We start from the raw sequence: 72,089 nt of genomic DNA on the forward strand, positions 1-72,089 counted from the left end.
GAAGGGTCATCTCAACCTTCTAAAGTTCAATCCACCCTCTTACCGAGCCCATAGAGTCCCCATTTAAGGGGGAATCTATTGGAAGGCAGGTCGAGGAGAAACGGAACGCCACCCGAGGGCTTTGCCGACCCTGTCGCAAAGCCACGGGATCGGATTCCATTCGAACATCCCCGTTAGCGAGCTCATCAGGCACGTCACTCGAGCCACCGAGGCAAGCGACATCGCCTCGACCCCTCCAGTTGCAAAAAACTGCGGACAGGGCGACAGTCACAAAACGAGCCAGCCCTTGACCGAATCCCCACCATGCACGGGGGCTTGGGGAAGGCCGGGCCAGCAATAAGACCAAACGCACGGTCACACAGCGATCACCAAAATCCTAAGTAAAGGGTACGTATGAATACAAGCGTAAGTGTTGCTACCCTCGCTTCGGTCTCCAGTGACATCTGGCCCCAGCAACAGCAAGGGGTCGGATCTCACTCGGGGGCTGATAAAGGTACGAGTACCTCTTTTCTTTTTTTGAAACAGTCATTACATCATATTTTTTCACCACGTTGAAACTGGCGGCAAGGTTCGGGGGAACAGATAGGTAAGACCGCAAAAAGACCATGCCCAGACGGCTACGGTAATTTTGCTCACCAACGCAATCAAAATTTCCCCTAAACACCTCGGGCCCTACAGTCTTAGGAAAATGGAAGGGTTGGATCGCATAAATCTTTTTTCATTGCAAAAAGGGAAGAAGGTAAGATCAAACAAACAAAACAAAATTATGAAACAAAGTCACGAATCTATTTTGGGACACAAAAGTACTGATACTTGTTCACATATTACAGATAAATGTTTATCAAACTTATTCAACTAACTACTTCCGCGGAGGGAGAACCATTTCTTTCAGCCTATTCGCCAGGTTCCGCGCAAGGGGAGTCACCGCCTTCTCAATCTCGTCCAGCTCGGGGTCTTCATAGCCAGGCGCGAAGCCGAGGCTCATTACCTCTAGGTTGATCTCCTGATCATAATGACAACGGGCAACAGTGAAGGCTTCGGTGATCCCGGCGTGAAAGGCGTTCTCCTCAAGCTGGCCCACCCGTGCCGTGATACCAGCAGCATGAGTCATAAGGGAACTGGTCCCCTCCTCTTGTGCCACCTGCAGGTCATCGCAGACCACCATGACGGCAGAGCAAAGGAGATCGTGCTGATCACTTTCGACCTGAAGAAGCCCCCGCACCTCGGCGAGTTCCGTGCCCAGTCCGGCAAAAATTTCCTCGGCCTCCAACCTTTAGGCCACCACGTCTCCAAGATCCGCCCAGAGGGCCCTGGCCTCCCGACGCGCCTTGTCACGCTCTCGGATGGCCCAGTCGCGCTCCTCGCGAGCCATGCTGTGCTCCGAGCGAAGTCTTTCTTCGGTCCGGCGTTGCTCGTCCCACTCCCTGCGCAGCCGGTCGATCACCTTGGCATCCTTTTTTCGCCCTCTGCTATAGGGCCATGGACCTATCTTGGCCTTCCACCTGAGATCCCGCTCCATCTCCAGCTCAGCCAGGACCTCGACGGCCCGCTGACTGGACTCGGCATCCTTTTGGAGCAGCTCGTCCTGCTCCTTTTGGATCCTGGTGGTCGCCTCCTCGTCCTGCTTCACCCTCACCGATAGATCCTGGAACATCCCGTGAACCTCCTCCACGTCCCGACGTGCCTTGGCTTCCCGCTGTTAGGCAACAGCAAGCTAGGCGCTCACATCTCCACGCAGCCGGGCCTCCTCGGTGAGGCTGTCCCATTCCACCTTCTGCTCGTGGAGGAACTGGGATTTCCCCCGGCTACGAGCAATGAGGGACTGAATAGAAGACTAGTATCAAAAACATGAAAATACAAGAATACATGAAGAAAAGAAGAAAGTGGAAGGGAAGATCAGGCGCATACCTGGCCAGTGGGAATGATGACATCATGCAGGACGCTCCTGGCTTGGCTCAAGGCATCCATCATGGCCAAGAACCCAATGTTGAGACTCTCCCGCTCCATGCTCTTGGAAGCATCGTCGAGCGAGAAGAGAGTCAATGTTGGGTCCTGAGGCGCCATCCACCGGACCGGTGGCTCACCCCACACGGGCGACCCTCGGTGGTCCTCTCCACCACCACCACAATGCCCGGAGACCCTCCAGCCGTGTCCTCCTCCATCCGGCCTACCTCGGGCACCGCAGCCTGGGCCACCGGTGGCGCGGATTGCGCCGCCCCCTCGGACACCACCGTGGCAACATCCAGCTGCGTCGGGCTTGTCGTGGTCACGGTCATCTCCGCCTAGGCCTCCGGTGGCACGGACTGCGCTGCTCTCTCGGACACCACTGTGGCTGCGTCCGGCTACTCCTGGCTTAGCGCGCTCGCGGCCACCCCCACTGGCGACGCCGGACCCTCGGCTTGCGGTGCCACGCCCGCCACGGAAGATGCCACCAGCATGGGCGACAGCTCCGTTCGCTCAGGCATAGATGGCGGAGTCACCACCGTCGCCGCCACCTGTCCGGCAACCACCAAAGGCACGGGCACCACCACAGGCGGGGCTAGATCAGCCGACGAGGCCACAACATCAGCACCACTCCTTCCTATAATAGGAGCGACGTCGGGCAACGGTGTCTGTCCTGCCTGAAGGGCAAGGCTCTTCTTGGGCGCCAGCCCCAAAGAGTGGCCCCGTCGTAAGAATCCACAAGAGATAAAAGGCATAGGTTCAAAACAGAAAAACAAAAAGGTGGGGGGGAAACAGGGGAATCAGTGACCTACTCTGGCGCCTTTGGGCGGCGGGAACATTTTGGGGATGAACCCCCAGACCCCTGCTCCAACTTGTCTGGGCGGGACCGTTTCGAGCCTGCCCCCTGCTCTCGGGCAGGGGGGCTCGTCTCCCTTATCTCCGAGGGCGTGGCGATGGAGCCGTCCCTCTCCATCGATACCTCAGGCGTGGTGGTAGATCCACCCGCCCCCGTCAGCTCATGGGGCGCTGCAGCAGAGCCACCCCCTCCATCAGCACCTCAGGGGCGGCAGATCCGCCTCCCCCCATCCACCGATCCTCCGCCGACACCCCAGGTGAAGCGTCGGATTCTCCGGCTCCCACCGGCCTTATGGACGGGCCGGTGGTTCGGCCCACCTCCGCCGACCTCATGGACTCGCTTCCCTCTGCATGGAACAGGAAGGGTCCCTGCATGGATGGGTGGGCATCTATCAGCGTGTCCTCATCCTCTAGGACATCCCAATCCACATCGGCAGCAACCTTGTCATCGCTGTTGTCGTTGTCGTCATCACTGTCTATCTCCTCTCCTCGGTCCCATGCTTACTGCTTCTGTAGCATCTTCTTCTTCTGGAGCTCCCTCGTCCATTTGTCCCACTTGGCCGCGGTGCGGTTCGCTGCCACCAGGATCTGGTCCTTTGGCAGCGGAGCCAGGCTATCCCCGAGGACAAGTCTCCTCGGCTGGTCCCGCTATCCTGAGGTTAGCGTCAAGGGGTCGGAAATTCAAGTGAAGAAAAGGCACGAGAAAGGGAGACTTACGAAATTGATGAACCCCAGCTCCGGACACATTGGGGGATGTCTCGGCACCGGATATACGAAGTCAAGGACAACGCCGACGGTGTCCTTCAAAGGCTCCATTGCTTCCTTGATCCGCTACGCCACTTCAGTGGGCAGAGCGCGTCGTTGGCGAGCGTCGTCCCTTCAAACGACGTCTCGAGCGCCATCAGGTATAGGGGGGGCGCGCGGCTCATCAGCGGCGCCACCCTCCGCGTGTGGTAGGCGCCGATGATCCCCGGCCTCTTCACACCCCTTTCCTTCAGAATTTGGAGGGCGGCGAGATGGTCCTTGATCCTCTTCTTATCTTTATTCGGGACACCCCACTTCCACGACCCCAGGACCTCTTCGATGAGGCACCCGGTGTACACCGGCAAGGGGGCGGTCACGTCGTCCTTGACGTAAAACCAATGTGAATGCCACCCCTTGTTGGAGGTCGATAGGCGCATCAACGGGTAGTCGTTCGCCCGGGTGTTGCGCAGATGAATGCTGGCACATCCTATCGACGTGCTCAGCTCCTGCTTCCCGACCCGCTTCTTCGACAGGTTGACGGCGAAGAAGTGCCGCCATAGATCGAAGTGGGGACTAATCCCCAGGAACCTCTCACACAGGGCGACGAACACCGCAATATGCTAGATTCCATTGGGATTAAGGTGCTGCAACTCCACCTGGTAGTAATCCAACAGCCCCCAAAGAAACTTATGAGCAGGTACGGTGAATCCCCGCTCATGGAAGAGAGCAAAGGACACGACATATCCTTCTGGCGGCGACGGCTCGTCCTCATCACCAGGCAGCCGCCACTCCTCAAAGGTGGACAACGGGTGAAGGAGGCTGCGGCAGACGAGGCCCTCCAGGCGCTGAGGGGTAATGCTAGATCTGCACCACGGCTCCATTGAAACGATAGGAAAGGGGGGGTGGATGCGTGCTCGGTGGCGGCTACGATGCGGATGCGAGCTTGACGGCGGTAGTAGTACAGGTGCAGGAGGCTCTGGCGATTGGCAGTGGAGGTTGACAATGCGAAGGCAAAAAGGTGAAGTACGGAACCCCGGGGGCGAACTCTATGGTTTTATAGGGGCGACGGATGCGAGAAGAGTAACCGTTCGCCTCGATCTCCGAGCATGCCACAACACACCGCTGCATCACGTCGTGGGATACGCGTCCATGATCCCTATCCTTTCCCACCAAAATCGCGCTGGATCCTTGATGAAATCGCGTCGTATCCTTGACACGGGCATCAGTGGGGCCTCGATCCGCAGTCGACCCCCAGCCAGGCTGATCCTTGATGAAATCCCCATGAACGGGTTACCAGGGTTCCCTTAAACTATCCAGTTGACAAAAACCTAATCTCATAGCCTTACCCACGAAGGGTTCGAAACACCCCCCGGGCGATTCTGCCCGAATCACCCGGGGGCTCAGGGGCTACACCCATCGGGTGCGCTCGCGCGCACCCTCTGGCGAATCGAAACACCCCCCGGGCGATTCTGTCCAAATCACCCGGGGGCTCGGGAGCTACACCCATCGGGTGCGCTCGCGCGCACCCTCTGGCGAATCGAAACACCCCCCGGGCGATTCTGTTCGAATCACCCGGGGCTCGGGGGCTACACCCATCGGGTGCGCTCGCGCGCACCCTCTGGCAAATCGAAACACCCCCCAAGCGATTCTGCCCGAATCACCCAGGGGCGCGGGGGCTACTATCGAGGACCTAATACTGGGGTACCCAACGAGGTGGAACTAATAACCATCGAACGTTGACACTTCTGGTCAGACAAGAACGCTACTGCGCTTCTTGCCCGAACGATGGAAGATCGGTTCCGCCTCACCCGACCCCCCCAGGGCTAAGCTCTGCCTCGCCCGATGGCTAAGGGCTAGACTCCGCCTCGCCCGACCCCCCAGGGCTAAGCTCCGCCTCGCCCAATGGCTAAGGGCTAGACTTTGCCTCGCCCAACACCCAAGGGCTAGGCTCTACCTCGCCCGATGGCTAAGGGCGGGCTCCATCTCACCCGACGCCCGAGGGCGGGCTCCGCCTCGCCCGACGACTACACCCTGATCCTTCATAAAGACAAGCACAGGGTATGACGGGACATTCGAGTCAACCGCAGTACCAAGGGCCATGCCTTACACGCCTTCAGGAAGGCACCATCAGGATACGATGGGACGGGCGCTTTAAGCCCTTTCTGACATAACAGTACCCAAACAGTATTGTAGACACTGACTTTTGTCCCACAGTGTTGTAGGCGCCGCCTTCAGCCCTCGGGCGCGGATACTAACGCAGGCATACAACAACCGCTACAATCCAAGGGAAAACTCACATCGCCTACAGTAACAGGCGTATAGCCGTCTCCCTGTCCGCTCCCCGCAGAGTCATGGTTCGGCGCCCTGACACCCCGCACCGTCTGTCGAGGAAGACGGGACGTAACCACTCGCTGAAGCAAGGCCAGGGCGTGGCCCTGTCAAGGTCAGCGGACGTGCCATGCCTGGCATGGTCTGCTGTGACAGCGGGACAGGCTCAAGGGAAAAGGGAAAGCTCGGCACCTTTGAAGGGCGACCTCCACCTTAGGATATTTCCTCTTTCTCCCATCTATAAACCCCCTACTCCCCCTTGGTCTATAAAAGGGAGGGCAAGACACCCCACGAACAGAGATCAGTTCGACACACAACACATCACGCACGCAGCCAAGCAGCAACCAAGCCCTTGGTGTCCTTTCAACCATTCCATCAGAGACTTGGGATCTGTCCCTCTCTCGACCGTTTGTACCCCTACTACGAACTATTTTCGGTGCTAAAAACACGAGCAACAGCAGACTGGACGTAGGGACATTCAGCCCGAACCAGGATAAACCTTATGTCCTTTAGCGCACCATCCGGGCCTAACGCATATAAATATAAATTTACTAGCCGGTGTTTGTTCAAAACACCGACAATCATAAAATACACTTAGAACATCACATGTATACTATATGAACATTATAAAATACATCATAGAACATCACATGTATACTACGTGAACAACGCATGTATACCATGTGAACATCAGAAAATATATTATAGAACATCACATGTTTACCACGTGGACATCATAAAAAATATATCATACAACATCATATGTATACTATGTGAACATCACCTTGTATATTACATGAACAACAAGAATACATCACAAAACATCACATTATACTACATGAACATGAAAAAAGCATCATAGAACGTCGCATGTATACTATATTAACATCATAAAAAAACACAGAACATCACATGTATACTACGTGAACATCACTGAATATATCACAGAACATCGTATGTATACTACGTGAACACCACATGTATATTACGTGAACATCACAAAAATATATCATAGAACATCACATGTATACCACGTGAACATAAAAAAACATGAATAAAACATCATATGTATACTACATGAATATCACAAGATACATCATAGATCATCACATGTATACTACGTGACCATCACAAAATATATCATAGAACACCTTATGTATACGACGTGAACATCACAGAACACATCGTAGAACATCACATTTATACTACGTAAACATTATATGTATGCTACATCAATATATCTCGTAAAATATAGAAAACTAAAAATAATCACATAAAAAATAAGAAAACAAATCCAAAAGAAAATAAGAAAATAAAAAAAACATAAAAGAGATAGAAAGAAAAGAAATAGAAAAAGAAAAAGAAAACATAAAAATATATAAAGAAAATAATAGATTCTATAAAGTAACATAATGAATGAAAAAATAAAAAAGAAAAAACATAAAAATAAAATAAAGTGAAAAAGTAAATAGAAGAAAGAAAGAAAACAAAAAATAAAAATAAAGAAAAGAAAAAATTAAAAAGAAAAAAAAAGAATAATATGTAAAAACAAAAGGAAAAAACAAAATAAAAATAAGCTAAACAGGAAAAGAAAAAAAAACAAAAACAAAAAAGAAAAGAATAAAAACATAGAAAACTAAAAAAGAAAAGAAAAAGAAAGCATAAATTGAAGCAAGAAAAGAAATCAATAAAAAGAAAACAAAAGAAACAAAAAATAAAAAGGAAAGTAATAAATAAATAAGAAAAGAAAAAGAAAAGAAAAGACCGACGGTAGCATGACAGGTAATGGGAGAAAGAGAACCTGGACATGTGGCGCACATAGTAGGCCTAGGCCTTGGCAGGCAGCTCAGCGCGTGGGAAATAATCATCGGCGCAGCGCTCAGGTGAAAGATACTAATGACTAAAGGGGGTAAGAGCCTATTAAAAATTTCTACAACAATACTTAGCAAACTGGTTAGACAAATATAAGACGAAGCGAGTGTTGCGCTAGCCTACTAAAATGCAAGCCACCTACCATAATTCTAGTTTCTATAGTCTCTATCCACACAATGGCTATGCCACTACACTAAGTTAGTGTGCTCTCAAAGGCTAACTAAAGAGCCACACTAATCAAACTAACAAGCTCTCACGACTAGCTACACTAAAGAGCTTGACAACTAGTTTATGGTAATATAAAGAGAGCAAGATGGTTATACCGCCGAGTCGAGGAATGAACCAATCAATCATAAGAATGAATATCAATGAAGACCAAACACCTTGGAATCAAATAATAACATAATGATTTTTTATAGAGGTTCACTTGCTTGCAGGCAAGCTAGTCCTCGTTGTGGCGATTCACTCACTTAGAGGTTCACGCGCTAATTGGCATCACACGTCAAACCCTCAATATGGTGCCGCACAACCAACACAAGATGAGGATCACACAAGCCACGAGCAATTCATTAGAGTACATTTTGGCTCTCCGCCGAGGAAAGATTAAGAACCCCTCATAATCACCATCATCAGAGCCGGAGACAATCACCAACCTCCGCTCGACGATTCTCGCTGCTCCAAGCCATCTAGGTGGCGGCAACCACCAAGAGTAACAAGTGAATCCCGCAGCGAAACACGAACACCAAGTGCCTCTAGATGCAATCACTCAAGCAATGCACTTGGATTCTCTCCCAATCTCACAAAGATGATGAATCAATGATGGAGATGAGTGGGAGGGCTTTGGCTAAGCTCACAAGGTTGCTATGTCAATGCAAATGGCTAAGAGAGTGAGCTTGAGCCGGCCATGGGGCTTAAATAGAAGCCCCCATGAAATAGAGCCGTTGGGCTCCTCACTGCACAGGTTTCGGGATGACCGGACGCGCCGGTTAGATCGACCGGACGCACACCACCAGCGTTCGGTCGCCTGATTGCTGCCACGTGTCACTGTAATTCAACCGCGAACGTCGATCTCCAATGGCTAGCTACGCTCACGCCACACGTCAAGTGACGACTAGACGCGCCCAACATGGGATCGGACGCTCCGGTGCCAGCCTTGCCCGCGCGCTGCAACACACGACCGGACGCGCCGATCAACCACAGCGCCCGCGCGTCAGGTCGTTTCCAGAGAGCTCCCCGAGCGCCAAAATCATGACAGGACGCGTCAGGTGCACATGACTGAACGCGCCACCACGTCAGGTCCTCTTCTCGCTCGCCAAACCGCTCACGTCAGCATACGTCACCATCGACCAGACACAGCCCCTGTGCGTTAGGTCACCACTTGACGCCAGCGTCCGGTCACACGCCCGACACCGCGCCTTCACTGCTTAGCATGACCGGACGCGCAGGTCCAACCGAGGCCTGCGTCCGGTCACTGTCTCACAGTGACAAACACCTCCTTTACTTCACCAACTTCTTCACCCTTGCTTAAATGTGCCAACCACCAAGTGTTTCACCTTATGCATGTATGTTAGCATATTTTCACAAATATTTTAAGGGTGTTAGCACTCCACTAGATCCTAAATGCATATGCAATGAGTTAGAGCATCTAGTGGCACTTTGATAACCGTATTTCGATACGAGTTTCACCCATCTTAATAGTACGGCTATCTATCCTAAATGTGATCACACTCGCTAAGTGTCTCGATCACAAAACCAAAAAGCTCCTATAGAATATCACATTTGCCTTGAGCTTTTTATTTTTCTCTTTCTTCTTTTCCAGGTCACACCATCATCATGATCATCACCATTTGCTTCACCACTTGGAATGTGCTACCTATCTCATAATCATTTAGATAAACTAGGTTAACACTTAGGGTTTTCATCAATTCACCAAAACCAAACTAGAGCCTTCATCAGGTCCGAGCGTTCGGACCCGAAGATTCCCGGGCCCTAGCCCATGTATCGTTGCAATTAGTACCGGGAGAGATGAAAAAGGTATAGGAACTAGTAAATGCTAAATTCTAGTAAGCCCCAAGGTGCCGTCATCCTTCCCGTACCTCCACTTCTTTGCCCCTGCCCAGCTTATCCTACAATTCCCCTGCCCTCATTGTTGAGTGACGCTGACAAGTTGTATTAGAGACACCGATGCTGCGCCACACTCTTCCTTATTTTGGCTCCGGATTTAGTTGGGATTTATAAGCCATATCAAACAAGCTTTTAACATGGTTACCTAGACCACTTATCCTATCATAACGGGAATTAAGTAACTTATCAAAGAGGAAAACATTTCTAAAATGTGCTCTTATGGAGTTGTGAAGCTCCTTAGCACTTAATTCCTTGGTGTTTTTTTTATTAGAAAGAAATCTCCTCATCATGTTAACTAAGAACGAGCATCCTATTATCATTTTAGCAATCCTATCGGATTTCTACCATTTTTTATTTTGGGATGTACTCCTTTATCCTCTCAGCATAGTACTCATAAACAGGAGAAGGAGCATGTGGTTCTTCCTCATTAAGCGCATAATCAAGGTCCGGCTCCTTGAGAATGGCATGCACCTGATTATTCCAAGTGGGAAAATTAGTGCAGCTTAGGGGTTGGCACTTATATAGTCTGCATAATTTACTAAAAAATGAAGCTAAATAATGTCTCAATTAATAAGTTGTATATAAGATGTACTTAAAACAAAATAATTCGTGGAATAACCTGGTTTCGATACAAATTGTTGGAAATCCCTCCTCAGTGAATCTTGTTGGGAATCTCTCCCTCACTGAACGAGTGTTTATCACAAACACTCGCATACTCTCTGGTGGATGAACACACGCACACACATACAGAAACAATACAAGCTAACAAGTTTTTATTTGACTCAAGCCACACAACTTCCGTCTTCTATTTATTTATATACTCGAGTACATATATAAAATAGACGGCCGGCCAAATCACTCAGCCGAGACTCACGCCACATCTCGTAACGTACGAACGTGCAAGCAGCATGCAAGCCACCAGGGCCTCTCGCTGGCCACTAACTCCACACATCGTGGTCTTCACTTGGACCTGGCCAAACAGCACATCTTGTGCATGCATGCATCCACTAACACAACTAACTACTTTGACTCGACGCAGGTAATCAAATTCCTAACACATGCAAACTATTAACCTACACACGCATGAACACGCCTTCCATCCAGCCACATCGCACGGCTCCTCGGCGAACTTGCGTACGCATCACGCGTGCTGCATATTTGCTACATGCACGTACATAATTGGACATGGATATGCACTAATGACAAGATTAAAACCTAACAATTACCCCCTAATCTTGGTATCTCCATTCACAGGAGAGTTGGCTCATTGTCACTTGAAGCCACGGTAAGAAGTGCAGACTCATTCTTCTTCTTTTTCTCAGGACATTCCCAAGCAAAATATCCAAGCTCTTGCAGTTGTAGCATTTTACATTGCTCGTCTTTCTTCTCGTCGCGGCCACCACCTCCAGATGAATCACGTGTTCTTGCCATGAGAAGCTGTTGTTCTTCCCTTTGGACCTCTCGTCCCTTGAGCAACTCTTCATGGACCTTCAGCGATCCAATGGCATCCTCCACGGCCATTTTGTTGATGTCGCCAAACAGCATCAACAATGAGGCAACGTTGATGAACTTGGTGGAAACGGCTCGCAGCAGCTTCTTCACGACGTACTTCTCGTCCATAGCATCACCAAGTTCACGAATGCGTCCAACAAGTGTCGTGAACTTCACCGCGAAATCATCCACGGACTCTGCATCACCCATCGGTTATCAAAATCATACCGCAAGGACTGAATTCTTGCCTCCTGGACACGCTCGCTGCCCACATGCATGGAACACAGCGCCGCCCACACATCAGAGGCGGTCTCCTTCTCAGCAACTCGCAGCAGCGTCTCGTCGTCGATTGACTACGAGATGATCATCAAGGCCAGCTGGTCCTTGCTCTCATCGACAGCCCTGGATGCCTTCTCAGGAACAATAGCACCCCCACGCCATTGGTGCGCAAGAGGTACTTCATCCTCATCGCCCACGCCGAGTAGTTCGTCCTTGTCAGCATCGGGAACGGGAGACTCCCCGTTGTCGCGGTCGTCATCGAGTCGCCGAAGCCACTGCTCACCATGGCTTTGCTCGGTGAAGATCCGTCGTGCGGCATCGTCTTCGTGGAACAACCTAGCTCCGATACCAATTGTTGGAAATCCCTCCTTACTGAATCTTGTTAGGAATCTCTCCCTCACTCAACAAGTGTTTATCACAAACACTAACTTACTCTCGGGTGGATGAACACACGCACACACATGCAGAAATAATACAAGCTAACAAGCTTTTGTGTGACTCAAGCCACACAACGACCGTCGTTTTCCATTCATTTATAGACTTGAGTACATGCATAGAATAGACGGCCGGCCAAATCAGTCAGCCAAGACTCACACCACATCTCGTAACGTGCGAACATGCAAGCAGCATGCAAGCCACCAGGGCCTCTCGCTGGCCACTACTAAGGCCCCGTTTGGCACGACTCCACTTCACCCATGAAGCTCTTTTTTGGGGGCTTCAGCTCCATGAACAGCTCTATGGGTGGAGCTGTAGCCGTTTTGATAAATCGTTTGGCAAAACAGCTTCACATATAGTTTTTCTTAAAATATGCTCTCAGAGAACGCCATGTAGAATGAGGTGAAGCCGAGAGAAGCCACTATTTTTGGCTCCTTCCTACCCCAAAGCTCTGTGAGAGCATGTTTTTAGGGGCTTCATTGGTGGAGCCGTTTTATTTTACCCCGTTTGGCAGAAAACGGCTCCAAGCGGCTCCTGAAGCCGCTAGAGAAGTCCTGCCAAACGGGGCCTAACTCCACACATTGTGGCATTCACTTGGACCTGGCCAAACAGCACATCTCGTGCATGCATGCATCCACTAACAGAACTAACTACTTTGACTCAACGCAGGTAATCAAATTCCTAACACATGCAAACTACTAACCTGCACACGCATGAACACGCCTTCCATCCGGTGACATCGCACGGCTCCTCGGCGAACTTGCGGTTGCATCACACGTACTGCGTGTTTGCTACATGCACGTACATAATTGGACATGGATATGCACTAATGACAAGATTAAAACCTAACAGATCAAGTGGCCTCCCATGCCGCAGAGCCTCATCGTGTACAGGAAGCAACCCGCACCTGCTGCAGGTCAGTCGATGCCGCCAGTATTGAGCATCCCCGGCCAGTGCAACTTCTTCTGCTTCGTGGCGCAAAATCTTGGAAAAATAGTACTCGTTGAGGTTAATGGAGGTTGCTGAGAGAAAAACATCTGTTGATGATGCCATCTTACTCTCTAGGGCCATGTCAACCAGTGACGGATGAAGGATGGGAACAAAGAGAGGCTAAATAATGAAGATTTAGAGCTAGGGCTAAAGATTAATAATGATTTGAGGCTAAGTAATCGTGGTCTGATGAAAAAATCAGGCTCACTAGAAAAGCTGTAGCCCCGGCAGCCCCCCTTTGGATCCGCCCCTGATGTCAACCTATCCGAGGGTAGAGCCAGAATCCTCCTTGGAATGACCACAGGGCCTTGTTCCTTGAGTACCCAGACAGTAGGAAGCCGAAGCTTTCAAGATCAATCTCCTCGCAGCTCCCGTTGTTGAAGATCAGTAGATCACCAAGAACCTTTGGCCCAGCTGCTTCTGTACGTGTTCATATATCTCCCTGGAGATCTTGGGTATCTGGAGGCGCGAGCCCTGGTCCACACCCAGGTAGTTGTCCTCCTCGTCTTGTGCATCCAACATCCCTATCACATGAGCGGGAAGCTTCAGCTGCACCGCAAGAGCCCTCTGCACCGCTCTCCTGCTCTCCCACTTGGAGCAGTCGATGTCGATGATCTTACAGAACTCGCGACCAGCGCTGAGGCGTCTGCCTATGGCTCGGAGGACGGCAGACGCCCCCAGCCCATCCCAGCCATCAAAGTAGATGACATTGTGCCGGACGCTGCTGGTGGTGCTTCTAGCAGTACTGGTAGCGTCGTCGTACTCCTCCTTAAGTTCTTCGAGATAATTCGTTCGACAGCTTCGCAGATTCTGTCTGCCTTGATAACCTGCATCCAACGAACACGTATATGCGTCACTCCCCTGTCTCAAACCAAGCCATCGACTTGTGTTCTGTGCCTTTGATGCATGATGCGAGAGAAAGATCAAGAAGAAAAAATGGCCATAAAAATGCAGTTGCAGTCCTTGCAAATAAAGTGTACATATATATGAAGTTGAAAGTTGAACTGAGAAAAAAGAAAACAGAATACTTGCTAGCTGTTTTAATTACCTCGGTATGCATTATGGATTGGATTGGGTTAACCGACCGGTCAGCTCAATCGCCTCGACTGTCGAGAAATATCTATGGTGGGCATAGGCGTAGCTACGTACTTGATCTTCAGATATGATGTTGCTATATCCATTTCATATGGAATATGATCCATTCTCTTTCAGATCTAACCCATCTGCTGGTCAATACAAAAACATGCATGAGGGAGCAATTAATATATATTATCAAGATTCAGAGAGTTGGATAATTTGGATTTTAGTGGAAATGGATTGGATGGTTAAAAGTGTCTATTTGGATTGGACTGGATGACAGGGTGATTTTAGGCCTTGTTCGGTTCCCTGGGACTATTCCTAGCCGGAATAGTTCCTAAGAATGGTTCGCTATTTTGTATAACATTGATCAAACCGGAATTGTTCCAAGGCGTGGAACGACTCATTCCGGGCTAATCGAACGAGGCCTTAGTTGGATTTTCTAATTGAATTTTGTTCATTGCACTTGAATGTCCCTCCAATGCCAGGTCTAATTGGCCAAAACAACCCAAACAATTTAGCATAAAATTAAGAAAACTCCAAAGCAATCCTTGAGCTACAAGGACAAAGTGGTGCTCCGGCAATATATAGTTGTATATGTGTATGTCTTTGTCTCCGTTTACCTACCTTAAACACACCGCCGCCACCCAGGTCCCAAACAAAACGGTGCATCTCTTTTCTCCGTCATCTCCCAGGTCCATCGCCCATCCCTGCTAATAAGCATTAATAAAGCACGCGACTAAACCAAGAACATGATGCTTATCGCTTCCTCGTTCTCGTCGCTATTCATTTTCTTTCCCTTGCATATAGGACATAATATACCGATTTCCCCAACTCGTGGCAGAGCCTCCTCTCTTCCTATTTACCCATGCTGTGATGAAGTGTTCACTATTTCCTGGTAGATAGCAATTAAGTTACAATCACTCTAAGCTACTACGGTCTACGGCTCCCATCACCAAGAAAGTTGTAGCGGTGCAGAGATAGACGACAATGGCGCCGATGCCGCCGATGCCAATGCCGCCACCGACGCCCTCCGGCGACACGCCGCCCATGCCGATGCCACCTATGGACAATAACATGCCGACGATGCACGCGGCCTTCTTCTGGGGCCACCGCGCGCAGGTGCTCTTCTCCAACTGGCCGGGCAGCGACCGCGACGACGCCGGCATGTACGTGCTCTGCCTCCTTGCCGTGGCCGCGTTGGCCGCGCTCGCCGAGGTGCTCGCGGCGTGGTCCCGCGCCCTCGCCGGCCGTGGCTCCAACTCCCTGGGCTGGACGCTGCAGGTGACGTGGATCCACGTGCTGAAGGTGGGCCTGTCGTACCTGGTGATGCTGGCCATCATGTCCTTCAACGGCGGAGTGTTCTTGGCCGTCGTCGCTGGCCACGCCGCCGGGTTCCTGATCGCGCGGAGGTGGAGGCCGCTACTCCCTGCAGTCCGTGACGACGACGGCGCGCATACCAACGGTGATCTCTGTGTTAGTTAATTGGAGAAGTATGAGAAACAGAATGTTGCGCTTGTCATTTGCCGAGGAAATTGAATGCTTTTGTGCTATATATCAGGGTCAACCTAGTTTGATGAATTTTTTTAACGATTTTTTTTAAACGGAACCTAGATATGATTGCTGAATGATAAATAAGAGAGATTAGGAATTTTCTCTCACGATCAATTGACACTACGTGAAAATGTCACTACAGGGACGACGAGAAAAATGTGACAGCCATTTCTTGCGCATCCCTGGTGACTTTGTTAATGACGGGGCTTAAAGGGACACCCGGGCCCCAGCCTGTCACTTTTAAGGAAGAATAGCAGATTCGGATTTAGGTTGCGTTTGGTATGGCTCCACTTCACCAGTGAAACTCTTTTTTGGGGCTTCAGCTCCATGAACAATTCATCGGTAAAGCTGGAGCCGTTTTGGTAAATCGTTTGGTAAAACAGCTCCATATATAGAATTCCTTAAAATATGCTCTCACAGAACGCCACGTATGATAAGGTGAAGTCGGGAGAAGCCACTATCTTTGGCTTCTTTCCACCCCAAAGCTATGTGAGAGCACGTTTTTAGGGGCTTTATCGGTGGAGCCATTTCATTTTACCCCGTGTGGTAGAAAATGGCTCATAAAACCGCTGGAGAAGCCCTGTCAAACGGGATGTTATTATGTTTTATTTAGAGCATGTTTGGCACAGCTCAGCTTCAAACTGCTTTTTAGTTAAGCTAAATTGTTTTAGAAAAGTGTTTGACAAAATAGCTCACCAACAGCTCATGAGGGAGAGAGCTGGAATAAGCTACTATTTTCAGCTTTATCCCTGTTAGACATTATGGGCTTGGTAGATATTATGGGCTTGGGCCATTTATTTAATATCTCTATGGAAAAAGTCTACTTCACCCCCTCACCTTTTATACTTGGTCTACTTCACCCCCCAACTATGAAACCGTATGTTTTACCCCTGAACTTTCCAAAACCGTCTATTTTACCCCTGGGCGGTTTTTCAGCAGCGGTTGCTACAGTAACATCAGGTTGCTACAGTGACGTGGGGTTGCTACAGTACCGCCATTTTTGAATTTCTTTTTTTATTTTCGGTGAATTTTTGAAAAATCATAGTAAATCATAGAAAAATCATAAAATGAAAAATATAATTTTATTGGACTCCACATGAGTAGATCTACACAATGAATATATAATACAGTATGCTTTAGTACAAATTTTTTTTTGTAGCTTTAGATTAATTGGAAAATCCAATTGTGTCTGTAATTAATTAGAATTTATCTATAACTAAGTTATACATAGTCCAATGAGTACGAAATTTTTATTATAGTTCAAGCATACAATAATTAGCGTAGCATAAAAATTTCACCACAATTGGACCATAGAAGCTGCAGCTATGAATTATTCCAATTAATTACAGACAAAATTGGATTTTCCAATTAATCTAAAGTTACAAAAAAAATTGTACTAAAGCATACTGTATTATATATTCATTGTGTAGATCTACTCATGTGGAGTCCAATAAAATTAGATTTTTCATTTTATGATTTTTCTATGATTTACTATGATTTTTAAAAAATTCACCGAAAATAAATAAAAAAAGGAAATTCAAAACTGACGGCACTGTAGCAAACCCGCTGTTACTGTAGCAAACCCGCCGCTAAAAACTGCCCAGGGGGTAAAATAGACGATTTTGGAAAGTTCAGGGGGTAAAACAGACGGTTTCATAGTTGGGGGGTGAAGTAGACCAAGTATGAAAGGTGGGGGGTGAAGTAGACTTTTTCCATATCTCTATTAAACTCTATGGTCCGTACATGTGCATTAATGGTTTTTATACCATATAGGAATTTAATCGAGAGGCGACTCTACTTAAATACTTGATCATTGACCGATCTATTTGAGAAGTAAAAGTGAATCACCTGGATGCCACACGCGCGCGCGCACCGCCGCCGCCGCCGCCGCCCGGCCCGGCCCGAGCCCGTGGGTGTGGCGAGGCAGGCAGGCAGGCGGCGAGCGAGCGGACGGGCGGGCGAGGCCTTTATTTTTGTCACTCAGTTTCCTTTGATGGAATTGATTGGAGGAGTTTCTGTTAACTCCTGTGACGAATTGATTGGAGGAGTTTCTGTTAACTCCCGTGACTTCTGGCTCTCCGTCTCTGTCTCTCCCGCCGCAGGGGGAGGTGTGACCCCTCGGTGCCGCCGGCTTCTCCTCTTCTAGCCTCCGCCTATAAGACAAATCCTCCCCTCTCGGTTAAGTGCTCTTGGCAAAGTACACCACTTTCCAGCAGGCGCAAGTTTTTCCCGCTCCACCTCCGACGAGCACCAAAGATGGAAGAGTAGGCCTCCGGAACGTGTCTCCATCGTGGGCTTCACCTGCTCGGGTGAAGACGGGCGATTACGTTTTTGGGGAGTGTCGGTGGTGGCACGACTACTCACTGGTGAACCTGTAGCGGTGCGTCTTCACAGCGTCCTTTTCTGCACTGCATCGAGCGGGACGACTACAGCAACAAAGCACCACCATGGCCTTTCCTGGTGCGAGCGGCTCCGCCATAGGGTATAATCTCCTTCACCCTCTTCTGAGTTTCATCATCAATATCATGATGTTCCTAGGCAATACTGCTTTCATATTCAGCATGCTCTGTTTGGTTGATTTGGATGATTATGCTAGTACTGTTTTTCTGGTTCCTTTTAATTTTGTGATCATCATGATCTTGATATTTGAGAACACATCTTTTATATTTATGATCATGTCTGTGATGCTTCAGCTGTGTAAAACAATGTTTCACATATGTTTCGGTTCTATAATTTGCCTTATCATCATGTTAACACTTGTCATAAATTGTTTCTGTCATTTTATTCATGACGTCACTCTTATTTTTATTGCGTCATTTTTATGGATTAAAATAAATATGAAAATGCCTTATTCTTCAACATTCCAAAAACGTAATTCCAGGCCATTTTCATCTGTTGGCTTTGCGGGCATGCCAAAGCCTACGTCGTTTGAGGGCACTCACTACAAGAGGTGGCGTGAGAAAGCCCTTCTGTGGTTGTCGGCCATGCGCTGTGGTCATGTGCTCAATGAGCAGCCTGCTACTGTGAGATCCGATGAGGATGAGCAGGCTTGGGGACATGCTGAGACCATGTGCAAGGCTGCACTGTTGAGCATCATCAGTGACTCTCTGGTTGATGCCTACATACCACTCCCGACTGGCAGAGCTGTGTGGGAGGCTCTTGAGGCCCGATACGGTCTTTCCGACGCTGGTTCTGAGCTGTACATCATGGAGCAGTTCCATGACTACAAGATGGTTGATAACCGTCCTGTAGTCGAACAGGCTCATGAGATACAGGGACTAGTGAAGGAATTGGAGTTGTACAGCTGTCCTCTTCCTGACAGGTTTGTGGCAGGGTGCATTATTACTAAGCTGCCACCTTCCTGGACTGATTTTGCTACTACCTTGAAACACAAGAGGCAGTAGTTTAGCATTGCTGAACTTGTTGGCACTCTTGATGTTGAGGACAAGGCAAGAGCAAAGGATGTCAAGGGAAAGAGCAAGGGCGGGAATGGTGAGGCGACTACTAGTGCACATGTGGTGCAAAAGTTTCGTCCTAAGCCACAAAAGAAGAAGCCCCAGCAAGAGCTTAAGCAGAAACCCACTATCTCCTTCAAGAAAGGTAATAATAAGAAGATGTGATTAGACAAGGCAAAGATGAACTGCTTCACTTGTGGAAACACTGGGCACTTCTCTAGAGAGTGTCCTGAGGCTAAGTGGAAGCCCCCACCAAAGGCGAAGACAGTCAATACCGTTGAGACTGATGCAGATGCTTTTGGGTACGGTAATTTATCTGCATTTATAGTTTGTTCCTCACCTGATTGGTGGGTTGATACAGGTGCAAATATACATGTGTGTGCTGATAAGTTCTTGTTTTCTTTTTACCAGGTCGGGAGGAGTGGAGCCTTGCTGATGGGGAATGACGCGCGTGCTGGTGTTCATGGTGTTGGTACGGTGGATCTGAAGCTTACTTCGGGGAAGACCGTGCAACTCAAGAACATGCATCATGTCCCCTCAATAAGGAAAAATCTTATTAGTGGCTCTCTGCTATGTCGAGACGGTTTTAAACTTGTGTTTGAGTCGAATAAATGTGTTATGTCGAAGTATGGAACCTTTGTTGGAAAAGGCTATGAGAGCGGAGGCTTGTTCCGCTTGTCGTTGGTTGATACTTTACCTCTTGCAGTGAATAATGTCATTAATAACGTTAATGTTGAGATGAATGTTTGGCATTCTCGATTATGTCATGTTAATTTTGGTTGCATGTCCCACTTAGCTGGTTTGAATTTAATTCCTAAATTTGACGTTGCCAAAAGTTCCAAATGCCATACATGCGTTGAGGCAAAACAACCTCGCAAGCCTCACAAGGCAGTTGCGGCGAGAGAGTTGGCACCACTTGAACTCATCCATTCCGATATTTGTGAAATGGACGGAATTTTGACAAAAGGTGGTAAGAGATACTTCATAACGTTCATAGATGATTGCACTCGATATTGCTATGTGTACCTAATTAAAACAAAAGATGAGGCATTACATTATTTTAAAACCTTTAAAGCTGAGGTTGAGAATCAACTTGAAAAGAAAATCAAACGGTTGCGGTCCGATCGCGGGGGAGAATATTTCTCTAATGAATTTTCTAAGTTTTGCGCGGTGCACGGTATAATCCATGAGAGGACACCTCCATACTCACCACAATCCAATGGGATTGCTGAGAGAAAGAACCACACTCTAACTGACTTGGTGAATGCCATGTTGGAGACAGCTGGTTTATCTAAGGAATAGTGGGGTGAGGCAATTTTAACTGCGAATCATGTCCTAAATAGAGTGCCCACAAAGAACAAAGAAATCACTCCATTTGAGAAATGGGAGAAAAAGAGGTTAAATATTTCTTATCTTCGTGTTTGGGGTTGTTTGGCCAAAGTGAACGTGCCAATAAACAAAAAGCGAAAGCTTGGACCAAAAACTGTAGATTGTGTTTTCTTCGGCTATGCCATTCATAGTGTGGGCTATCGGTTTTTAATAATAAATTCTAGTGCTCCTGATATGGCTGTTGGAACGGTCATGGAGTCTAGAGATGCCACGTTCTTTGAGAATGAATTTCCAATGAAAATAGGTGCACCTAGCGTGTCTAGTCATGATTCTGTTCCTGAATTTTATGAATCGAATATACACGCTGATGATAACACCCATGAGCTTGAGCAAAATCCTAAGGAGGATGATAATACTGTCACTCGAAGGAGTAAGAGGCAAAGAGTTGCAAAATCCTTTGGAGAAGACTTTATTATATATCTCATGGATGACACTCCCACAACCGTTTCTGAGGCATACTCTTCTCCTGATTCTGACATGTGGAAGGAGGCAGTGCAAAGTGAGATGGACTCCATTATGTCCAATGGGACGTGGGAAGTGGTTGACCGTCCATTTGGTTGCAAACCTGTGGGCTGCAAATGGGTGTTTAAAAAGAAGCTGAGGCCTGATGGTACAATTGAGAAGTACAAAGCTAGGCTTGTTGCTAAGGGTTATACACAGAAGGAAGGTGAAGATTACTTTGATACTTACTCACCTATTGCTCGACTGACGACCATTCATGTGTTGCTATCCCTGGCTGCCTCACATGATCTTTTCATTCATCAGATGGATGTTAAGACAGCCTTCCTAAATGGAGAGCTTGAGGAAGAGATCTACATGGATCAACCTGATGGGTTTATTGCAAATGGTCAGGAGGGTAAAGTTTGTAAGTTATTGAAGTCCCTGTACGGCCTAAAGCAAGCCCCCAAGCAGTGGCATGAGAAGTTTGATAAAACTTTAACATCAGCCGGCTTTGTTGTGAATGAAGCTGATAAATGTGTATATTATCGGTTTGGTGGTGGTGATGGTGTGATACTATGCCTATATGTGGATGATATATTAATATTTGGCAACAATCTAAATGTGATCAAAGAAGTAAAAGATTTTTTGTCGAGTAATTTTGAGATGAAAGACTTGGGTGAGGCTGATGTTATTCTCAACATTAAGCTTTCAAGGGAGGAAGGAAATGGTGGGGTAACTCTTATGCAGTCTCACTATGTGGAAAAGGTCTTGAACCGATTTGGGTACAGTGAGTGTACGCCTGCTCCTACTCCGTACGATCCAAGCATTCATTTGAGGAAGAATCATAGAATTGCAAGAGACCAATTGAGATATTCACAGATAATTGGTTCTCTCATGTACCTAGCTAGCGCAACCAGGCCTGATATCTCGTTCGCTGTAAGCAAACTGAGCCGGTTTGTGTCAAATCCGGGAGATACTCACTGGAATGCTCTTGAGAGAGTGCTGCGCTATTTGAAAGGGACAATGAGTTACGGCATTCACTTTTCCGGGTATCCGAGGGTACTAGAGGGTTATTGTGATGCTAATTGGATTTCTGATGCGGATCAGCTATATGCCACGAGTGGATACGTGTTCCTACTTGGAGGTGGTGCTGTTTCTTGGAAGTCTTGCAAGCAGACTATCTTAACGAAGTCTACAATGGAAGCAGAACTGACCGCATTGGATACCGCTAGTGCTGAGGCAGAGTGGCTCCGTGATCTCCTAATGGATTTGCCGATTGTTGAGAAACCAATCCCGGCAATTTCCATGAACTGTGATAATCAAACTGTGATCACTAAGGTAAACAGTTCTAAGGATAATATGAAGTCCACAAAGCATGTGAAGAGACGTTTGAAGATTGACAGAAAACTGAGAAACTCCGGAGTAATTGCATTGGACTATGTCCATACATCAAATAATCTGGCAGATCAATTCACTAAGGGTCTGTCACGCAATGTGATAGAAGGTGCGTCGAGGGAACTAGGTTTGAGACCCACATAGAGCCATCAATAGTGGTAACCTGTCCTATGTGATCGGAGATCCCGTGAATTAGGATGGCAAAACAAGCTGTTGATTGACTGAGGGAGAGACCCCTTAGATTATAGCTCAGTTCGTTGGAGATGCACCGTCTCTCCAATACTGTTAGGTAGGATGATTAAGTTCTTAATGTGATCCGAGCGGCTTGGTATAGCGGGGATGTTGTCCTACAGAACATCCTATAAGAAACACACCTATATGAGCTCGATTGCTAGTCACAATCTATGAGATGTGGGTAATCTCTAGATGCTCATGAAAAGGCCTCGAAGTGTGACTTATATGCTTCAAAACAGAGGGAAGGCACTTGGCAGCCTAGTATCAGTTAAGAGGTTATGTGAAACTCATCTCGCACAAAACTGTCAATTCAAGGTTCTGTCTATTGTTCAGTTGTGGATGAGTGTAGCTAGCTTTCTAGATGGATGTTCAACTTAACAGTCTCCATCGAAACACTGGTATATAAAAGGAATGTGGTTCTGAGAACTCCAAACTGCGTACCCTAGAGTTTGGTGGGGATTGTTAGATATTATGGGCTTGGTAGATATTATGGGCTTGGCCCATTTATTTAATATCTCTATTAAACTCTATGGTCCGTACATGTGCATTAATGGTTTTTATACCATATGGGAATTTAATCGAGAGGCGACTCTACTTAAATACTTGATCATTGACCGATCTATTTGAGAAGTAAAAGTGAATCACCTGGATGCCACACGCGCGCGCGCGCGCCGCCGCCACCGCCACCCGGCCTGGCCCGAGCCCGTGCGCGTGGGCGTGGCGAGGCAGGTAGGCGGCGGCGGCGAGCGAGCGGGCGAGGCCTTTATTTTTGTCACTCAGTTTCCTTTGATGGAATTGATTGGAGGAGTTTCTGTTAACTCCTGTGACGAATTGATTGGAGGAGTTTCTGTTAACTCCCGTAACTTCTGGCTCTCCGTCTCCGTCTCTCCCGTCGCAGGGGGAGGTGTGACCCCTCGGTGCCGCCGGCTTCTCCTCTTCTGGCCTCCGCCTATAAGACAAATCCTCCCCTCTCGGTTAAGTGCTCTTGGCGAAGTACACCACTTTCCAGCAGGCGCAAGTTTTTCCCGCTCCACCTCCGGCGAGCACTAGAGATGGAAGAGTAGGCCTCCGGAACGCGTCTCCGTCGTGGGCTTCACCTGCTCGGGTGAAGACGGGCGATTACGTTTTTGGGGAGTGTCGGTGGTGGCACGACTACTCGCTGGTGAACCTATAGCGGTGCGTCTTCATGGCGTCCTTTTCTGCACTGCATCGAGCGGGACGACTACAGCAACAAAGCACCACCATGGCCTTTCCTGGTGCGAGCGGCTCCGCCGCAGGGTATAATCTCCTTCACCCTCTTCTGAGTTTCATCATCAATATCATGATGTTCCTAGGCAATACTGCTTTCATATTCAGCATGCTCTGTTTGGTTGATTTGGATGATTATGCTAGTACTGTTTTTCTGGTTCCTTTTAATTTTGTGATCATCATGATCTTGATATTTGAGAACACATCTTTTATATTTATGATCATGTATGTGATGCTTCAACTGTGTAAAACAATGTTTCACATATGTTTCGGTTCTATAATTTACCTTATCATCATGTTAACACTTGTCATGAATTGTTTCTGTCATTTTATTCATGACGTCACTCTTATTTTTATTGCGTCATTTTTATGGATTAAAATAAATATGAAAAGGCCTTATTCTTCAACAATCACATCTCATGCCTTTGTGAGAGGAGGAGAAAAATAGCTTCACCCATAAAGCTGCTTTGAAAATACGTGTATGAAAAAAAAAATAGCTCACATCTATGATTCCAAGATGAGGATAAGTAACAATAAAGATCTCACCTCATCTGTTGTTTGTACGCCAGGTTTGTTGTTCCTCCATTGTCCTTCCATCCTTTCCCTGCTCTTGCTCTTTTGGATTTGTTCTTCCTCCTTCGATGCTATTTTTTTTTTTTTTGTCTGGTCACGATAAGGATTTGGGGTTGCCTTTTTTATTGCAGGGTTTGTTTTTTGGCGGCTACGATTGTGTGATTCCCGCCTGAGTTGTCCATCTCCCACGCCCCCTCCATTTTTTTACTTTTTTCCATTCTGTTCTAGTCGTCCAATTTTTTGGGTTGTACAGTATTACATTTTTTAGCCTGCTAAAAATTTTAAAGGCTACAACAACAGCCCACGATCCAGATGTGAGCCCATGTGAAATTCAAACTTTTATAGCCTTTATTAAAGGAAAAAAGCCCATGGGCCTTTTTTTTTAAAATAGTGTTCCATGCGCACGCCTGTTATGGCTAAAAAGAAACAGCAAGCAACAGAACAGAGAAACTTTATCCGCTAGATGTCCATCTTGTGGTCCATGCTGGTGACTAACCTGCCACAGAGACAGACCCTTCTTTTCTATCCATTCTATTTCTCTCCTCTTGCTTCAGTGACAAATCGGTATAGTATTTTGTGGCGATCCTAGCCGCCGGGAAGGGAGTGCCGCCGTACACGCATGGTGGTGAGCTATTTGACCAAATCCACATAGGCGCTTCGCGCGCTACGTGGGGATTCATCTGGATACATTGGTAAACAGTGTGGATGGTCAGCTTGGTGGAGGTGCTTCCCGCCTCAGTCCTCACTACAGTGTGTCGGTCATGGCCGCGGTGGCGCGATTAGCTTCGTTGCTTGGGTGGTCACCGGCACCTTCTCCTACGTGCTCGTCCTAATAGGACCTGTATCAATACTATGGTTGTCCTTGTCACGGGCATAGTCCCGTGACCCGCACACGCATGGCATGTCCAGCAACAGGCACGGCCTTAGCAATCAGCAATATGGGACACCCTTCGGCGTATTCAAGCTTTGGGTGCTATGTCAGTGTGTACCGATGGCTTCGACACGCTTCGTCGACTCTATGATCTTTGTTATGGGTTGGTGTGTGCCGACGAAAACTATATGCTAGTTTCTATGTCAAACTCGACGTTGACAACGCCTTTGGGTGCTTTTATCCTTCTTAGAGGCAACGTCACTGCATCTCATCCTACTCAACTACAGGATATCCATGTGAAAAATCTGGCCCTGTTCTGGACAAGTTGTGACGATGACTATAGTCGTGTCCTTATTAGAGGCGTTTTGGAGGACTTTTGCATGGCAGTGCTATTTGTACGATGTGATTGTCCAATTTAAAGTCTTCAATAGCTATTACAGAGTAGTATCTAGCATACTCCCGCTACATTTCTCGATTCATTGGAACCTCATAGTGTGTCAAGCCCTCTCTAAGAGGACGTAGGGATATTTGTGCATCTCTATTAGTTCAGGGAATATTACAATACCTATAGCTCTGGAATCGTCTTCGTAAAGTTGCCCTAACAACAACTGAAAATGATATCTTTTGTCTAGAGATGGTCAGGCTACTCCTTATCATGGGCCTATAAGGCACTCTTCTTTAGCTCCAGTGTGTCGGGTGCAAAGACACTCTAGAAATCAAAGGCGCCAGACAAATTTTGATTCTTCATTTAGTTAGTCTTGTTTGGTCGCTACTAAGATGTCCAACAGGCTCCATAGGCATGGCCACGTGAAATAGTTGATCACTCGCTAGCCAGGCATGTCTTTGCTAGAAGATGTGGTTGCAGGTTTTAGATAGTGTTGGCCCGTAATCTTTAGGCCCAACCTCTCTAGATTTATGGATTTTATCCAAAAAAAATCAAAATCTCTGTCAATTCCCTTCAATCCTCTCCGATTAAGGCTAACAAGTTTTAATTGGTCTTCATTCAACACCACACCTACCAATTTTCAGTTCTCTCGGATGGAGCACAAAAGACAAACTAATTATTACCTAAACATGTATCAAACGACCGATATGGCACATGAAAACTGCTTTGCTGAAGCGGAGAAAATGGTTACAGATTGCATAGGCACCCTATCAGAGCACGTTCAATGCAAGCATACAGTATTGGTGGTCTCAGGTGAAAGAAGATGCCACGTACTCCTAACCCTCTACTGAAGTACCAACACAACAACACATGATAGCTTAAAAAGAAAACCACATATTGCAATGGCTTGCAGGAACTACCGGCGTCCTAGAGGCCACTACTTTTTTGCTTCTCTCTTCCACGAGAGCTTCACCCTGTGGCTTGATGAGACCACTATCCCTGCTGGAACGTTGGGTCTGGCCTTAACAGTTCACCATCATCTATGGGTCGCTCCAGCACCTCGACAACGTACTTTAGCTTAGGAAAAATAGATATAACACGGTATATAGCATTGCCAAATTAATGTGGCTACTCAATTATTAAGAGGATCTTTTTTCAAGTGAACTGTAGACAGATATCCTGGCTCCTGGGTCCAGCTGTTGGCCAATAGCCAACTTTGATTGTTATCGCCAGAGCATGCTTATTGAGCACATGGTGTTTTGAGGCAACTGAGATAAGTGTTTGCCTCTTCTGGCCGCGGCTACGTTGGTTGGCTAATAATGGCTATTCCTCTAACTTAAGACCTTCCGTTTCTTATCTCTTCCTTCTTCTATTTACTTATAAATTTGTGTATAATTTTCATTTTGACAACCTTTTTATGAAATTGTTTTCATAATTCTCACACAGAAAGTTCTGATTTTTGCATTAATTTCTCCAAAAATCTCTATCATTTTCCACATGGGACACACTATAATAGACTTTTCTTTTGATTTCTGGTCATACTGTCATAAGACTGCAATGTTTTCTCTAGTAACTAGCGTGGTACTTGGTGGTTGGGAATTTATAGTGGTGTTTTCCCCCTTTTTATAGTGGGAATTTATTGACGCTTTTAATATATTGCCCTATAGCTTGTGCTCTTTTTTTTTTTTTTGGGGGGGGGGGGGGGGGGGGGTTAGGTAAACTTCTAATCCTCATGCATTTTCTCCCACAACTCTTATAGCTATGAGGTGTTTAGCAAAGTTGCATACACCAAAATACAATGGTTAATATTTTCATGTTTCTACTACTTATCAGTTATCACCTTTCTAAAAGAATTAGACAGACATCATTTTTTAGTGTGGCCACGCGCAATAATTCTCAATCTATAGACTAGGATTTGACTATTCCATTTTTTTCTTTCAACAGTAAAAAAGAATCTTTTCCAAACAAACTAATTAATATATGCTGTCGCCAGAGTTTTTTTTAAAAAAAAACTATGCTGTCGCCAGAACATGCTTCTTGTGCATGCCGCCAGTTCATCAACCATAGCGTTTGAGGCAACGAGATAAATGTTTGCTTCTTTTGGCTGCGAGCCTACGACTGTGTTGGACGGTTGGTGGCTAAAATACCGTTGGGTCATTTTTCCTTTAAAAAAATAAAATGCTGTCATCGGCTTGTGAAAATCAATAGTAAGATTTCTCAATAACCATAATGGTCATGGACGTGGAAATTAATTGCGAGATATGTTGAAAATTCCTCTTGATATTTATTGATACTTCATCTATGGCTTTGTTAAAAACAAAGGCACGCAGTTGGTGGTCCATGTAAATGCTTGCTCTGCCCGTGTGCGAGTTATTAGAAACAAGCGCAGACGGTCCATGTAAATGCTTGCTGCGCACATCTTTAGTTTTAAATGTTATTTGCGCTTTTCTTTTGCACCAAAGACCGCTATTGTTCTATTAATTGCTACCAACGTTGTTGGCCGTACCGTTAATTTGTTTGGAGGTTTAAAACTAAGAACCAACGGATCTACATGTGTAAGCACCACATTTCACGACCTCTAGTAGTTTGGTTTCCATATTTCGTGCCATGCTGCCCCTAGTTAGCGCCCTTGTTTGATGACTAGGGTAAAGTTTTGCAGTCACACTTCCCATGTCATTTTTCCCAAACTACTTTTTTTGACAAAATATAAACACATGCACTAGTCTACAAATAAAGCTTTGATAAATGGGCCATTTGGAATTTGGATTCAACAAAAGGAAATTATGAATATTTTTTAGGATAGGTGGCCAGATTCCAGAACCTTCTGAGTCGTACTAGGTCTAAAACCAACACCATCTCCCCTCTATAAATTCAGTCGAAATTCACCAAATTATCCAAAATTTCTCAGTCACCAACCATTCAGCGCTGCAGACAGTTGCAAGTGTAGGAGAGAAAGACAGAGAAGGCCTGTCGGCTTTTCCCTCCTGTTAACGTCCGGCGCGCGCGCGCCGAGATAGCCGAGGCGGGCGCAGCGGCGTCCGCCAGCGTGCAGCCTGGCGCCACGGCTCGACGCGACCCCCGCCGAGCTGAGCTCTTCCGGCGGCGCTCGACGCCGTCTGCTAGGCACGCCGCCACGAACCACCGTCTCGCCCGCACTTCGCCGTCCGGTCTCCTCTGCCGCCGCCGGAGCCTCCCGAGGACGACGACCAGCCCATCTGGCCGCCCCGTAGCCGCTACTGGGAGCTCTACAAGTATACGCTCTATCCTCCTTGTCTTCTGTTTTGCGATCGTTGGTGTCTTGATTTCATTTCGCGTGCGGTGCTCACAGAAGAACTGAATAAACTTGTTCGTTTGGGTAGAATTCCGGTGATTTTCTGCTGGTCGAGTTTCGTATTTCGTGCTAGCCTTGCTTGGTATCGAATGTTAGATAGAGTCTGTGCTATGGATGTGCGATTGGTGATTGTGTATGGACGTGCAATTTGGCGATTGTGTAGTTTTCGCATTCCAAGCGTAGGTATCAGAGAGTTGCTTCTCTTGTTGCTAACAAGAAGGCCACAGATTTGTGCTTGGCATGTTTACATGCCTAAATCCTTGGATTTTGGTGACATTCTAGATTTTGGTTTAGGACATTAGGGATAAACAACACATATGCTTCACGTCTTGCAAGCCTGAGAACACATACGGTTGGAGAATCACGATTTCTGTTGTTGGTTGGACTAGCCTTGTACTGTTTGGATTCCAGAGTCATGTGTTATGCTAGGGGAATGCTGATTTTTTTTGGACGAGGGGAAACTCTCCGGGGTCACCTTTTATTATAGAACGAAAGCTCCATAAAAAGTCTGTGGTCAAAACATTAACAGTTCGCCCTGCCATTTTGAACAAGCTACTGGACAGAATGTCTTATGTGTCTGAAAGACTGAAACACATTAAGTTCAGACAAGTTCAAGTCTGAAGAAAGCGGTTCACAGGCTTGCAAGAAGCAAGAAATGTTAGCTTCATAACATTTCTCATTAACTTAATGCTATTGGAATGCTGACTTAGGTTTGTCAACTTAATGCTGTGTTTCGCTACTGCTAATGATAGATTGTATCTAGCCTAGGGGTTTTGGTATTTTCTGCATTAGCTCTACTTAGTTCAAAAGTTACATGTTAGGAAGTTATGCGATACCTTATTGTAACAGGGTCCAATTGGTAATTCCCTAAGCGTACTAATGAGGAACTATGTTCGTAAATATTTTTATTGCAAATGATATCCTGGAGTCAAGCTGAGGAATCTTTGTAATTGAGTTAGTGCCACTTAGTTTAGTTGTTAAATGCTTGGAATTTGTGCTACACCAAACTGAACTTGATGTACAACTTTCCATTTTGGTTTGAGAAATACCTTGTTTGGAGAAAAGGACTTTGTTGAACCTGATTGGTTGGGCCCTGTCAGTACTAAGGAGGTGTTGGCTTCTATGGCTAATGAATCCTGATATCTAGCTTTCTGATTGTAGGATGTAGCACCACCTCAGTTAGTTGTACAAGATGGAGATTTATTATACAGCACAGTAACTAATCTTATACAGCCAAAATGAAAATGATGCGAAAAATATTGGTTAATCCATGTGTTTATGCAGATGCTTTTTTAACGTACCATAGAGAATTTATTAGCAATAGTCTTCTATAAAATGCTCTGTAGAATTCTGTTGTCAACTTGGAATGGTTGTTCTGCTGTTGGCTTTTTGAGTGTATACTATAGTTTTGACATTTGAGAACTTGGTTTCCAGTATTCTAGGTACATCAAATCCCAGATTTACAATGAATGTTTTTTTAGGCAATCTTGTGTGTGTGTGCCCGTTATTGTTTTGTTTCCCTTCTGTAGTTTTCAGTTGCCCTATTGTGTATCTAGCTACTTCTTTTTTTTTTAAAAAAGTATTTGATCACTTTTCCACTTACATTAAATCTGTTTACCTTAGGGATTTTTTAGAATTGTAGGCTAGCTTGTCACATAAATCCCAGTTTGAAAGTATCCCTTCTGTAAATTCTGTTTTTTTAATAAAAGGCAGGAGCTCTGCCGCTCAATTAAGACGGGAAAAGAGGTTTATGTAAATTCTGTTTTCTTTGGATGCTTCCTCCAAATTCCAAATCCAAATGCTTTAGTCCATGTAGGCTATAGTATCATACTTCTAAGAGGCTCAAAATTGGCTCGTGCAATGGTTACAATTCCCTAGATTTTGGGTACTGGAACAGGACACACACACCACACAACTATGTACCACACACACGCACACACACACACACACACACACGAAATATGGAGCTACGTTTGTACTGAAGATATTATGCTTATGTATCATTATGTTATGATATGAAGCTATCTTTTACCTTCTAACTTAAATTTTATTTACAATCCTTTCAACAGGTCCTTAAAAAATATGGAGTCCAAACCAGAAATATCTCCACCATCTGTGAAGAGACAGAAAACATTATCTGATAAAGAGAGGACCAATGTGATGATGCATCACAGCAAGTAGTCATCTATAAGAATGACAAAAGTGATAGGGGACAAGATGAACAGAGTGCAAGCCATCTCCCAATTGTACCAGCAAAACCATCAAAGCCACGAAAGCGTGCATTGGGAAACCAAATTGGAGCCTTTGCTGCTCAATGTGCTAAATGTCAGAAATGGAGACTTATTTCAACAAAAGAGAAGTACGAAGAAATTCGAGAGCAAGCTCTACAGGATCTTTTTGTATGTGAAAAAGCTCGTGAGTGGGAAGCCTGATGTGACATGCGATGACCCATCAGATGTACCTCAGGACAGCGCTAAGGATGCGAAAGGTTGATTAAGATAAGAGCTGAAGGAAGCACCAAATTTTCTAATGTGTGAGTAACATTTTTCTCGCCAAACCTTAAATCCTTCCTAGTTTGACCACCACTTATCTCTTAGCAAATGGCATTGTAGTTGTTACATATGTCCAATCTTATGAGCTTGTACGCATACTTGTGTGCTATCTGTTATATTTCCTCTGGCTGACGTCTAACCTATGATATAAGTTCCTAGTCCATGGCAACGAACAAATAAAGAAAGAAAATCTAAGTTCTAATTGTTTAAAGGGTTAATTTGAACCATGCCATTAGAAATATCACGGATTGGAGATCTACCATTACTATTCGTCTATTTATAAATATACCATTATAATTCACATTTTACTTGAAGCATGCCATTTTCTACATCTTAGATGTCTTTGGACCCGGTTGCAGACCACTATTGCCTGAAATGCCCCTTTCTTCCTCATCTGTTTCTTCTCCTCAATACAAGGCATGGAGGTATTGTCGGCGGCGAACATGGTGGCTGCAACGTCGGCCCTCATCCCCAACACCCTCGCCACCGCTTCCCATGGCATGGTTGCCGTCGAGCTCAACCACCACTACCGCTCTCCTGGATCCAAATTGACATCGCACCAATCGAGCTCGTGGAACCTCGCTGGCGCCGGCGATGGCCTCCGCCCTGTTGGGCGGCGGGGGTGCACTGCAGCCCACCACAACAACTCTGCGGAGACAAGTGCCTCGCTCGTCCCTATACCCCTGACCCTACCACCGAACATCCCTAACCACGCGCCGACGGGTCCAAGCAGCGGGTGGTGCCCTCGCCGGCGGTCGGCTACATACGTTCCGCCCGACGTCCCTGGGCCAGCATGAGGCCCACGTGCTCCGGGACCGCCTCATGGAGCAGCTAGGCTAGGCTCTTGTGCCCTCCTCTCCCGCATCAAGTGCTCGGCAGGCTGCCATGGCGCTGTCGGCGGACTCAGCCGCATTGGCGCCCGCAGATCCGGCCACGCCGCCGCAGTAGGGTGGGGGCCCACACACACGAAGCGCCGCCGCGACCGCTGCAACACCGCCGCCCTCCTCTGGTGCGCCGGATCGTCGGGTTCACGGCCACCCTTGTGCCGGCCCTGTTGCTTTCTTCATCGACGGCGAGGGAAGGGAACGAGATGGTCCGCCGTTAGCTGGTGGCATGAGCTATAGAGAGAGAGCGAGAGAGATGATGTATGTGGAGGACTGCTGCACCCGCGCTTCACCGGCAGTCGCCCCCACTCCCACGCCTTGCGCTGTCCACACACCTCATGACGCCATTGTTTTGAGATTTTAGCTTCTTGACTGAGGAAGAAGAAAGGGGCAGTTTGGGTAATACAGAAATACATGCGTATATAGATGGGCCCAAGGGGTAGTCAGGTGTATAAAATGGCACGGTTCAAGGAAAGTAGAAATTGTAATGACAGATTTCCAATATCGTGAATAGTAGTGGTAGATTTCCAAAACGTGACATTTATAATGGCATGGTTCAAATTAACCCTTGTTTAAACAATTGGGAAAATTGGTGTTGTAGTTTAATATCATGCAAAACAGTTCTCCTTCAATATATTTATACCTGCATCTAGTGTTTTTTACTGTAGTTGACCACCCATCACTGGTAGAGAACAGAGCTTTACTCCCGGTGGGGAACCCCCTCTAGTCCCGGTTCACCACCCGGGAGCAAGCATCCGGGACTAAAGGGGGTCCTTTAGTCCCGGGTCAGGAACCAGGACTAAAGGAGGACCTTTAGTCCCGGTGGGTAACACCAACCGGGACTAAAGGTGCCTCCTGACATACCACGATGGCCGGCACCTTTAGTCCCGGTTGGTAATACGAACCGGGACTAAAGGTTTTTTTCTTTTTTCTTTTCTTTTCATTTTTTTTGTTTTTTTTTTAAAATAGGTTTTCGAAGTCGTATTGTACGCTGCTAATTATACATTTATACGCGCGTATAGTATGTTTCGGTTCAAGCACAATGAACATATTAAATCACACAGTTCAAGCATAGAAATATATATATATATATATACATGCATGCATATGTGTATTTTACATTATATTATTTCATGTGCATATATTACAAAAAGATTGCATTACAGTTGTTGTGATATAACAAGTTTTCTCTCATCCTCTAGCTTGGCTTCCATGGCAGTGTTGGGTCGAAGTAGAACTCGCCCTTGGAATCGATGACCTGCTCATTAAAAAATCCGGCTATAGACTCTTGAATTGCTTTGATTTGGTCTTGCCGTATGACCTTTTTCTCCAACCATCGAGTCTACAGGTTTGAATTAAAGGAAAATAAATTAATATATGTACATATATATATAAAGACATAGTAACACAATCAATAATAATAATTAAATGAATATATAGTGTATTTTTAACGTACTTTGAGTCTCTCTGTAGGAGTTTTTTGGGAGACCACCTTGATAAACTTGTAAACATAGTAACCACAGTAGTTGTTCCCCTGTTCCTGCCTCAGACACCACTTTACGAGAAAAAGATTTGTCATCCAATCTGGTGATCCGGTGAAAGCTATATGTTTAATTAATAAAGATGATGCGATTTAGGGGACTTACTTTCAAAGGGATTATATTCAGTGGCGCTTTGCATTTTCCCATGTGTTGTTTCTCAATAAAGATTTTCCAAACACTGCCCAATAAAAAATTTGCCACGTCATCAGATATAGTTAATCATCATGTTTGTGTGTATATATAGTTGCTAGAGATACCGAAATTACCTCTGGATAATATCTATCATATCTTGGTAGTCTTGTTGTGGTTTTCTCATCGAGTCATAGATTATCAAGTGACTTTTCACCAGATCGATGTCCATCAATATCCAGTGATTGTTGCATGTGTTTATAGGATATAACGCATAACACTCATTAATTAACTAGAATCAACATATGAGCCATTAAGGATGATCGACATTATTAACACTCACTTGAAGTTGTAGGGAAAGAGTATATCCTTCTTGTGGCGTTGGTTCACTAAGAAGTTCATGAGGTTACTCTCTGACTCAGACTTTCAATTAGTCTTTGGAGTAACTGGGTCTTTGAATACTATATGGGGATCAACAAAACTAATTTCATTGCAGCCTTCCTTTCTGAGCTCTGTCATTGTAAATTTGCATATATATAGTACTTGTTAGGATAATTTATAGGCATATACACACATATGATGAGTTTAATAATAGATTAAAAGAATTATTACTTACAGGCAATAGCAGCTAATGATAACTTTGTCCAGAGAGGTCAGGTGGCATAGTTGATGAAATTCTGCAAAGTCAACATACATAACATCATCGCCACGGAACCAATGTTCGTCTCTAATTCTGACACCAACACAGAAGTCTCCACCGGTAGACGCCTGCATGTACCACTTGTTTAGCAGGTATATTTGTGTCCCTAGATTAGATAAGGCTTGAGGGTTGTATAGACTCTGGCCTAGTACAAATTTTTTCTTCCAAATATCAACCTCCGCCGTACTCTCAATGTTTCCATCACCAAACATCTGGTAAAGGTCGAGACCAGTCTCATCAATAAATTCACCAAGGTGATCCAAATCGACATCCGGAGGTATGTTTGCCTGATGCATTAATCCTAAATTCGAACCATATTCATTACCAACAACTAGTGGGGGGACTGATTGGTGCGATTGTTGTCCGAGTTGGGCAACTCCTTTCCCTGCCCGCTTCTTTTTCTGTGCCGCCTCAATTGACTTGGTGAGAGTGCGGTCATAGTCCGTTAACGTTGATTTGGACGGCTTACGAGATTCCCGCTGTTGTTGCTGGTAAGAAGCCACCCTTTTTCTTAGAATATCTGGAGCTACGAAGAAGTACGGTTTCTCCGGGTTTCTCCTTGCTTCTTGATTCTTTTTAAGTTTGTCATAGAATCTAGACATATCTTTTTTATATGCATCAGTTCCTTCTTCCTTCTCTTCAGATATTATTTTGGGAATAGCCCTTGGTTTCACGGTGGCTTTCTTTGCCGGCGGGGACTGGTTCTTCATTTGCGGGGCTGGCCTCTTGCTAGGCTTCTTGGTAGGCGGGGGCGGGGGAGGCGTTGGAGACCTGCTTGGAGGTGGTGGCAGCGGCGTTGGAGACCTCCTTGGAGGTGGCGGCTACGGCGTTGGAGACCTCCTTGGAGATGGTGTGGATGCAGCCTCGCCTTCCAACACAATGTCATCGTACAGAGCACTATGATGATCTGGCGATTGAACAATTGGATTTAGGTTGGGGGAGGATCTGCTACAAAAAAAAGGAATGGCATATTATTATGAGCAGATTGTTAATTATTTAAGCCAATACAAATTAATGATGTAGTGTTTTCATCCGCACCTATGGTGAGGTAGTTCAGGAGGAGGTGGAGCCGACATCCCGGGAATAATGATGTAGCGCTTGCGCCATAGAATGAATGTCTTCTCTGCTTCTCCTAGAGTCTTCTCGCCATCACCTCTAGGAATGTCAAGAGGCAAATCACTAAAACATTTTTCAGCTTTATCTACCGAGATGGTAGCATATCCTTCTTGGATTATATTCCCATGAATCCTTGGTGTCTTGGTTCGGTCGATAGGATTAATAAGACCGATAGCCACCTTGATTGTGGAATTCCCCTTCGGAATGTGTAACTCACACGATGTACAAGGTTCAGTGATGTCATCCACAGGGAAGCGCAGTCCTGTGTCCCCTTGATTTGGTATCTCCGTGGAAGCGCAGCTGCTTTTCAACTGAACAGATTGGCTAATGTTGATTCCTGGCTCTGATGCTTGCTTGCTTGCACTCACTGCTATTTGCACTTGCCTTCTGATTTCCTCCTGCATTCTCGCTTCAAGGTTTTTTTCTCGCTCCTGTGCTTCACGCACCGCTTCCTCCAACCTCTGGAGCCACTGTGCCTCTTCTTCCTTCTTTCTTTGGCGGCTTCTGTAGGAAGGTCTGTCCTGAGGGAATCCATGCTCCCACGAGACACTTTCTTTGCCTCTAGTTCGGCCACCATGTTCAATAGTCCCGATGGCGTATGTCAGCTCATCCTTCTCTCTGTTGGGCCTGAACGCACCACTAGCAGTAGCTCTCTGAGCATAAAACAATCTTTCTGCTGCTTCTTGCAGTCTTGCGCCATAAACGCACTTCCCTGTCTCCTGGTCCAGTGTTCCCCCATGAGCGAAAAACCAATTCTTTGCACGCTCTCCCCACTCGAGTGATTCTGGTGTGATACCCTTGGCAAGAAGGTCTGCTTCTATTTTGTTCCACTTCTTAATGGCAGTCGGGTAGCCACCTAATCCCAAGTTATGGTGGTATGTCTTCTGTTGGGCATTACGTTGGTTCTTTATCACCCGACTCACACCCTCTTCTGAAGTCTTGTACTATACAAACTCATCCCAATAGGGCCTCTGCTTTGAGATCGGGCCTGGGACAGTAAAATCTGGTGCTATGTTCTTCTTGACATACGTCGTGTATAGGTGTTTCTTCCAAGTCTGAAACTGGGTGGCCATCTTCTTCATTGCCCAATCCCTAACTCGCTCCTTCAATTCATCACCATCTATTATATCATCATAACCATCTGTTTGGAGCGTGAAATGTACCAAGACATCTTTCCAAATTAACGTCTTGTCACGATCGGAGACAGGTCCCGTACAAGGTAACCACAGTGGTGCACGAATTTCATTTTATTTGCCCCCCCCCCCCGGTTCGCCTGTATCCACATTGAACTCCGAGATGATGAAGCGGCCCTCCAATGGCTTTTTGGGACCTCGAACATTTTTACTCTTCATTGTAGTTGTTGATGTCGATCCAGAGGGCTACAAAACATAAACATTATTTTTAATGTCATGAGCACACATAAGACATATGATAATATATATAGCTAATAATAAAAAATATATACTTGGCCAATATGTTGTTGCTCATTTTGTTCAAGAGCTAAGTACTGACTCTCGTCATCTGCATCCTCTTGCACGTTATTTTTAGCACCATTATCGCCGGCAACTTGAGTGCCAGTGTTGATCAAATTCATCATCAACTCCTCCTCATCCATGTTTCTCGGGTCGGCCATCTAGCTTCAAAAAACAAAACCAATATATAGTGCGTCAAATCTTTGCTTACATGCGTAAAATCTTCTGCCGTATAAACCCTAAACCCTAAACGAGTAGGTTTTGACGGGTGAAGGTTGGTTTGTATGATAAGAAGAATCAGGAAGCGAGTAGGTTTTGGCGGCGGTCCCGCCTGAAACAAAAGGGGGGCGTCGCTACGCATTAGGTTTTATTAAACGGAAAATAGCGAGCCTCGCCTGAAAGAAAGGGGGCATCGTTGCGCATCAAGTTTCTGAGAACAATAAATGATGAGCCTCGCCTAAAAGAAAAGGGGGGCGTTGCTGCAAACCAAAGTGACAACAAAATCACACTGCATCCTGACTCATCGAGTAAACAGCTCCAAATAATGTTTACAATGATTGGAACCCTCGAAGAGGTTCACAACAACACGCCAAATTTACAACAAATACAACAACACACGTTACATCGATAAAAAATAGACATCAAGTCGACCCTTGGCGTTGGAACTCCCAAACATCGGGAGCATCCTCTTCAAAACACACCTCGCATGCCATATCCCTCGCCATCTCCATAACTGTATTTTCAAGCACACTCTCAACCACTTCATCTGCTACACCCTTCATAGACTCGGCTATATCATCCACAACCACCTGCAAACCAACCTTCACCCACCAAAAATGATCGAACGAGGGCGGCGTAACCCTAATCCCTAGGGCGAACGAGGGCGGCGGTGCTCCGCCATATAAACCCTAAACCCTAGGGCGAACAAGGGCGGCGGTGCTCCGCCGTATAAACCCTAGGGCGAACGAGAGCGGCGGTGCTCCGCCGTATACATAGAAACGCATGGCGCTTATACATAGAAATGCATGGCGCTTATAGATGGCGCGTATACACTGGAATTTTTTTCTGTTCCTTTGGCGCTTTCTTTCTTATAATAGTTAGCGCAACAGAGAATAATGCCCGTCTGAACGCCGTGTGCGACGTGCCATGAAAATTAGACGTTTGGGTTTGTGATCGATACACACATTTGTTGACGTACGTACGTATGCAAGTGACAACCAAAGTTTCAGTAGCTACTGTATCAATAGAGGAGCATGCACGTAGGAAAAGAAAACGTGAACAACAGTACGTACGGTTACCATGATCGTGAACTTGCCTAAAACATGTGTTTCATGCATGGAGATGGAATAGGATCAGAGCAAGCACAGCGTGCTCCTCATCATCATATCGATCTGTTGCGGTCACGGTGTAGCCTAGAGATGGAATGGAGCACGTAGCGTACCTCGGGAATGGAGGAGAGGAAGCCGCGCGCACGCGTTGGCGGCCTCGTCGTCGCACCGTGTCACGCGCGAGGGTACCGGCGGTGTGGCCGCGCGTCTGGCCGGGGCGGCCGGGTAGCAGCTGGCGCCACGAGGTCGTCGGCGTACGGGGTGGCGTGGGGACCATGGATGCGTGCGAGGCGGTGGCGACGACCGACGTCGGGCGGGGTGGCGGCGGCGTCCTTGGTGTGGCGGGTCGAGTGGCGTGGGCGCAGGGGGAGAGGAATCGGCGAAGAACGCAAGGAAGAAGATGGCACTGGTATATATATGCCATGCCCCTTTACTCCCGGTGCCATCCCCCCACCGGGAGTAAAGGTCTTTTACTCCCGATGCGTGTTACCAACCGGGAGTAAAGGTATACCTTTACTCCCGGTTGGTAACACGCACCGGGAGTAAAGGTAAGCACTGGGAGTAAAGGTTTTTTTGGCGGGCCATGAAACTGCAACCCACCTTTACTCCCGGGTGGGCTTCCAACCCGGGAGTAAAGGTGGGCTGCAGTTTCGTTTCCCGCGTGTTTTAAGCAAATTTTTTAATAGAAATGCAATAGTCTTGTTAAATACATAGTAAATTAAATAAAAGGTATAAAATTATTTTGTTAAAAATATGGATTTTCTTTTTCTTTATTGCACATAGGAAAAATCTATAACCTAACTTTTTTATTTTTTGTTACAATTATAAAACATAATGTAACTAATATTGAGTAAGGAAATAATCATCATCCGTACCAATATATGTTTTCCTCCCTAGTGTCCCCTTTTCGCTTAGTCTCCCCTCATGTCTCGATTCAGGAACACCAATCGAGTCAAGGTCAGGAATAAAGTCAACACAGAACTCAATGACCTCTTCTGTTCCATAGCCCTTGGCGATGCTTCCTTCTGAGCGAGCACGGTTGTGAACATATTTCTTCAGGACTCCCATGAATCTCTCTAAGGGGAACATGTTGTGTAGGAACACAGGACCGAGAATGAAAATCTCCTTGACTAGGTGAACTAGGAGGTGTGTCATGATATCAAAGAAGGAAGGAGGGAACACCAACTCAAAGCTGACGAGACATTGAACCACATCATTCTGTAGTTTAGCTAGATCAGTTGGATCAATTGCCTTCTGAGAAATTGCATTGAGGAATGCACATAGCTTCACGGTGGCTAGACGTACATTTGGAGGTAGAATTCCTCTTAATGCAACTGGAAGTAATTGCGTCATGAAAACGTGACAGTCATGGGACTTTAAGTTACAGAATTTCTTCTCTGGCACATTTATAATACCCTTTATATTCGAGGAGAATCCAGATGGTACCTTGATGTTGTTTAAGCATTCAAACATGATTTCCTTCTCCTCTTTGCTTAGAGTGTAGCTAGCAGGACGTAAGTATGGCGTCCATCATCTGTCTTCTCTGGATGCAGGTTGTCTCTTTCTCTCAAACAACGCAGGTCCTGTCGTGCTTCAAATGTGTCCTTAGGCTTTCCATACACACCCATGAAGCCTAGCAGGTTCACACAAAGATTCTTTGTCAGGTCAATCACGTCGATCGAACTACGGACCTCTAGGACTTGCCAATAGGGTAGGTCCCAAAATATGGACTTCTTCTTCCACATGGGTGCGTGACCATTAGCGTCGTTCGAAACAGGTTGGCTGCCATGTCCTTTTCCAAAGACGACTTTCACATCATTGACCATATTGAGTACATCCTCACCAGTTCGGTTGCGAGGCTTGGTCAGGTGGTCTGCCTTTCCTTTAAAATGCTTGCCTTTCTTTCTTACGGGGTGATTTGCAGGAAGAAATCGACGATGGCCAAGGTACACGACCTTTCGACATTTTTTCAAGAATACACCTCTAATATCACTGAAGCAGTGTGTGCATGCATTATATCCCTTGTTTGACTGTCCTGAAAGATTACTTAGAGCAGGCCAATCATTGATTGTTACGAACAACAATGCTCGCAGATCAAAGTGTTCCTGTTTGTACTCATCCCACACACGTACACCTTCTTTATTCCACAAAATGAGAAGTTCATCAATAAGTGGTCTCAGGTACACATCGATGTCATTGCCAGGTTGCTTCGGGCCTTGGATGAGCACAGGCATCATAATGAACTTCCGCTTCATGCATAACCAAGGAGGAATGTTGTAGATACTTAGAGTAACAGGCCAAGTGCTATGACTACTGTTCTGCTCTCCAAAAGGATTGATACCATCTGTACTTAAAGCAAACCTTAAGTTTCTTGCGTCATTTGCAAACTCTAGGAATTCTCTGTCGATTGCTCTCCACTAGGACCCATCAGCAGGGTGTCTCAACATATTGTCTACCTTACGGTCTTCTTTGTGCCATCGCAACAATTTTGCATGTTCTTTGTTTCTGAACAGACGTTTCAAGCGTGGTATTATAGGAGCATACCACATAACCTTGGCAGGGATTTTCTTCCGCGGACGTTCGCCCTCAACATCACCAGGGTCATCTCGCCTGATCTTATACCGCGATGCATGGCATACCGGGCATGCATCCAATTTCTCATACTCTTTGCCACGGTACAGGATGCAGTCATTAGGACATGCATGTATCTTCTCGATTTCTAGCCCCATAGGACAGACAACTTGTTTTGCTTCGTAGGTAGTGGCGGGCAATTCATTGTCCTTCGGAAGCATCTTCTTTTGGATTTTTAGTAACTCTCCAAATCCCTTGTCAGATACACCATTCTTTGCCTTCCATTGCAGCAATTCTAGTGTGGTTCCCAACTTTTTCTGTCCTGCATCACAAGTTGGGTATAACAATTTCTTGTGATCTTCTAGCATCCGCTCGAACTTGATCTTCTTCTTTTCACTTTCACATTCTCTTTGTGCGTCACGAATGACCTGACAAAGATCATCAGCCGGCTCATCTTCTGCGGCTACCTCTTCTTCAGCTTCTCCCATTACAGTATCATTGAAGCACGCACCATCGGGAATAATATCATTGTTGTCCAATTGTTCTTCTTCACCTTCTTCCATTACAACACCGGTTTCTTCGTGCTTCGTCCAACAAATATAGTTTGGCATGAAACCCGACTTGAACAAGTGTGAATGAAGAGTCTTTGAGCAAGGATATTCCACCGTATTCTTACATATGGCACATGGGTAGCACATGAAACCGTCGCGTTTGTTTGCCTCGGCCGCGGCCTCGGCCGCACGTAACAAAGAATGCACGCCGTCAATGAACTCTTGGGAGCGGCGATCAGCATTGTACATCCAATGCCGGCTCATCTGCATTACATGACATAAATACCATATTAAAACCTAGATCATAATTAATTATTTATACAACATGCGTGCCACCACAAAAGGTACAAATTTATGAAAGCATCGCTACAATGTAGACAATCCCAACTACCACTAAAAGAACTAAAGCTAAAATACATTTCAGGAGCACAAGGATTTCGCGACCAATCTCAACTAAAACAGACAGATCCCCCGATTGTGCAACATCTTTGGGCTTCTTCGGCTGGATCACTGCCTCATTAGCCGCCGTATCTGCCTGTTGTGCAAGATATTTTTGCACGAGTTCAACATACTCTTCCTCTCAGTAGAAGCATGAACATCGTCCACTGCCATCCCACTGAAATTAAAACAAAAAATTAGAACTTTAATCACAACCATCATGAAAATAGGTATAAACTAACCATAATCATTAAATACGATAAAATAACTCACATTGTGATCCGGACACTTGTAGAAGATACGATCCTTGTTGGGACCCTCCTTCTTCACTCAGTACTCCATCATAATCTTCGTCTCATCACGACACTTGCCGCATGGAATGAGAGGGAGGCCCGGCCTAAGTCGCTTTGGAAACCCATGAGAGGCCGAGGACCCGGAAGCAGTTGCCATCTACTCTCTATACTCATTTTTTAATACACTATAAATTTCTCATTTTATAAACAAATAAAATTAAGAAACTATAAAATTATCTATATCTCTAAACAATGAAGCAGTTGCCATCTACTCTCTATACTCATTTTTTAATACACTATAAATTTCTCATTTTATAAACAAATAAAATTAAGAAACTATAAAATTATCTATATCTCTATACTCATTTTTTTAATACACTATAGCTCAAAAACATGTTTTAATAAATAACCATCCGTACTAGTTGACCTTGCTTACGTGATCATCTCGGCGAGCATTTCTCCACCGGACGACACCGTACTTGGTCAAGGAAGAGCTTCGATTCTATGAGGAAGGGAACACGATCTTCCACGACCGTTGTCGCTCTTCCTCATAGAATCAAAGCTCCTCCTTGATGTCCGTTACCGCTCGACAGAGAACATGCTCGCCGAGCTGAACATGGTCCGCAAGTTCAACTAGTACGGATTTTCTATAATTTTCTAACTATTTTCTAAGTTTTTCATTTCATAAAAAGTTAAAATAAAAAGTACGGTGATTGACAGACTACTGCGACGATATCGGGACATGTGAATAAATAACCATCCGTACTAGTTGAACTTGCTTACGTGATCATCTCGGCGAGCATTTCTCCACCGGACGGCACCGTACTTGGCCACGGAAGAGCTCCGATTCTACGAGGAAGGGAACACAGTCTTCCACGACCGTTGCCGCTCTCCCTCGTAGAATCAAAGCTCCTCCTTGACGTCCGTTACCGCTTGACAGAGAACATGGTCGCCGAGATGAACACGGTCCGCAAGTTCAACTAGCTACTTTAACCTTCTTTCATGTAAATATGCAAGCTTGAAGTGATTTTGAGCTCAAATTGTTTACAAATGAAAAAAACCACAATAAAGAACCATATATATAGTGAACAAAATGAGATAAGACAATGGTGAAAAATGAGAGTATGAGATTGGTAACCTTTACAACTGAAGAATCGACGGAGGAATCGAATAATGAATGGAGGAACAATGGAGGGAGGGAGGAAGCAAGAACACTAGTGCAGTGAGCTTCAAAATGTGCTGAGCTTAGGCTCGGGGAGGAAGGAGACGGCCGGGATATAAAGGGGGGACCTTTAGTCCCGGTTGGTGGCTCCAACCGGGACTAAAGGTAACTTTCCAACCCCGGGTGCAGCCACGGCCTAGGAGTAGACCTTTACTCCCGATTGGAGCCACCAACCGGGAGTAAAAGTATACCTTTAGTCCCGGTTGGTGGCTCCAACCGGGACTAAAGGTCCCTGCCACCTCTGTCTGGCGCAGTAGCCGTTGGGTAGGGACCTTTAGTCCTGGTTGGAGCCACCAACCGGGACTAAAGGTATCTCTAGTCCCGGGCGCAAAAAATTCCGGGACTAGAGCCTATTTTGGCCGAGGATCAAAGGTCTGTTCTCTACTAGTGCATATTGATATTAATATCATGTTGCATGGTGTTCTAGCACTAGCATCTTGGATAAATATGGTAGTGCCCATATTAACATTGTATTCATGCTTTTAGGTACTATTTGTCCCCTACTAGAACACAACTAAGATCAAGGAATGAAGTGGAGAAGTATGTCAAGTTCCTTTGGTCAACTCTTGCTTCAATCTCTTCACTTGAAGCATATTGTTGCTCAAGTCAGTTTTACATGCATGTAGTTGTGAATAACTGCAATTAATGAATATCTAATAAACTAAAGTTATTCCCAAAAATTGTTGACTAAAAAAGTTATTGCCAAAATTGTTGGCTAAGTGATATAGTTATTTTTAACTTTTCCATTTTAGTATTTTGTGTTGTTACCTTGTGCCTGATCGAAATTTTTCTCTAATTCTTCGAACTCCATGCTTGGATAGGTACCTTAAAGAGCGTTGAGAATATGCTGCACAAGGTGTGAAGTTATCTCATTTTTCATTCGAGTCACCTGCACTACTACAAAAGGACTATGTTAGGAAGCGTTCCAGACAAGTCAAAGTGGTGTTACACCAACAGGGTCAGCTAAGCTTCTCCCACCGGAAGAAGGTAATGTATATTACATAAATTGAACATCCTACATTTAATGTTTTGTCGTTTTCCTTTTCACTTCTCCTATATTTCAGGTGCCTGATTTTGTTGTTGTTCTTCAGGCAACATCTAATTTTGTCATTGTTTGACTAGAAAAAATGTGAATTATATCATGTGAGTGGTCCTTTTAATTCTACTAGTTGCTTGTCTAAGATTGTTGCCTGAAAATTCAGACACCTGAAATATAGCAACTTCCAGCATGTTTGGGATGTGCCTATTGCTGCATGGTTAGATTGACATCTTCCAAGTGGGTAGTAGTAGCTATCTAGATGTTTGTATTTTCTAGTAGGCACCAGAATTTTGGTGCGAAGTTACTCGGCAATTGGTTGATATGCCATACATTCTGCACATTTGTGTTGCAACTGCATCCATATGATATATGCAATTGGTTGTTCATTATGGTTGTGACTGGGACATTTATGTCCTCAGCTTCAACCGTATATACATTTTGTCCTCCTAACATATGGCTTCGGCTAGTATTTCGACATCAATTGAAGCATGCTCATTATTCTCATCTGATCCCATGTTTTGTTTCTTGGTTCAGTTCAACCCATCTCCTGGGCACTGTTGAATATTTGGTCAATTTACGACTTATATTAATCCATAAAAACGACTTAACCAATAGTAACAGTACCACTAACCATACTGTAACACCACCACTACTGAAGATAATATTTAACAGTGCAGCAACCAAGTACGTTAACAACGCTAACAGAATAGCATATGAACAATAGCGCACAGTGGGATTAGGTTTATATCCTAGGGTGGGACTGTCGGTACCCGCGGACAGTGAGCCACCATCTTCTCCGTCGGTGGCGTTGGTGCGGGCACCAGTCCTCCTCGTGTCCACCATATTGCAGAGGAGGTCGCGCCGGGAGGCTCCTGCAGGTGCGGTGTTGGAGCAGTAGCACGGGAAGCTCCTGCAGGTGCGGTGTCGGAGCAGTAGCACGGGACTCTTCCGTCAGGAAGCAGAAGCCCCGAACAGGAAACTGCAGAAGCGGAGACGGGGTAGCAGTCGCGCCGGGAAGCCGGCGCCCCCCAAAAACTTGATTCCCTGCCTACCCGTGCAGGTACGCTTGATGGGGGAAGTTCCGGAGGCCTGCTACCGAAGCTCCCTGTGCGCGCAGGGAACTTCGGTCGGAGATGCAGACGAACAGCTCAGCGCTCAGATGTTGCGGAGAGGAGGAAGAGGAAGAGTGGGGTCTATCCCCTGCCGGACAGGGGCACCCCCCCTTATAGCCGCGCAGTTCCCCATCTGTCCGTTAGGCCCTGTCGGGGGAATGAACCTGGACAGGGTGGTTGGGCGTTGGCTGCGGCGGCTAGGGTTTCGGTTGGGCCAAGCGGCAACCAGGCCACGCTCACGCTCATGCCCGCCCACGCCCACGCCCTCGGCCCGGCCCGGCCCGGCACGTGGGCGGGCGGGCGGCGCGGCTCGGCTCGGCGGCGGCGGCGGCGCGCGCGTGTGGCCTCCCGGTTCTCCCTCTCAACTTGTCTATGTGAGAGTCCTAAGACTCACTATTTAAGTTGAGAACCTTTTTAGTGAATTTCCCATGTGGTACTAATCACTTTTCCACTTAACAATAATTGTGGGCCTTTGAAGTTTATTTGATTAATTAGAATAAATAATGGGCCTGGCCCAAATTAACCTAACAATCCCCACCAAACTTCAGAAGTCCACAGTTAATGTCTTCAGTTCTGAGCTTGTTTGATATACCAGTGTTTCGATGGAGACTGTTAAGTTGAACATCCATCTAGAAAAGGAGTTTACACTCATTTACAACTGACCAATGGACTATGCCTTGAATTGACAGTTTTGTGCAAAGTGAGGCTCACTCGATTCCTTTACTGATACTAGGCTGCCTGTAGCATCCCCTCTGGTTGGAGCATATAAGTCATACTCCTGGCCTATTCATGAGTTTCTAGAGATCACCCAAATCTCATAGATTATGACTAGCAATCAAACTCACATAGGTGTGTTCCTTTAAGATGCCCTGTAGGCTGACATCTTTGCTTCTCATTAAGCCACTCGGATCACATTGAGGTATTTACCAACCTGCCATACAGATAGGAAGAGAAGTACATTACTCAAGAGATTGACCTTTATTAAAAGGGTCTCTTCCCTCAGTCTACCCATAGCTTGTTTCACCATCCTAATTCACGGGATCTCCGATCACATAGGACAGGTTGCCACTACGATAGAACTTCATGTGGGTCTCAGTCCCATCTCACTCGATGCACTATCTATCACATTACGTGATAGTCCCTTAGTAAATTGATCTGCCAGATTTTTAGACGTATGGACATAGTCCAATGCTATTACTCTAGAGTTTCTCAATTTTCTGACAGATTTTAACCACCGCTTTACATGCCTAGTGGTCTTCATGTTGTCCTTTGAACTGTTTACCTTGATAATTACTGTTTGGTTATCACAGTTCATAGAAATTGCGGGCACAGGTTTTTCAACCATCGGCAAATCCATAAGGAGCTCATGGAGCCATTCAACCTCAACAGTAGCAGTATCAAGTGCTGCAAGTTCTGCTTCCATTGTTGACCTCGTTAAGATGGTCTGCTTGCAAGACTTCCAGGAAACAGCGCCACCTCCAAGTGTGAATGCATATCCACTTGTGGCCTTTAACTCATCAGCATCAGATATCCAATTTGCATCACAATAGCCCTCGAGTACCTTCGGGTACCTAGTATAGTGAATGCCAAAGCTCGATGTTCCCTTTAGATAGCGCAATACTCTTTCAAGAGCACGCCAGTGATCATCTCCCGGATTTGAAACAAACCGGCTTAATTTGCTCACAGCAAATGAGATGTCAGGCCTCGTTGCACTAGCCAAGTACATTAGCGAGCCGATGATTTGGGAGTATCTCAACTGATCCCTCATTATTCTTCGGTTCTTTCTCAGGATCACGCTTGGATCATAGGGAGTGGACACAGGCTTGCAGTCACTATAACCAAAGCGACTCAGTACCTTTTCCACATAGTGAGTTTGTACAAGTGTTACCCCACCATTTTCTTCCCTTAGTAGTTTGATGTTTAGTATCACATCAGCCACTCCCAAATCCTTCATGTCAAAGCTCTTTGACAGAAAGTCCTTGACTTCCTCAATCACATTGAGGCTTGTCCCAAAGATCAGTATGTCATCCACATACAAGCACAGGATTACTCCTTCTCCCCCACCATAGCGGTAGTACACACATTTGTCGGCTTCATTCGCAACAAAGCCAGCAGATGTCATAGTTTTATCAAACTTTTCATGCCATTGCTTAGGTGCTTGTTTTAGGCCATACAAAGACTTCAATAATTTACACACCTTTCCTTCTTGACCTTCTACTACGAAACCATCAGGCTGATCCATGTAGATCTTCTCATCTAGCTCTCCATTTAGGAAAGCCGTCTTAACATCCATCTGATGAACGAAAAGACCATGAGACGTAGCCAGGGCAAGCAGTACTCGGATTGTGGTCAATCGGGCCACTAGTGAATAAGTATCAAAGAAGTCCTCGCCTTCTTTCTGGGTATAACCCTTAGCCACAAGCCTTGCCTTGTACTTTTCAATCGTACCATCAGGCCTAAGCTTTTTCTTGAACACCCATTTACATCCTACAGACTTGCACCCATAAGGACGATCAACAATCTCCCAAGTTCCATTGGTCATAATTGAATCCATCTCACTTCGCACTGCTTCCTTCTAGTAGTCAGCGTCGGGAGAGGAAAATGCCTCAGCAATGGTGCTTGGAGTGTCATCCACGAGGTATATAGTGAAATCATCACCAAAAGACTTTACAGTCCTCTGTCTCTTACTCTTTCGAGTAGCTCCACTATTATCCTCCTCAGGATTCTCAACACATGTTTGTTTGAGATGTTCTGTTGGCGCCATGGGGGAATCAACAGGTTTTTGACTAGATGTGCTAGGTACATTTCCTCTCATAGGAAATTCATTCTCAAAGAATGTAGCATCTCTGGACTCAATCACTGCACCGACACGCATGTCAGGTACTCCAGAGCTTACAACTAGGAATCTATAGCTGACGCTGTGTAAAGCATAACCGAGGAACACACAATCTACAGTTTTTGGTCCAAGTTTGCGCTTTTTGACGATTGGCACATTCACCTTGGCCAAGCATTCCCAAGTGCGTAGGTATGAGAGAGTCAACCTTTTCTTTTCCCATTCCTCGAATGGTGTTACTTCTTTATTCTTTGTGGGAACTCTATTCAGGACATGACATGCCGTCAATATAGCCTCACCCCACCATTCGTTGGAAAGTCCCGCAGTGTCTAACATGGCGTTAACCAAATCAGTTAGAGTGCGATTCTTTCGTTCGGTAATCCCATTGGATTGGGGGGAGTATGGAGGCGTCCTCTCATGAATAATTCCATGTTCCTCGTAGAATGAATCAAACTCATGTGAAAAGTATTCTCCCCCACGATCAGACCTCAACCGTTTGATTTTTCTTTCCAATTGGTTCTCTACTTCAGCTTTATAGATTTTAAAATAATGCATTGCTTCATCCTTTGTTTTTAGCAAGTACACATAGCAAAATCTAGTGCTATCATCAATAAGAGTCATGAAATATTTCTTTCCTCCTTTGGTTAATACACCATTCATCTCGCACAGATCAGAATGAATGAGATCTAGCGGTGCCAAATTTCTCGCCTCTTTCACAGCCTTGTGAGGCTTGCGAGGTTGCTTCGCTTGAACACAAGCATGGCACTTAGACCCTTTGACCAGATCGATTTTAGGGATTAATTTTAAACTAGCTAAGCGCGTCATACAACCAACATTGATGTGACAGAGTCGGGAATGCCAAACATTAGACTCATCATCATTTCTCACATGGTTCACAATTTTATCACAAGAATCCATCAAAGAGAAGCGGAACAAGCCTCCGCTTTCATAGCCTTTTCCAACAAAGGTTCCATACTTGGATACAACACATTTATTAGACTCAAACACAAGTCTAAAGCCGTCTCTACACAATAGAGACCCACTAACGAGATTCTTCTTGATGGAGGGGACATGCTGCATGATCTTTCCCGAAGTAAACTTCAGATTGATCATACCAACACCAAGTACAGCAGCATGCGTACCGTTTCCCATCAGCAAGGAGCAACCTCTTTGTTCCTGATAAGAAGAAAACAAAGAAACATCAGAACATACATGAATGTTAGCACCTGTGTCAACCCACCACTCAGGCAAGAGACAAACTGAAAAAACTGTAGGTAGATGATTACCGTACCCAGATCCTCCAGATTCGCTAACAACCATGTTTGCGGTCTTCTTCTGCTTGTCCTTGCGGTCAGGGCACTCTTTTGCCCAATGGTCAGATGCACCGTAGACAAAGCAAAGACCCTTTTCTTTTTCCTTGCCCTTCTTCTTAAAAGTTGCAGCTTTAGGCTTGACTGCAGGCTTGTTTTTCTTCTTCCTCTGTGCGGCATGAAAGTTCTTCTTTTGCACCAGATTGGCGCTAGAACCTTCCTCATGCGCTTTCTTGCCATGAGTGTCCTTTGCCCTAGCATTCTCCTCCACACCAAGAGTAGCAATGAGATCAGTCACACTGAACACTTGCCTCCTGTGCTTTAGAGTAGTGGCAAAGCTCGACCAAGTAGGTGGCAACTTAGCGATGATACCACCGGCCACAAACTTGTCAGGCAACTCACACTCATTGTTCTGGAGTTCCTTTGCCAGCATCTGTATCTCATGAGCCTGCTCTACTATAGATCGGTCATCGACCATCTTGTAGTCATAGAACTTCTCCATGATGTACAGCTCAGTGCTAGCATCGGCAACACCGAACTTGGACTCAAGTGCATCCCACATGTCCTTGCCAGTGTCCATATCCATGTACACTTGCACCATGCTTTCAGCTAATATGCTGATGAGAGCCCCCTTGAACAAGTTATCTGCCTCATTGAACTTAATCTCCTCCTCGTGAGAGAAAGGAGGTTCAATGCGCTTTCCCTTGATCACGTGCTCACAACGCATACTAGTGAACCACAGCTTGGAACGGACACGCCACACTTTATAGTTGGATCCATCATCTTTCAATGGTGATGGTTTTAGTGACGCAGCAAAACTAGCAGCCGAAAAAGACCTATCAAGTTTTTGGATTGTTGAATATTTGGTGAATTTACAACTTATATTAATCCATAAAAACGACTTAACCAATAGTAACAGTACCACTAACCATACTGTAACACCACCACTACTGAAGATAGTATTTAACAGTGCAGCAACCAAGTACGCTAACAACGCTAACAGAATAGCATATGAACAATAGCGCACAGTGGGATTAGGTTTATACCCTAGGGTGGGACTGCCGGTACCTGCGGATAGTGAGCCACCATCTTCTCCGTCGGTGGCGTTGGTGCGGGCAACAGTCCTCCTCGTGTCCACCATGTTGTAGAGGAGGTCACGCCGGGAGGCTCCTGCAGGTGCGGTGTTGGAGCAGTAGCACGGGAAGCTCCTGCAGGTGCGGTGTCGGAGCAGTAGCACGGGACTCTCCCGTCAGGAAGCAGAAGCCCCGAACAAGAAACTGCAGAAGTGGAGACGGGGCAGCAGTCGTGTCGGGAAGCCGGCGCGACCCAAAAACTTGATTCCCCGCCTACCCGTGCAGGTACGCTTGACGGGGGAAGTTCCGGAGGCCTGCTACCGAAGCTTCCTGTGCGCAGGGAACTCCGGTCGGAGATGCAGACGAACATCTCAGCGCTCAGATGTTGCGGAGAGGAGGAAGAGGAAGAGTTGGGTCTATCCGCCACCCGTAGGCTCCTAGATCGGACGCCGAAGTTCGGAAGAGGCTAGGTTTCCGGCGAACTTCCGGCGAGCTTTTCTGGGCAAACCGTCGCGTTCCGGCGACAACCACCACCACCTAGAGGTAGATCTCTTTGTTCTCTACGCCGTGGTATATCCTTTTGCGTGAATCCATTGCCGTTTCACTGTTTCCCATCCCTTCTTTCACAATTCCGGCGAGCATCTCCATGTTTATTTTCTCTGCTGCGCTGCCTGCTGGCCGCCGCCGGTCGGCCATCCCCTCGCCTAGCCTGGCCGCAAGCCCTCCAAGACGGCCGCACAGCCCCTCGGATGGCTGCGCGCCCTGCGCCCTGCCCTGTGATTTTTAGCAGGCCAGGCCTCTGCGACACTGTAGCGCGAACAGCTACAGTACTCGAACCAAGGAAGAAGAAGGATCTGATTGCAAATAAATATTTTCTGGTTTCGCGGATTAGTCCCTGATTTCTCCGCAGATTAGTCCCTGGTCATCGGAAGGCCGTAACTTCTTCGTTTCAACTCCGTTTTTCGCGTTCTTTATATCCGCGCGATCGTAGAGACGAGTACTACTGTTTAGTATAGGTTTTATAAACTTTTAATGTGCTATGGTGTACTGTTATTTAATTGTTTTGTGGGCCCATGCTTGTTGTTTGTGCGCAGAAGGTGCCGACACCGTGAACTTTCAGGACCAGGAATTCGACACCTCTGATCCGAACCAATTCGAAGGCAAGTGTCCTTGACCATACTTGCTCCTACTGTTGTTTTGATTTGAGTTAGTGTAGTTAGACCATTAGTTGCATGCTGAGTCATAATTTGAATCCTATGTTAGGATTTACTAGAACTTGATGTTATCATCCTTGTAACCTGGGTTGGTTGGGTAGCTGTCTTGCTTAGCTTGCAGTCTTGGGTTGGAAAGGTTATCATTAATATTGATTAATGATTTATGCAACTTGGGTTGGTAATGTTTATAGCAACATGGTGAATAGGAATCCAGCAGGATGGTTGGTTTTGGTGGAGGTGTGTGCCAGATTTTGGGTAAATGTTTTCTGGTGGATTGTTGGAATTGGTGGAATGGATTGTGCTCGCTCCTGCTTGGATTCTAAGGATCGGTTCATGGACAAGTAACCCGTCTTAACAGCGCAACCTCGAGGGCTATATGGCTCTGGCCCTGGCCAAGTAATTAGTTTCCTCCAAGTTATGCTACATCGGGTCGGTTTGTGTGGCACAAGAGGGGGCTTCTGCAGTGGTGTTGGTACCCACTGTTAGCGGTTAGAAACCTTAGTGAAGGTGTAAAACAGACGTGGAGGGACTTTGTAAAGGCCTTGTAGTGTGACCCCACTGAGCACCTAGATAGTGTGAAGCGTGATGGGGAAACATGACTCGTGGTGAAAATGTGCAACCTCTGCAGAGTGTAAAACTGATATATCAGCCGTGCTCACGGTCAAGAGCGGCCTGGACTTCTTCTTGATTAGATGGCTCAGGTTCAGTTGGGAGGCTTGGATGGAATCCAAGTGTTGGTTTGCTTGGATGGAATCCAGGTGGGGTGCTCGGATGGGATCCGAGTGTTGGTTTCAGTGGTGCTCTGAGGAGAAGGAAGATCTCACCTAGTTAAATAGGTGCTTAAGGTTTAAGGTAATAGGTGTGTTGCTTAAGTGCTGGTCTTAACCTCTGTAAGCCTGTCCTTGTTATAAGCCTCATATCATATTTTCCCACACTTGCGGAGTACATTTCGATGTACTCACCCTTCCTCTTTGTTCCCCTGCTACCCCACCCAGGCGCTGGAGATGGTGAAGAGGAGTACATTGAAGACGGTGCCTTCGACCCTGATGACGTGTACTAGGCTGGTGCTGCCCCCGGTCGACATTCCTGTGAAGATGGAGTCCTTTCCACTGGAGTTAGAATAAAGTTTATGAAATTTTCTTTCAGACCACGGGTCATTTTGTAATGAAGTTTAAGTTTTAAGTTTCGAACAATGCAGTGATACTATCATGACGTCGTTATATGTATGAATAATTGATCCTGGCATACATATGATGTGCACTCGATTTTGTCCTTAAAATTGGGTGTGACACATATCGCTATGGAATCAGCTCAACAAGCCCCGGATGTTCTAATTGGTATGTTCTCTATCAACTCCAACCCTGTTACCGTATTATTTGATTCTGGAGCTTCACATTCATTTATATCAACATGATGCGTAGCACGATACAACATGCCTATGCTTTTGATGAAAAACAATTTATTAGTTGCTTCTCCTGGAGGAGAAATGATATCAAGGCATGTATGCCCAAGACTAAGTATAAACATAAGGGGGTAGAGTTTCTTTCCAACCTCATTGTTCTGGACTCCAAAGGAATTGATGTAATTCTGGGAATGAATTGGTTAACCAAGTACCAAGGGGTGATTGATTGTGCTCAGAGATTGATCAAGATGAAGCACACAAATGGAACTGAGGTTGAATATCAAGCATGGTCAGAACCAATCGACGAAGTCAAACTCAACCAAGCCAACGCAGTTGTGGATATTCGAGTGGTCCAGGAGTATCCAGATGTCTTCCCTGAGGATCTACCAGGTATGCCACCAGATCGTGAAATTGAGTTCGTTATTGAGTTAGTCCCAGGAACTGCACCTATTTATAAAAGACCATATAGAATGGATGCAAATCAATTAGCTGAGCTAAAAGATCAAATCCAAGATCTCTTAGATAAAGGGTATATACGTCCTAGTACATCTCCATGGGGAGCCCCTGTTATCTTTGTTCCAAAGAAAGATGGGGGTACACGAATGTGTGTTGATTACCGTGCATTAAATGAAGTTACAATCAAGAACAAGTATCCTCTCCCTCGCATTGAAGATTTATTTGACCAATTGAAGGGTGCATGTGTGTTCTCTAAAATTGACTTGAGATCGGGGTACCATCAGTTAAAGATTTGAGCATCAGATATTCCTAAAACAGCTTTTGTTTCGCGTTATGGGTTATATGAGTACACAGTAATGTCTTTTGGGTTAACAAATGCTCCAGCATACTTTATGTATCTTATGAACAAGGTCTTCATGGACTACTTGGACAAGTTTGTTGTGGTGTTTATTGATGACATTTTGGTATTCTCTAGAAATGAGGAAGAGCATGAAGAACATTTAAGATTGGTGTTGCAGAGGCTGAGAGAGAATCAACTATATGCAAAGCTTAGCAAATGTGAGTTTTGGTTGAAGGAGGTCTCCTTTTTGGGTCATGTCATCTCAGAAGGAGGAGTGTCAGTTGATCCAGGTAAAGTGAGGGATGTTCTAGAATGGGAAGCGCCCCAAAATGTTAGTGAAATTAGAAGCTTCTTGGGAATGGCTGGATATTATCGGCATTTTATTGAAGGGTTCTCGAAGATAGCAAGGCCTATGACCAAGTTGTTGGAGAAAGGATCAAGGTTTGTGTGGATAGCAGAATGTCAGGCTAGTTTTGATGAACTGAAGAAGAGATTAACTTCTGCTCTAGTCTTAATCATGCCAGATGTTCAGAAAAGTTTCTCTGTTTATTGTGATGCTTCACGACAAGGTCTAGGTTGTGTTCTGATGCAAGAAGGTCATGTAGTAGCTTATGCCTCGAGACAGCTTAGAAAGCATGAAGTGAATTATCCAACTCATGATTTAGAGTTAGCGGCAGTAGTTCAGGCTCTAAAGATCTGGAGACATTATTTGATTGGGAAGAAGACTGAAATCTACACAGATCACAAGAGCTTAAAGTATATTTTCACTCAGCAAGATTTGAATCTTCGGCAACGTAGATGGTTAGAACTGATAAAGGATTATGACTTGAATATCAACTATCATCCAGGCAAAGCCAATGTGGTTGCAGATGCATTGAGTCGGAAGAGCTATTGCAATGTGTTGGAGTTACAGGAACAACGACCTGAGTTGTATGAGGAGTTTGCTAAACTCAACTTAGGCTTTGTATCCAACACTGAAGTGATTGCCATGGAAGTAGAGTCTATGTTGGAACAAGATATCCGCAAGGGTCAATTAACAGATGAGAAGATCATAGAGATCAAGGGATTGATTAAAGAGGACAAAGCCCCAGGATTCACAGAAGATGAACAAGGTGTGTTATGGTTTAAAGGAAGGATTTGTGTCCCCAACATAAAGTCAATTAAGGAGTTAATTCTGAGGGAAGCACATGATTCAGCATACTCTCTACACCCTGGTAGTACAAAGATGTATAATGATCTCAAGCAGCAATTTTGGTGGTACGGCATGAAACGAGAGGTAGCTGAGTATGTGGCATTATGTGATACTTGTCAACGAATCAAGGCTGAACATCAAAGACCCATAGGTTTGCTACAACCATTGAAAGTTCCAGAGTGGAAATGGGAAGAAATAAGTATGGATTTTATAGTTGGCTTACCTCGTACACAGTCGGGTTATGATTCTATATGGGTAATAGTGGATAGGTTGACAAAGGTGGCTCATTTCATCCCAGTCAAGGAGTCATATCGAGGAGCTCAACTTGCAGAGTTGTATATGTCGCGGATTGTGTGTTTGCATGGTGTGCCCAAGATCATAGTGTCAGACAGAGGTACACAGTTCACGTCACGGTTTTGGAAACAACTGCATGAATCAATGGATACTCGATTGAATTTTAGTTCAGCATATCATCCACAGACGGATGGTCAGACAGAGAGAGTCAATCAAATTCTAGAGGATATGCTAAGAGCTTGTGCCTTACAGAATAGCAAAAGTTGGGATAAACATCTACCTTATGCAGAATTCTCCTACAATAATAGTTATCAAGCAAGTCTTAAAATGGCACCATTCGAAGCCTTATATGGGAAAAAGTGCAGAACTCCTTTGTTTTGGAACCAAGTTGGGGAAAGAAAGGTATTTGGTCCAGATGTTATAAAAGAAGCCGAGGAACAAGTAAAAGAAATCCGAAACAACTTAAAGACAGCTCAGTCTAGACAAAAAAGTTATGCAGATAAAAGACGACGAGAGTTGACTTTTGAAGTGGGAGATTTTGTATATCTTAAGGTGTCACCGTTTAGAGGTCTCAAACGATTCAATGTTAGAGGAAAGCTTGCACCAAGGTATATCGGTCCGTTCAAGGTGATTGATAGGAAAGGAGTGGTAGCCTATCAGCTAGAACTGCCTTCACAGCTTTCAGGGATACATGATGTGTTCCATGTATCACAATTAAAGAAGTGCTTAAGAGCCCCTGAAGAATAGTTGCCTCTTGATGAACTTAATATAAGAGATGATTTGTCTTTCTCAGAACCTATCAGAATTCTGGAAATCTCAGAAAGAGTTACTCGGAACAAAAGAGTCAAAATGTGCAAAGTTCAGTGGAAGCATTATTCAGAGGAAGAAGCCACTTGGGAAAGAGAGGATGATTTGAAGACAGAGTTCCCTCATCTCTTTGACAACCTTTCCGAATCTCGAGGGCGAGATTCATCTTAGGGGGGTAGGTTTGTAACACCCGGACTTTTTAATTTTTGCAAGTTTCTAAATTTGGATAGAACTAAAGTAGAGATATGATCAAATTTGTAGTTGGAGGAAAAACTATTTACAATTAAAAAAAACTTAATTCAACATGGCTTTAATTGTTTTGTTGCATTCATCCCGTTTGCATCTTGGTTTTATGATGTGATAACTTTCAAAACACGTTTAGGAGTCGTTTCGAGTCTCCCGGGAATTTTTCTCGCTTTTTTGGGAATTAAATTCCTTTTTCCCACAGCTTAATCTTTTTTATTGAAACCTTCCAATAACCTTTTCATGAGCTCCAAACTTCATATTTTGATCCATCATGTTCATATCTACGTCCGGAAATTTTCTCAGAATTTTCTTTAATTTCTGTGATTTTTCGTGGCTTAAATATGATTTCAGGAATTTCCTGGAATTATTTTTAAACAGGAAATAAATCCCGAAATTAAGAAATTCCGAAAGTTTTCCAAACCCTAGGACTATATATATGCCGGTGTTCCTCTTGACGCAAGGTTCCAGAAGTACAACCCGTTTCCGCACCCCTGCCGGACAGGGGGCGCCCCCCCCCTATAGCCGCGCAGTTCCCCATCTGTCCGTTAGGCCCTGTCGGGGGAATGGCGCCCCCCCCTATAGCCGCGTAGTTCCCCATCTGTCCGTTAGGCCCTGTCGGGGGAATGAACCTGGACAGGGTGGTTGGGCGTTGGGAGTTGGCTGCGGCGGCTAGGGTTTCGGTTAGGCCAAGCGACAAAACCAGGCCAAACCACGCCAGGCCACGGCCCACGGGCGCGTCGCGCGGGCGGCGCGGCTCGGCGGCACGCGCGTGTGGCCTCCCGGTTCTCCCTCTCAACTTGTCTATGTGAGAGTCCTAAGACTCACTATTTAAGTTGAGAACCTTTTTAGTGAATTTTCCATGTGGTACTAATCACTTTTCCACTTAACAATAATTGTGGGCCTTTGAAGTTTATTTGATTAATTAGAATAAATAATGGGCCTGGCCCAAATTAATCTAACAGGCACCTCCACCGGCGGATGACAACCCGGAGAACACAACATGCAGCTGGTCCTCCACAATGGAGATCAGAATCGTCTGAACCGCCGGAGCCTGAGAGCCCGCCGCCTGCACCAGCAGCCTAGCCCAAACCTGCATTCGGCGAGCCTAGGATAATCTTTTGGGTGGTTGGTGTTAGAATGATACAAAACTATAGATGATGCTCCTACAAGGATTGCAGAACTTGGTCCCCATAGCTAGGTAGCTGTCGTGTTCGTGCTGTTTTATTGGCTCGTTGGTTTGGGTCCGTCAGGATCAGGTTGGCTTGTGTTGCTTTAGATCGGCTGCTACTTCAACGCCGCTATGACGACGTGTATGTGTTGTGTATGTGTTAGTACCGTAGCTGCTGCTCTTGGGTGCCAGATTGCTAGTCATGGTCAGATGAAACTCTGAAATTTTGGGACGACAACCGACAGAACGTGTCGTCGAAGTGATAAGGTTTAAGATTTGGAATTATTGGTCATCTATTGTCGCCGTGGTTACAGTTTAACTTTACGTGTTGTTGTGGATGATTGCAAGTTACCGTGTCCATTGACATGTGTCTCTCACACACACGCACATACACACATCCATGGACGTGTCACGCGCACACACATGTTGACATCAATGGTTCACAGACTGAACAAAACAAAAATAACAAGAGGATAGGAATATAGGATAGCATCTTTCGTCCATGCAAGCTTATACTGACCTATTGGTTTACAGAAACCTAGCAACATATGAAGTGCGCAACATTAGCTGCAGTGCTAGAAACTCAGACAGCATGATACGTCTATTACTCTATATATATTGCTTGTTTTAGATATTGCACATTTGTCTTTGTTTCTTTTTTAACTTTCTTCGCAAACCCTGTCCTAGGAAACGGTCTACTTCGAAGCCATGTGTCGCCGCACACACCTCATCGTCATAGGTGAAACTCCTGACACGAATGTGCCTCTCTAGACGTTCATCTGTGATGAAGTCATTATGAGGGGCCTCCACCATGACCACTTATTTTGACATCTCTGTGCAAACAAAACAAAATGGACGAAGCAGGGAGAGAGAAAACAAAGTTGATGGCTGAGGGCCCTAGTGTAGGGTCGAGATGGCGGACTAAAATGGAATGAAAAGTTCTTTCTAAAATATAATCGTACCGGCTAACCGAAATAAATATGGAATTAAAACTATCAGTCTAGCCAAGACTACACCCCTCTATCTAAGTTCACAAGCACCTTACAAAGATCCTAATTAGGCAATAAAGGTGCCGGCCTAGCTGGAGCTCACCTAACCAATTCTAGAAGTAAGGTCACACAAACATATGCAACTAGTACTCAAGCAACCGTAGAGCTCCTACACAAACTAGTAAGCAAAAGCACAAAGCTCCTAAGTTCACTAGCAATGCTCAATAACAAGGCTACACAAGACAAATTAGAGAGTTCAAATTACTTAGCTACACAAACTAAGCAATGTGGCTAACAAGGCTACTCAAGCCAATTAGTCGTGCAAGGGAGCTACTTGTATGCTACACAAGCAAGAAGGTAATTAGCAAGCTACGCAAGCTAACTAATTACAAGAGCAACTACATAAGCACAATATACGAAAAGTAAATACAAGCTTGTGTAAAAGGAAATGCAAACCAATGGAAAGATGATGACACGATGATTTTTATCCAGAGGTTCACTTGGTTGCCATCAAGCTAGTCTCCGTTGTGTCGACCGTTCACTTGATGGTTCGCGAGCTAATTGGCACCACGCCAAGCCCACACATTGGACGCCACAAGAACCTACCCGTAAGTGAGGGTAACTCAATAACACGCTCTACTAGAGTTGCTCTTCGCGGCTCCCACGGGACGAGCACAATACCCCTCACAATTACTTCTCCGTAGCACCGCACAATCATCCTTACATGCTTCGATGGAGACCACCACCAAGCCGTCTAGGAGGTGGCAACCTCCAAGAGTAACAAGCATCACTGGCTTGCAACTCGATCACCTAGTGCTACTCTTGCAATCTCTTAATGCAATGCACTAGAATCACTCACTAGCTATCGATTTGCAATCTAGCAAGCACAAGCGAGTTAGAGGGCTCCCAAGCACTCTCAAGCATGGACACTAAATCCCCAAAGGTGCTCAACCTCAGCCATGGCCGAGCCCCACCTCTATTTATACCCCAAAGGCCAAATAGAGCCGTTGCTCAAAACATAGCCATGGGGGCTCCGGACTCAGGCTCCGAACCCAAGGTCTGGACCATGAACAGTAGGGCGTTAGCATGGATCCTCACCATGTGCCCCTGACCATTTGAAGTCGACCGTTGGTTTCCAACGGCTACTTCGCACTCACTCAGCCACCTCCAGACCAAGCTCCAGACCGAGGGTCCAGACCAATGCTCGTCAGGGTCCGGAGCACTCCAGAGAGCTCCTGAGAGTACCAAAGTGCTCCAAACTGGGTCCTGAGTTTTGGTCCGGACCATCACATGGTCCTAAGCCCTCCAAACTAGTGTAAAATGCTCAACCGGATCCAGAGGACATGGTCCGGACCCTAGCTCCGGACCAAGTCCTGAGCCAGAGTCCTAAGCTCCGAACCGAGCTTCGGACTCAGAGGACATGGTTCGGACCCTAGCTCTAGAGAGAGTCCTGAGCTCTGGACTCAGCCTCAGGACCATCCTCAGGACCATGAACTGTAGGATCCTGAGCTCGTTTTTCATCTTTTCCAAGCCTAACTTCAACACCCTTGCTTCCATGTGCTAACACCATTGTGTCCCAATATATGTGCACATGTGTTAGTATTTTCCAAAGTATTTTCAAAGGATTTTCACTAGCTCTCACCACGCCACTCGATCTTAACACGTATGCAAAGTTAGATCGTTCAAGTAGCACTAGATGATCGATATGCAAATAAGTTTGCTCCTCTTGATAGTATGGCCATCTATCCTAAACTCAGTCATGCTCTTCTCTACACAACCTTTAACCGGTGAAAATGAAATTCCCTATAGGTTATACCTTTGCCTTGTGCATTCCATTCCATCTCCTCCAATGTCGATGCAACACATGCACCAACCTCAATCATCAAATGATAAGATCCACTTCACATCATCACGTGATCTTATTGGTTCATAGATCTTGACCTCACTTGCTCTTCACAGTTGCCTTCGTCCATTGGCACCAAGTCTTGCTCAAACTTCACCGCCACGCGGTCCATCGCTTCAAACCCTCCAACTTGCCCTTCACGCTTGCAACCAGTCCATCAAGCCAAGTCTTGTCTTGATCTTCTTCACCTAGTCACATGACTCCATGTCATGTCTCATATGCAATGAGCTCCTTCATCACATGTGTGAGCCTTGCAACATTTCCAAGCCATTTCCACCTCTATGGCATGTGTTGCTCACACAAGTGTACTTGTGGACTAATTATTTGTGTATCTCACATTAAACACTTATTAGTCCACCTAGGTTGTCACTCAATTACCAAAACCAAACTAGGGACCTTTCACCTGGTGAGAGAGAGCCCCCACCTCCCCCTCCACCGGCACCGGCGTCCACCCCCAAGCCTCCCGCCACCCCCTCCTCAGATGTCCTCTTCGCCCAGCGCCCTCCAGATCTGCCCCCTCGCCTGCTAATGATGAGGTGGAGCTTGTGGAGGGACATCAAACTTCTGTGAAACTGCCTTTGTAACTCCACGGCGAAGAATAGAAGGATCTGTTTTTGCTAACAATTCTAGTTAGGTAAATGAATTTAATGCTTCTAACTGAACGAAAGACGATGGGATTAAAATGCCATTACTTTTTATTTTTCCTATAGCATATCCACCTGCTTCTTCATTTCAAAACGCTAAGAGCCGTTTGGGAGGGCTCATAAGCAGCTTTGGCTGCTCTAACTCTTGCACGGTTGCACTGTTCACAAATGAATTAGGAACCAGTGAAGCCATTTTTCTTCACTGACTATGCTTCTTTGGCTATTTTAGTAGAGTTGGATCGTAAGTGTCTGAGTTGTATTGTTTAGTCGGAAAAATGAGCCCTTAAATATGGACGGCATATAAACAACTAAACCAATCCAAATGAGCCCTTAAATATGGACGGCATATAAACAACTAAACCAGTCCACTCCCGTCGATCAACAAAAGTTGCGAAAGCCATCCTCGCCAACAATGTGCGTAATTGTGGTCAGCCTCGCCCACAACGCTGCCACTATCGACCTCATCCACAAGAATGGGCACCAGTAACTCTTCCTACCTCGTCCTCCTCCTTTCCGAGCATGCATGGGCCAACGTCGCTTCCTATTCCTCCCCTGAGCACGGATGGTGTCACCGTACCTTCTGAACGAGGTTGGTTATTTCCTTCTCTCACCCTAGGATTCCTTCTCTCACCCTAGGAATGCTAGGATGCATGGATAAGTGAGAAGTTCATTTTTGGGCATCCAATTATTGACTATTGACTGAGTTAGTTTTAGGCCATGCAAATGCAACTAAATCAAGAACCTTTGACCATAGAACCATCATATCAAACAAATGTGTCCTCTAGTTATGGGGTCATTTTTATTTTCTAAAACAATAACTAGTTTCTTTTCTAAAAAAAATATAACTAATTCATTTTAAAATTAAACAAAAATATGAACCAAATACCCATTTTTTTCTAAAGTGCAATGTATCTATCGGTGCTCTATTTGGAGTTATTTTTTCTAATCTTTGTGTTTTATTGTTTATAAGCATGTTCATTGCGCATTGAAATCATCATTTTTCACTATATTATAGCGAGATTCACCAAGAGAATCCATAGCAAATTACAACTAAATTGAAGATTAGAAAGAGGAGACCAACCTATTATGCTCCATTCTCCAGCATTCCAACTAGTATTGCAATGCTAGGCATCCACAAATAATTTCTCTATAATTTGACTCCAACATACTCCATCGTCCCTAAATAATTGTCATTTTTTGTTTCGATGTCGTAAGTTTGACTAGATTTGTAGAAAATGCGTGCAACATTTGTATCTTCAAATAAATTTATTATATGAAAATATATTCAACGATATATCTAATGACATTAATTTTGTACCATAAATATTATATATATATATATATATATATATATATATATATATATATATATATATATTTAGTCAAAGTAGTTTCTCAGGAAGCGAAAACGACAGTTATTTAGGACGGAGGGAGTACTTGGTACTATATTTTGAGTATGGATTATCTTGGTTGGTCTCTGGGTTCATTATAGTACAACATGATGATTAAACATTATAACAAGCATGACTACAAGTAACAAAACAATAGGAACAAGTGCACATAAGACCAAAATAGATCCACATCTAGCACTAGTACACACATCATATTTTTAGAAAAAAAAATTGGTACTATTTCTACATTTTTATGACTTAAAATGAATTAGTTACGAAGTTTCATAGAATAAAAAAACATTTTTCCAGAAAATATAAAATCACCTCTAAAACCATCTTGGTGGACAAAATTGTCTGCTATTGATAGTTCGGCGGTCTACGATTCTTGGTTTTAGAGTTGCATGGCCAAAAACAAACTCAGGTAATAATTGGATGGCATTAAATAGACTTCTTCTATAGATAGATGAATAAATGGATGGATTCACGCATGGTTATCTTTGATGAATAAATGGATGATTATATGCTATTGTTTCATGGATGTGTGGAGATGGATATGTTAGAAGAATGAATGGATAATATAAGTGCATTGATGGATATGTAGTTTCCTTGAAATTCTTGGATGAGTATATCAAATGGATAATGGTAGGATCGATTTGGATGAGGATAAGAAATTATAAGTATGGAGCACTGATTGAATTCGATATGGAATTTTGTTTTGTTGATTATACAAGAGAAGTAAATACATCCCTCTAGTAAGAGATCAACCAACAACAACAACAACAACAATGCAAATGGAGGCAAACAAGTTTTATAACCAATCAATTAGGAGGCCCATATCCTAGCTTCATTGTGGGCACACTAGCTTAATTATGTCTATTTTTTGTTAGGGAGGGCAAATCTTTTTCTTTCTATAGGACATGGCAAACCTACATTACTTATGTAAGTTTTGCTTCTGCATTCAAAATTTGCTCCTTCATTTGAAAACCCTATTTTTTAGTGAAGACAACTGACTTTGTCTATGTTTAAATTGGATTATGGTCTTGTTGGTATTTCCTACACAATAATTAATGCCCCAGAAGCCTAAAAGTGGACTTCCAGAGGTTTGGAACCGGGGCATGAAGTTTTGGATCACTATTGCTTATGGAGCAATAAGTAGTACGCCCTGTTCGTTTGGGCTTGTTTGGCTTATAAACCATGGCTGAAAGTACTATTGGTTGGTTTTGTGTGAGAGAAAAATATTGTTCGTTGGCTGATAAGCCATGGCTTATAAGCCAAATACGACCAAACGAACAGGCTGTTTCCCTATGCTTGTACGAGGTGCGCTAGGAAATGGTTGAAATAATTGGTCATGCACCCAGAGTGGCGGAACCAGAGGCCAGCAGGGGTTGTGCCCCCAAACACAGTAATTTTTTAATACCTATAAATATTTCAATTGCACAGCCACAAAAATTACTGTTTCACCCATTTTTTTATGATAATATTGTGTATTTTTTTGTTATGAATACTAAATACATATATAAAAGCACTAGAAAAGGTATAGACATACACAATATATATATTTATCATATTTATGAGGTGTCATCGTATTGTTCGGCCTCCCTTAATCAAAAGTCCTCATTCTGCCCTGCATGCACCACTCACATGTCTTCTTTGCCTCGCCACCTCACATGTTGTCTTCCTTTGCCATGTCCCCTTCCTCATGCCTAACCCCACCGACATCTCCCCTTTTGCTACTAAAGATGTTTGTATCACTAGTTTACTACTTCTCATCATCTCAAGTATGTTTTCAACACCACTCGTCGCTAACCACTTACGTCGCCACATCCATTGCAAAAGGAAATGTCTGTGTTGGCGGGTATTATAAACTTGAAATATAATGAATCGTTCGTTTCTAATCCTAGGCCCTAGGGCCCTCGACTATTGATATTCATCACTTGGACCACACCACCCTCTCCATCATGATTATATATTTATTATCAGGCTTGATAGCGCTTGGACGGATGGGGCGTCCGAACGCCCGCGCATGCAGACCGTTTTTCACGTCGTTTCGCGCGTCCATGCGGGACCCGCACCGCTCCAAACGTCACCAGCATCGGGAAGATGGGAAGGGGTGGCGGATGTCCAGTCGGCGCTAGGAGAAGGAGGAGACATCGAGGCGAGGTAGTAGAAAGTGAGGAGAGAGATGTATTCTTGGAACCCAAAGTCCATCCGCCCGGACGCTTTCGTTGGTGGGGCCGTGATGCCAGCCTAAATAACCCCTCCTATTCGCTCATCATCGTAGTTTCTAAAAAATCACAGCGGAGCTCGGCCGCGCACCGCTCCACCCGCGTAGTTTGCGGCGGGCTGCCGGGCTAGCCTCCGCTCGCACTCGTCTCGCCCAAGGTGGAGGCTACCTAGCTCAACACAGCCACGGTGGAGCTCACCCACATGCAGCTCACCGTAGCCTGGGCGGAGCCCGCCTGCACACATTTTGTGCTCCGCCTGCCCAGCTCGACGTGGCTAGGGCGAAACTCGCCCGCGCGTAGCTCGCGACGGGTAGCCTGCCGCGGACTTCTCCTGCGCCATCGGTGAGCTCTACACCAGTGAATTCCATACCCGATGAGCCTCTATTCTCCCAAGCAGGAAGGAGATGTTGCGCTGAAACCACATGTTGCAAGCATATGTCTCAAGTGTTTCGGATATTTCAGAGGTATGTTGCAAGTGTTCACGTGGATGTTGCAAAAGTAGATCGGAATGTTGTATATGTTGCAATGGTTGTACACGTATGTTGCAAGCTTCTATTCCCAATGTTTCATTTGTTTTTCTAGACGTATGTTGCAATGCAAGTGTGTTTATTTAGATGTTGCATATGTTTTAGACATATGTTGTAAGTGTTTTATCTGGATGTTGCGTATGTTTTATAATGGTTTTTAATTGTTTTCAGATGTTTTTGTAAGTGTTTCATCTGTATCCGGATGTTTTAAAGTAGATCAGGTGTTGCATCTCCCTCCTCGCTTTCTCCTGCCTCGCCTCGGTGTCTCCTCCTCCTCCCAGCACCGGCTGGTCATCCACCGCCCCCTCCCCTTCTTCTCGATGCGGGTGATGTTTGGTGTGGCGCGAGCCCCACATAAAGTGTTTCAAATTCATGTTTCAAGTGTTTCACTTGCCTTCAAACGTATGTTGCAAATGTTGCATCTCAATGTTTCAAAAGTGGATCAGGTGTTACATCTCCCTCCTCACTTTCTACTACCTCGCCTCGGTGTCTCCTCCTTCTCCCGGCGCCGGCTGGACATCCGCCGCCCCCTCCCCTTCTTCCCGATGCTAGTAACGTTTGGGGCGACGCGGGTCCCGCATGGACACGCGAAACGACGTGAAAAATGGTCTGCGGGCGCGGGCGTTCGGACGCCCCATCCGTCCGAGCGCTATCAAGCCCGATAATAAATATATAATCATGATGGAGAGGGTGGTGTGGTCCAAGTGATGAATATCAATAGTCGAGGGCCCTAGGGCCTAGGGTTAGAAACGGTCGATTCATTATACACAGGAATTTAGTTGGTGGGGAAATAATTTGGAAAAAACGATGCACGATAATGCGACCTGAGATGGATAAATGATTCATTATAGATTCATATTGCCAAGTACTAGTAGCATATGATTCTAAAAAAAAACGTACTCGTAGCATAGGTCTATAAACAAACCCCAGTTGTAGCTTTTGAAGAGTGTCCGTTCTAAAAAAATAGATCGATGAACCGAAAAAGTTTCTTTTTTCTAAAATCCAAAAGAAAATGCTGACGATGCTGGCTGCATTATTATGTGGGCCTCATCCCTGGCGACTGAGGGGGCCGGTATGGGCCTACCTGGGCTGTGCAATTGCAACTAGCCTAGTCTCTTTTTTTTTTTTGAGGGGATAGCCTATTCTCTTTTTCCTCAGCTGCCCCGTGATTCCTATTCGAGGCAGCCCACCGCTTGACCCTCACGAGCTCACCCATCGGGCCAGCCCAATAGGCCATCACATTCTTCTCCAACGGTCCAACCGAGCAGGCCGCGTTCGTTCCGGCCCCCGCCACCGAAAAGCCGAGCCCCTTGCCCCGCCACAACCCTAAACCCCTTTCACTCGCCGCCTCTCGCAGGCGACGAGGAGGGAGCGGGGAGCCGCGGCGTCGGAGACGAGCACCCACCTCCAATCCATTCCCGGCTCCCTTCACGCAGTGGACGAGGTGGGGAGCGTCCACCTCGAAACGCCCTCCCCGGTGGCGGAGCATCTGGGAGGGGAGGGAGCCTTGGCTTGGTCCGGCGTCCCCCGCTCTCATCCGCGCCGGTGAGCGCCGAGCGCCCCCCAGGTTGGTGTTCTCCTCTCCTAGAGAATTGGTTCTTTCTTCGTAGATTCGCGTGGGACCATTGGGGAATTTATCGTGCATTTATAATATAAGAGGCTTTATTTGGTGTGATGTTATTTTCTTTGAATTTTGGGATCAATAGAAAGTTGAACTTGATTACCATTTCCCAATCATCCTAACACCCACTAAGCTTCTGTTTCGTGCAAGGTTACAGTTATGGTGGGGCTGGCTCAAATGAAATGTTTTTTTAGATAAAGGGCTCAAATGAAATGCTAGGTGATTGTGATAATTATATTAATGTCAGCTTGCAATAGTAATGACTAATGAGTAGTGGAAATGGACATATAATTATTTTAACAGATGGAGATAATCCATTTACTGCTAACGAGACTGGACATGCCAGTCAGAAATCTCAAATGTTGATTCCAATGAAACATCTGTTTCTTTGGCTATTTGTGCTATTCTTCTTTTTGTCATTGCCGCATCAATCTGCTAATACACCCTCTGCAAGTGGCAAAGGAACCACCTAGTTATATGCCATTTCTGTTGACATCCTTTGGACCATTGTATGTATAAGTTGATAAATTTCCGTTTATGGTACAAGGGATAATATTAAACCAAAATGTCCAAAGAGTCGCAGAAACAAAATAGCACATAACAAATCAGTGGCAGAAAGAGCAAATTTCCAGTGACTAAAGGAGCAATGTCCAAATAGTTTCCTAAGTGGCAAATTCAATTTTGCCACCCCAAATGTTAGCAAGTGGTGATCAATAGTTTCTTCTGTTTTTGAAAGAGCACCATGTCGCATGATATTTTCATTGATTCGAGAAAAACAATGTTTGGTTACTTGGTTAGAATCTCTGTCATTGACCATTAGCGAATGACACTGCTATCACTCAAATATGGCCTTATGCATGACAAGTTTTAGTTCTTCAGATTTTGTGATGTGTATTGGTTGGCTACTAGCCGTTAAATCCAGTTAATTGGAGGTATAAACATCTGCGTATTAAATACTGGCAGCCTTGCATGATATACAAAATGAAGTATTGAACATAGGCTCAAAGATGAAACGGTCAATAATTGTTGTATACTTGTATTACCATGGATGGTAAGACATAAAATGCAATTAGCCCCTTCCCTTTGTTCCCTCTCTCTCTCTCATCTAATCCTTTTCTTCTTCCTCCAACCGCCCGCCGCCCCTGGATGGGAGAGAGGGAACCAAGGGAAGGGGCTAATTGCATTCTGCATGCCACGCTAGCTGCTGACTGTACATGCCACGTTGGATCTAAGGGCCAAAGAAGGGGTCCGGCGAACCATTTAAAAAGTTTAGGGACCCAAATGCAATTTGGTAGTTGATAGACCTAGAGGACACTTCCTCAGAAGTTAATGGACCTCTAGTGCATTTGACTCTAAAATGTATACTTGTATGGGAGTATTGCTGTGTGCACGAGTGCGCAGAAGTGCATTGATAATTATTCAAACTAGCTGGAAGTTCTCACGGTACTTATTTTGAATAATTAAGAATAACTGATTAAGTACCTATAGCAACACTAAATTTTACTGATCCCTTGGAAAGTTATAAGGTTGTCATGGTGGTTATGTGACACTGGAATGATCTGCTGGCTCCTAAATTAGGAACATATGTCAATTTTTTAAAATTCCACTATGTATTATGATTTAGTTTTTTTTTTATAACCATGTATTATGATTTAGTTGTCTATGTGCTATGGACATTCCTTACATTTTATTCTTTAGCCTTCAGCATTGTATTTGAGTATGTTTTCATGGTGCGTGTAAAACCCTGGCCCCTATATGCAGTGAATTTAATTTAATCTAGAGGGCAGAAGCCAGAAGGTCTAGAAATTGACATGGAGTGGAATGCAGAGTTGCTCTTTGATAAACTGTATATGAGTTGTGATTACTGCTTGGATGATATGGATTCATATCCACACTTTAGAAGTTCGTTTGGGCATACAATTATGCTATTAAAATGAGTAATTTCCTGAATTACTATTGCAATATCCTGCACCATACAGTGTATGTTAGGAAGGCAATGCTTTATGTTTGTTATTAGTTTGGGTCACTGGCAGAGCCACCGCCTGGGCTCGTCGGCAAAGCGCAAAGGAAATTTTTTCTTTGTATTGTAGAGAAATATTTATATCTTTTTAGATAAACATTTGTGCATAATGAGAATCACCCAGGCTCCTAAAAGTTTCTGTCTCCGCCACTGGTTTGGGTGGATTGTGTAGGTCATTTGTCCATTTCCAGAAGATCTGCATTTGCTCTTTTCTTCTGCATTTGAGTTTCCTCATTCATTTGAATTTCTAAACATTAAATTAGTGATCATGCAGTTCAGTGTTGTTGTCATGCAGTTCTTTTAATATGCCAGCAATTCTCATTATTTCCTCAAATTGGTTAAAGTTAAACAAGTAACTCATTTAAATCAATTGTGGTAGCCCTGTTAGATTTCCGGTGTGGGACTATGTGCCTACTATATTTTTTTTTCTTGGGCATGTTTAACAGCTTTGTAGCTTCCTTCTAAATGAATGCACTACCTACAGGCTTGACGAAGGAAAAGCTGTGCTCTGTCTCTCTTGGCTTGGCAGTGCTTCACCATTTGGCAGGTCTTGAATTAGTGCTCCTCTGTCAGACAAGAGATCAAGCTCTCTAACCAAACACAATGATGACAAAAGCCTGTAAGAAGAGGAGGAGAGTTTGGGTAAGCAGTGAATTGGGAGACTTGAGTACAATCTTTGAGGTTGAGGAAAGCAGACTCTCTGAAAAGGATGGTCTGACATCAATTCCTACATGTGAGCACCAATCGTCTTATGAACTGAAGGCTGAAAGTATGAATACTAGGAAGATAAGGTGGTGCACAAAAATCCTAAGAGAGCTCATGGATCATAATGGTGGTTGGATTTTCAATCATCCTGTTGATCCAGTGCTATACGGGATTCCTGATTACTTTGATGTTATCTGCAACCCAATGGATTTAGGTACTGTTAAGAAGAAACTCACTAACAGGCAATATGTAAGCACTGATAAGTTTGCGGCAGATGTGAGGCTAACATTTTCAAATGCCATGAAGTATAATCCTCCAGGCAATGATGTCCATGCTATCGCTAAACAACTGAATGGAATATTTGATTCAAAATGGGAATCAGTGAAAAAGAAATTTAGAGGCCCAAGCCCGTTTCAAGAGCAGAAGACAATATTCACAAAAGCCTGTAAGAAGAGGAGAGGATGTGTAAGTAGTGAATTGGGAAACTCGAGTACAGACTTTGAGGTTGAGGAAAGCAGACTCTCTAAAAAGGATGGTGTGACACCAATTCCTACATGTGAGCACCAATCGTCTTATGAACTCAAGGCTGAAAGTTTGAATACTAGGAAGATAAGGCTGTGTGGAAGTATCGTAAGGAAGCTCATCGATTACAAAGGTGGCTGGCTTTTCAAAGATCCTGTTGATCCAGTGCTATATGGGATTCCTGACTACTTTGATGTTATCCGCAACCCAATGGATTTGGGTACTGTTAAGAATAAACTCACAAAAAAGAAATATGTAAGCATTGAGGAGTTTGCAGCAGATGTGAGGCTAACATTTTCAAATGCTATGAAGTATAATCCTCCAGGCAATGATGTCCATACTGTCGCTAAAGAACTGAATCGAGTATTTGATTTATTATGGGAATCAATGAAAAGGAAATTTAGAGGCCCAAGCCCGGTTCAAGAGCAGAAGACAATATTCACAGAAGTTCAAGCTCTAATGGATTCAAAGTCTACAATTGGGTGCTCAAATTCAAAACCTTCGGTTATTAGAAGGCCAGTTGCTTGCTCAAATTTGATTGCAAAGAAGCCACTGACAGATGCGTTATCCTTTAAAGTGAGATCACATATGCTCTTATTCACTTATGATTATGGTTTGCTTTAATTGGTGGTTATATGATTTTAAGTACTGCTATATGTTGCTTGTACAGGTAAAAATCATATCTTTTGTGGGCAGCGACGAGCAGATTTCTTCAAAAGGTGTCAATGGCATATCTTCTTTGCATTACACACAACAAGCTTTTATTCCTGGGGCCAATTAAGACTTGTTACTGTGATTATTAATGCTTTGTCATTTTCCTTTTGGTATTCAGGTATACCTAGCAAATAGGGGTTCTTAAATCACTTTGTCCCTGCTGGCAACAGGGAGGCATATTTAAATCATTCTCTTCCTTTCACTAAGGCTTTGGGCATGACCCATTAGTTCCCGGTACCCTTCTCATTATTTTTGACTCGTTAGTGTCTGTTCACTAAGGCTTTGGGCATATGAACCACCTAAAGCTATACCTTCTACCTTTAGGAGAATGCTAAAATATAAGGATACGAGCAACTGATCATGTAAGCATCTACCACTTTGCAAAAAAGTGAGATTGAACCAAAATTTATGTGGGGAGAAACAGAAAAAGAAATCAACATATGAATAGTTGAGTGTTGTGTATCAGACATGAATAGCTGCCTCTACAAATATGGAAGGCCAAGCTGCCTTGACTTTACAAAATTTTATTC

At 45.1% G+C, this 72,089-nt stretch overlaps 2 protein-coding genes and 1 pseudogene across 3 annotated transcripts in view; all 3 read left to right on the forward strand.

Annotated features, from left to right (window-relative positions):
- Positions 1–15,138: 15,138 nt before the first annotated feature.
- On the forward strand, positions 15,139–15,624 carry LOC136485969 (copper transporter 4-like). The gene has a single exon (XM_066482754.1). It carries the CDS (start codon positions 15,139–15,141, stop codon positions 15,622–15,624), a length of 486 nt encoding a protein of 161 aa, XP_066338851.1.
- Positions 15,625–18,761: 3,137 nt separating this feature from the next.
- LOC136488390 (methyl-CpG-binding domain-containing protein 2-like) lies at positions 18,762–45,441 on the forward strand (annotated as a pseudogene).
- Positions 45,442–67,323: 21,882 nt separating this feature from the next.
- The window catches only part of LOC136489997 (SWR1 complex bromodomain subunit bdf1-like), a 6,373-nt gene continuing 1,607 nt past the window's right edge, over positions 67,324–72,089 (forward strand). For both annotated transcript variants that reach the window (XM_066486505.1, XM_066486506.1), the window contains exons 1-3: positions 67,324–67,544; positions 70,103–71,421; positions 71,516–71,564. In XM_066486505.1, the coding sequence (XP_066342602.1) occupies positions 70,222–71,421; positions 71,516–71,564 (1,249 nt within the window). In that variant the 5' untranslated portion in view covers positions 67,324–67,544; positions 70,103–70,221. The remainder of the gene's footprint in view (positions 67,545–70,102; positions 71,422–71,515; positions 71,565–72,089) is intronic.

This window comes from Miscanthus floridulus, chromosome 10 (assembly GCF_019320115.1).
Source record: "Miscanthus floridulus cultivar M001 chromosome 10, ASM1932011v1, whole genome shotgun sequence".
In the NCBI taxonomy this organism is placed as follows: Eukaryota; Viridiplantae; Streptophyta; class Magnoliopsida; order Poales; family Poaceae; genus Miscanthus; species Miscanthus floridulus.

Excerpts from the sequence above, each read along its gene's own strand:
- LOC136485969 (XM_066482754.1), top strand. The coding sequence starts at position 15,139 with ATGCCGCCGATGCCAATGCCGCCACCGACGCCCTCCGGCGACACGCCG.